The sequence below is a fragment of the Rhyacophila brunnea genome, unplaced genomic scaffold, assembly GCF_057557595.1.
Source record: "Rhyacophila brunnea isolate RB1 unplaced genomic scaffold, BYU_Rbru_1.0 scaffold_12, whole genome shotgun sequence".
Lineage (NCBI taxonomy): Eukaryota > Metazoa > Arthropoda > Insecta > Trichoptera > Rhyacophilidae > Rhyacophila > Rhyacophila brunnea.
Window position 1 is genome coordinate 19,621,111 of NW_028232774.1, and position 72,089 is coordinate 19,693,199.

The following is a 72,089-nucleotide window of genomic DNA, read 5'->3' on the forward strand; positions in this document are numbered from 1 at the left end:
TAACTACATCCAGTTTATCTATAATATTTTTTTATATCTGTATATAAAAAAAAATATTATTTCATAATAGAGTTTAAATAATTTTATAATACTCTTTAATTATAATGATATTGTTTAATTTTCTCGGGTACTTTGTTACTTTGCCCAACCCAACAAATTTTATTATTTGCTGTATAAACGTCACAACCACAATACCAACACCATAGACATTTTAAGTTTAGTAATCAACTTGTCAAAAGTGTCAGGAAGCGATATTCAATTTCACTTTGATAGTGAAAAAAATACATATCAGCTGAGAATTATTGTCGCAGTCAAATTTGTTGACACAGCAATTAGGTAATAATCAACGAAATTACAGTGAGGCATTAAAAACTCATTCAGCGAGGTTTGTAAATACCGAGGCCGACGTCTTTTGTACAAGTGATCTTCTGCGAAAGTATACTAAAAAATGGTTACGATTTTCCGCAACTGGCCACTAGTCAGTTTGTTTTCATTATTTAATGCAGAATTTTTCATATTTTCTAGGATAATTTACATATTCTTGATATAGTTATTGTTTAAGGTTTGAATATTGAACAATAGCTATGTCTGATGACTGATTAACGTACCTTTTTGGGGTTTCTTATTTGCAGCCAATGACTAACCAATCTTCACCGATGGAGGAGCAGGAGAAGCTTTTGGATGAATCTCTTAGCGTCGTTAAAGTCCAGGTATAATATTCTTCATCATAATGTTAAAACATCAGCCATTTGACATCTTGTTCTAAAGGTATTTTAACGAATAGGTACCTGAGTATAGTAGGTACACATTTTTAAAATGTAGAAATCATAGTAACCCTATGTTACACCAATTTCTATTATGTTACAGTTAAAAATTATTATACAATTTTATTTCACAAAAACTAAACACGACGAAAGAAGCAAGTGCAGCATTTGTTGAGACAGTCTAATATAAAATTCTATATCAAGTCTTCTACGTCACAGCGCTGCATGCGCCCACGATTACATATATTCAAATACAAACTTTGGTACTCATACAGTATGATACAGTTCTAAATGTGAACAAAATACGTGTCGTAAATCGATCATTTTAATGGTGTGTAGTTACAAAATGTAACATAATTTAGATAGGGGGGGGTAAAAGATTTTATCACAGTGTGACGAAAGGGGGGTCAAAGAGTACCGAAAATGGTGTCATGACATTTATGAACAACCCGTAATAGCTGATTTTCCGATTTAGGCACTTCAAATGAAGAGATGTCTGGACAAATCAAAGTTGACGGACGGATTGAAACACGCTTCGACTATGTTAGGAGAGCTGAGAACGTCAATGCTGTCACCTAAGAGCTATTACGAATTGTGTATCCTTTTAATTTTTATATATAAAAAAAACTATCTGTATTTTTCCACAGCAATAAGAGTATGGTAGCCTAAAAACTGCCCGTTGGAGAGGGTCAATGATTATAACAAAAGAAAAGATTAACAATATACATTTATATATTGCTCAATGTGTATTGAATGAATGTGTCTCTATTAATCTGTATTTATTATACCTGCAATATATAGTAACGCCGAGTAGCACATGGTAATTTGTTCTAATAATTATTATTATGTTATTCTGCTCTTCCTTCTTTTTTCTGAAATGTGTTTAAGTGTGGCGCTAATCACCTATTTTCATACAAATATTAGTTACAATTGCAGTTCCAATAATTACATAATATTTAATGGTGTCATTAGTTTCTCATATTTTAATAGTATTACTTATGGATTGAATAATCAAGCAGTCCTCTTAGTCAAATGCGTAAGACACTGGCTTCCGGGGACTCCTGGTTCAATTCCTGTCGAGGTCACAATACATCTGTGTGATTTTCTCAAAGCCTGAGTTTTTCTGTGATTGTTTCACTGCTACTAAGTGCTGATGTGTCACTACCACACTACTGTCATTGGATCTCGTGGCTTGTTGTAGTAGCCAAATGAAATAATAAAAAAAACAAATTGTACTATTTATTGTATGTAATTTCTTTGTAGATACATTTTATGCTTAGAAAATACTCAGGCTGAAATTATTTTTACAACTCAAAGTAGATATTAGATAATTACTTAGTGTTGAGTGTTCGCCACTGGCCATCATCTGCTCATCACAGTCTTTACAACTCACAGGATTTATTATTTGTTTGCTCTTCAACTGTGTTGTCCAGTTCATAATTATTCATCTTTATTATAGTGCTATGAACTTTGATAGCTAGTTTGGGTACATAGATTTTACACAATATTTTTCTATCAAAGATAGCTAATTTTTCTCTTCATTCTGGTATGAGGAGATCATAGCTGGAAAAAATTCCTGACGTCCTGCAATAGTAGTACCCAAAGAATGGGGCATGTTACTTAGTGCAACAATAGAGTTGGTATTTTTCCTTAACTCGTTAACATAATCAGATATGGCGATAACAGATGAACTCCGCCATCTTGAACTATATTTGCTGGAGGAATTTCAGAAAGGCCGCAAAGTGGCTGACCTCTATGAGCTTGTCCAGCACGCTGGCAATATCGTTCCTCGACTCTATCTGCTCATCACTGTTGGACTTGTCTACATTAAGACGAATGCTAGTCTCAAACGAGATCTGTTAAAAGTTAGTATATGATGTTGTAAAATTATTTATTGTTTGATATTTCTTCAGCAGCCTTTGGCTTTTCAACAATGTAAGATACTTCCTAGTATTGAAGTTAGATAGTGGTTTTCAATTGGTTTCTATGGATTTTATAATGTGTTTAATAAATCTAAATATCATGATCATTTCTTTGTAGGATCTTGTGGAGATGTGCAGAGGTGTTCAGCATCCTCTGCGAGGACTTTTCTTGAGAAATTACCTTCTGCAGTGTACCAGAAATGTCTTGCCCGACGTCCAGGCTCCTGAAAATGAAGCAGAGGGAACGGTAAACTTTACATTCAATTGGCACTCACTATTTTTCATTGCGCTGATGGAGGCACCCATGCAAGAATAAATCACACATAACTCAATTTCAGTTTTGACTTATATGTATCTTAGCGATGTAAAACATCATTGGCTGCAAACCGCTCAATACCAATGGGCCAACGCCTCATTGGTTACATACCGCCTAATACCAACTGGCCGACCAATGAACGGCCATGACTGTCGTATTATTGTAACCTAATGACTTCAGGCTACCTTAATAAAAATGGCAGGGGGTCGAGCGAGATTTCTTATGGGAGGCTTGGAGTTTTTAAAAACGGAATTTATCACCTGGTCATCTTTATTCTTTAACTTGTCGTTATACAGGAAGCTAGCAGCAAACAAATTTTGATAATAGCCGATATACTGGATTATTTGTTAGCTTAGGTTAGGTTAGGTAAAATATCAAATCGAATAATGATAGCGTTATTATCAGATATTTGAAACCAATCAATATCAAAGTAATGTTCGTATTGAATCTAATAAAATTGGAATATTATTGTCTGTGTATGGTATTTTATCAATTTGTGTATGAGTCAGAGTATGGACCTAATAGGTTGAGCAAGTAGCTGACATCCATTTCTCGTAAAAATAAAATGTGATCCTATTAGGATCGGACATGGTCGAAAGAAAGAAGAAGAAGAAGATGGTATACGGTCATCTCTTTCTGATAAGAAAGCTCACGCCGAACTGTGCTATGGTGAAATGTAGTATCTACAATTTACACCCCCCCTGGTAAAATCGATTAGTTACATTTTCAAAATAAATTTATCCATGTCCTTAGTTGCTGTTTTCAACTCTATTTAAAATTTAACTTGGCCTGTTTGGTTGAAATGATTATTCCTACCAAAGAATACATCGGATTACAAATCTCACCGATACATTAGCATAATGGCACCACTATATATGTGTCAAATCTATGCGAATTTATCTAAAAGCCTATCCTATATGGATGATTAAAACATAATAATTAAGCGCAAGACAAGGAATCGGAACGATTCAGCACCACTGACTGGACGATAAGATTTGAGTGGATCATCGATGTGAGTCTCTGCGACAACTATATTATAGGCAAATACTTTATATTAGACTTGCTTGTCCACTTGGTCATTCAAATCGTAATGTACGTGTATTTCTTTGCGTATTTCATTCATCTTCTCGGTATCCAGTGGACAACTTTCAGTAGATGACACCAAATCGTCCAAAACCTCAGTACGACAGTATTCCGCTAAAGCAGTTGTGTAATACTAGGATGTCTGTAGGTAGAAAAACATAGCACAATTGAATTTTGCGATCACGAAACCTTGAAACGCATTCAAATATCTTCAGACAAGTTAATTTATTCTGACATCAGTAAGTTTCTTTAATCATTGCGATTATTAGGAATCTGTTTTTCATTATAATAATATGTATTACGATTTGACACGGACCACAGGGAGTATTTAGCGTGTATGAATTTACCACATTATAAGTATGGTTCGATAATTCAGGCAGGCAACAGGAAAGATTGGGAAGATTGCTGAGCTAGACAACAGGCTCGATCTAAACACTGTCGGTGATCGTGACCCAGATAGTACCTACATCGAATCTGTGCGCTTTAATTGTGAAACTATAGCAACTTTTTCTTTTTTACATTTCTATGGCAACACTAGTTATTTTTGGGTTAAGAAATCCCTTCTATTTTTATCACATGATAATCAACTGCTTTGTAAATAAATTCCTATCATTAGGTGATAAATATTGATGATAATGTAGATAATCTGTACCCGCCTATTTGTCAATCAATTATAACATTTATTATTGATAATGTGTAGGTAATAACTATTTCAATGGTGGACAAATGGTTATTCTGAATTAAATTTTATGTGTAATGTGCGTGGTATACACAAGGTAGTCAAACCAAAGTGTTCAGGTGGTCTCTTGGATTTATCTTTCTCCACTGGTAGGCCTTTAATTGTGTTGTTTCCACGAGTGATTCATTCGTAATCACTAATTCCAGACAAGCTGTTGCCACTATCTTTAAAATAAGTATTATATTGTTTTTAGACTTATTTGATTTGTAAAACGACACTTGATGTGATTATGGCATCATCGGTCTGAATATTTAAAAAAAATCGATCATTGATGTGTGTGTCGTTAATGATTTGTAATTTACGATTATCACTTATGCCTAGTCCATACCATGATACATTTGTGCGTAAAAAATGTCGCATCGGCACATGTGCAGGAGCTGCTTTTTCATTTGTTTTGGCTAGCCGCGTGGCGTCACTGTCCCGGCATGGCTTGCATATGCGCACGGAAGAAAGTTGCAACATTGCACCCAGTTTTGATTTTGGTTTTTCAGTTTTGGTCCCAGCCGAGACGATTTTCAATGTGCGACCGGGCTTACTGAAACTGAGGATGGCAGTCGATTAACTATAGTTCTCCTTGTAACCATAGTCTACAAAGACGTATTGGAATAAAATATCAGCTGGCAAAGTCTGTTTTATGTGGCGATGATAAATGAATTAATTTTTAATATTAGCGGAATATTCAACAAACCATTTCAATCCGTTCAAGAAACGTTGCCGTAATTTTGGCATCATAATTTGATTTTTTTGATACAATTACCTATTCGGTGTATACTATTGTTTCAGATAAAAGATGCGATAGACTTTGTCTTGATGAACTTTGCAGAAATGAACAAACTTTGGGTTAGAATGCAACACCAAGGACATTCCAGGTACATTCAACTATTTTAAGAAATAATAGTTTATTTTGATGAATGTGCAGAGCTAAATGATATACTGTAAAACCCCGTTAATACGAATATGGTTAATTCAAAATTCGCCTTCAATCGAAATTTTCGCGGAAATTTTAAAAAATCTATTTACTTACATCAATTTTGAAAAATATCACAAAATTGAAACAAAGATAAATTTTTTTTTCAAACTTTACTGTTTTTTGCGATACATTTTAAAATTTGTAATTCGATTTTTTTTTCGATTTTCTGTCCCATCAAATTCGAATTAACGAGGTTTTACTGTATATATTATACAAAATATGACATGAACTGTATGGTAAATGTATATCTCAGATAAAGTAGGATGATTCCTTTGGGTAGACAATGTTTTAAGGATTCAAGAGACGCAAGCATCCAAAAGGCTGGTCTTCAATATAGAAGGATCTGGAAATCTACACTGATAGAGAAGTGAAGCAAAAGACATATCATCCGTGGGGCTTAGGCATTGGAGGGTGCTTACTGCAGACAAATGTGGTGGAGACATTTCCTTGATGCGACCAGTAATGCCAATTATGATGATTTAAAAAATTAATATTGTTTATATTAATCGATTTCACTGTCACTACTGGATGCCACCCTTATGCAACAAAATCGTATATTTTTGAAGTTATACTTCTTTTGGCGTTTGGGAAATCAGATCAGTGTATTTTTGGCGTGTGACATGTAACATTTATAATTTATTTTATCACACGAAAAAAAACACACTCGATTGGATTCGAACCACTGATTGTTCGGTTATCAGCCGAACGCACTACCTTTACACCACAGTATGATACTGCAATCGTGACGATTATACAGTATAATATTATAGTTTAGAATTGTTCCGTTGCCTAGGCAGCGAATTTTATTATCGTCAGCCATTTACAATTCCTTACGTAAACAAACGATTAAATGTCAGAGTGACAGTTGGTATATTAAAAATAAAAACAACGAGAAACCATTATATAATTTAGTAATATAAGTTAAATTGTATAGAAATAAACTAACGGCGTTCCAATAAGCGGTCCTTTTTCTTGAGTGTGTAATTTAACAAGATAATTAAGAGCTAGTCAAAGAATCTAGTTTATCACAAGTTTTGTTTTTGTTTTGTTACGCCAAAGAAGTATAACTTCTAACGCGCGTATAAGTACACACATCGATTTTTTTTATTGTCAATTTTGGCTTAAGTTAGATAGCTGTTGGCTGGACTATAGAGGCATCTAGTGGTAAAAAGTAGAAGCATCAACTAAGCAGAAAAAATAAGTGTCTGAGTCGATAATCGATCACCAGCCACTTGAAGTACACAGTGTCCGTCTGCGACGATGTAAAACTGTACTAAATTCACTAGATAATAACTAAATTAATATTATCTGATCATATTCCAAATATGTACAATAGCAGGACATCGCTTCATTCAGATAGTTAGCCCGATTGCCGATGAAATGTCAAATACTACGAATGCCTAATATCTATGTGAGATTAACTATAATCCTATATGATATCTCAATGATTTCAACATTTATTTCGATGGAGTTAATTTCTTATATAATAATTATGTCTCCAGGGATAAAGAGAGGCGCGAACGTGAAAGGGAAGAGCTTCGGATTCTAGTAGGAACAAACCTGGTTCGCCTGTCACAGTTGGAGAGCGCTGGTCTGCCACAGTATAAGAGGTTCGTCCTTCCTGGAATTTTGGAGCAGGCGGTCTCCTGTCGTGACGCCATTGCTCAGGAATACCTTATGGAGTGTATCATTCAAGTAAGCTTATCCTTTATTAAAATGTCTAGCGAAATATTAATAATACAAATGTTAAACTTCAAATAATTAAATTATGTATATTTCTTACTAATTTAATTATAAATGAATCTTCTTTTCATTCAATTGTATATAATGTAATAATAATGTAAAAATAATGTAATAATGTAACATGTAATAATATTATGATAACATATGAAACTTCATAGAAGTTTCCTGTAAAATATTATACTTGTCATATAAGCATGAGTAAGAAAAGATTTGATAATTTATTGTACATTCAGTGAGTTAAATCGTTTGTTTCAGGTCTTCCCAGATGAGTTTCACTTGGCGACTCTGCAGCCATTCTTGAAATCCTGTGCCGAGTTGCAGCCCGGTGTCAATGTCAAGAATATTATCATAGCGCTCATTGACAGACTGGCCGCTTACAGCCAGGTAATTAAGCCAACAGACAAATTGTGTAGTCATTCTTGGCGACGCAACCGTCGTGTCTATTTCACTTACTATTCAACATACTTCTTTTCAACTGGGCCTGGCAGTCAGTGGGAGTCGATGAGTCTGCTCCTGTAATCAAAGCGATTCAATGATTGGAACTTTATAGTTTAAGCTCATTGCATCAATATGATGTCATAATCTTCATCAATCAAACTGCGGCTCTTTGTAGCATACATATTACTTTATTGACATTGTAAGTCTTCGTATGTATGTTGTATTTTTTTGTTTTTCCAGCGGAATGATGGCAGCATTAGTCTAACAGTAACCGAAGAAGATGGCGCAGCAACGAACACATCAGAAGTTCAACTGTTTGACGTATTCTCTGACCAAGTTGCTTCCATTACACAGGTAAATAAAATAGTAAATTTATACTATTAGTTACTACTATTTTTAATACTTGCACGCACCAGAGATACAGTATCGCTACCATTTGGACAATACTATTTGAATTGCATGTGTTGGAACGCTATGTCAGTTGCATACAAAAAATAAGACATTTTTAATATTGTCAGTCTTTCATGTTTGTTTAAATAAATGGTACTCAATATAATTTTGCCTTCACGGAAACGAGGAAATGGCATTCAAAACTATATTAATATGATTTCTGTTTACAAGACATTTTCATTTGACACCTTTCACTTGTTATGGGCTATGCATAGGGTCCTAAGTCTGTTATTGTAGAATTGTTTTGGGAATTGGTAGGGGGATATTATTCCTTTAATACATAATAATTGTGACACCATCCATCTTTGGAAATATCTTCTTTCTTATCTAAGTGGAGTATGTGGTCACCATGCATCTTTCTACAATGAATGAAATTGTAGATCTATAATATAATGTTAAGACGGTACTTCAGTGAAACGGCAAATAATTTTCAACTATAGGTGCGACGAAATTTTGGACTCGCTGGAAATCGGAGAGCGAACATCGAGCTGTGAACACGTCAATTTGTTTTGTGATGGCGACGGGGGTATTAATTCTTAAATCGTGTAAAGATGACTAAAAAACATTACCCATTTACTTGAAAAAAAAAAACATGTCAATGAATATATTATTATTGTTACTAATAGAACAATAAACAGAACATTAAATAGACGCATGTTGGATTTATATGACAAATTATATTTCATTCGGCACGCGTCAATTGCAAAATCCGCGCATCGCCTAGCAACAATCTTTTTAGACCATGCCTCAACTGAGGTATAGCCTTAAGAACGTTTATGTTATGGCTTTTTTTGCAATAAGATACCATACTACATAATATCTTCTCATCATGAAGCTCAATCACGTGCTGTGGATTTCTCAGGAGAGTCTAAACCTAGGCTTGTGTTGTGTCCTCGAAAGCCTTTATACACACTACCATTTACTTACTTTCTCTCTTTACCACTTCGTTACCACAAGCTAATTTTGTACGTATTAAAAGCTATCATATATAAAGGTAAAACTATGGGATGTGATCATAACATGTGATGTGACATTAGGTAGCGATAGAGGTTTATGTCGCCGCCATTAAGTGTCTATGTGCTCAGTTACGAAAAACCGAATCCGGTGTCGGCATTCCGAGTATTCTCATACATATGATGCGTAAGCGGGTCTTGAAAGAGTACCCACTTTGAGAGTGTAGTGAGCACATTCAGGAGTCTTACAAACTGTATGCTTTTCCCGGAGGGGTTTTAGCCATGCACTAAGTTAAACCCGAGGCTGTTGCATGAACTAACTTGTAATGAGATTTTCTCTTCTTATGTAAAATTTTTTTGTCTTGCTCTCGCAATATGATTATATAATATGGAAAATATTTAATTTTGGTTTAAATTTTACTTGATAGAACCGCCAAGATATGCCGCCAGAAGACACAGTATCGCTGCAGGTGGCCCTGCTGGGCCTGGCGCACAAGTGCTATCCGTCTCGGGTCGACTACATTGACAAGGTTCTCCAGAACACCGCTGCCATATTCGATAAACTTCAAATATCAAAGTGAGAATACAATCATCATCAAAATATAGTATTATATTATATAATTATATATCGTCTCTGTTCTGGCAGAAAACACTAATTCGAGAATACTAGTTTCGAGTAATTTGACTTTGAAGTTTTTAAAATGTTTGAAATGGTCTATCATGTGAGTTTATTAAGTAATCGTAAAAATGATAACTTTAAAATAAAGACTGTTTATTTATTAAGAATGTTAAAGTTTAAAAAAAAGTAAAATTTTCTTTTTTTATGTTTATTTTCTTATTTGTTTAGAAAAAAACGAATTAGTGTTTTTTGCCAGAACACATTTTGTCTTTTTAAGCGGTACTGATTACACTAAGTGTTATTTAGTGTTTTCTGCCAGGAGAAAAATGCAGAATATTCTCAAGCCATTGTCATAGTTTTAGGGAAAAATTTTAGTACTTACGTAAAATTATCTAGGTATTTTTATAAAAAAAATGAGATAGACACATACTGCAATAGTATATTCTTATAGAGCGTAGAGATTATAAGTAGGTACATGTGTAAATAGTGACTTGCAGAAGACATATTAATTAAGGGAATTTCAGAGTAACTATCATTGGTGGAAAAGTAGCATTGTTAGAGTCATCATCATCAGTCTGAATTAATACACTGCTGGATGAAGCCCTCTCCAAGCTGATTCCACTTCTCTCTGTCCTGTGCGTTACGTTGCCACGTACTTCCGCAGTACCATTTTCCATTTCATCGATCCAGCGGCCTCTAGGTCTATTTTGTGGACGTTTTGTACCTCTTGGGTACCACTGGATGACTACATTTGTCCATCGGTTGTCCCTTTTTCGAGCTATGTATCCATCCCATTTCCATTTGTGGTTTTTAGAGAACACTATTACATCGCAAACCCTTGTCTGTTCTCTTATACAATCATTCCGCTTTTTGGTCATTTCGCGTTATGCCCAGCATGCACCTCTCTATACCACGCTGTGCTACTATAAGTTTCTGGGTCTTTCCTTTACTTAGGGTCCATGTTTCACACGCACTTGTAATTACGGGAAGCACACACTGGTTTAACATTTTGCGCTTAAGGCACGGGTCATTTTTGAAGACATTATTCAGACGGTCAAAAGTTTTTCAGCCCAGCTTCACTTGGCGAACAATTTCATCGAAAATACATCCACCTACAGACACCTTGTTGTCCCAGAAAATATCAATTGAGTTACTGCATATGCAGTGACGTTCCAAGACAAAATGCCGCCCCTAAGCAGTGCCGAAATGCCGCCTCATTTTTTTTATACCTACCGTATTTTTTATCATCCTTTCCTGACACCAATATCTAAGAAATGTGTTGTATGGATACATTACTAACAATACCTATACCACTAAATACATGTCTACTTCAATAGAAAATATTGTGAGTCCACGGTTTCAGATACATTTTAAAATACACGTAACAACTTCCAAAGCTCGCGAATGACTGGCAAAAATATTTGATTTTTTTTTAAATTAGGGTATGTAAGTATGTAGGTACCTACCTATAATTCAAATGCAATTCGCTAATCTGCGCATGTGCGCAAGGACGTGACGTCCAAGGACAACGGAAGTAAACTAGGCATCGCGAGACATCGCGAACCCGGCAAAAAATTACAGTCCTATTAAACCTTTTTAGTAATTATGAATACACTTTGTTTCCAACTAGTGAGCTGATTTTTTTTAGGGAAAGATATTTCCGTTATAACTAAGTTTAGGTAGCTATTTCTATATATACCTAATGATTCTCCTCGATTGTCCGCTCTTCGGGTAACTGCCTACCCCTACGGGACGTCACTGTGCATATGGCTCTTGCAGACGAATCATAAAATAAATTGCATCTCTCATAATTATTACGAAAAAGTGTTTCAGCAGTGGCTTAATAGAAAATCAACCATGTGCATGTAGTCAAGTTACGTGGTGATTCGTGAAAGGCATGACCACTTTTACGACTGGAAACATGACTTTCCTGGTTTCCTATTGCCTCGGGTAGATATATCACAAATGAAACAATTGCGTCTTTCATGTTAGAAGAGTCACGTGAGCTTTGTTAGTAGAAGCACATATTAAATTCGTAGTTAATTTGAACACGAAGTTGGGTGTACAGAGGGGTGGAGCCCATATGAGTCAAGACCTTCGGCCATGAGGTTCCTACTATGAAGAAGAAGAATGATGCTAACACCAAAGTAACCAATACACTGGCTGGATACAATGGCACCATGCCTATATTCTTGACAATGGCCAGCGTTAAATAATATACAAAGTCATACTGCATCTCTCATATACATACGAAACTAAGATGCTCACACAGTGTAATTGTAGTTCCAAGTTAAGTAGTGAGGAGTTGGATTCACGACTACTTCCGATGCTGCTACCGTGACTTTTCGTGTATTACTTGCTATCGTCTTAGGTAGACGAATTACAAAATAGACCGTGTAGGTATATCATATTGTGCAGGTGAATCAGAGGTGCGTTCGCGGTGCCCATCGAGGATGTGAGGAGTGAGAGCCACGTCGACTCCTTGGCATGGTGCTATATCTTTTCGTGTATATGTACTATCGTCTCAGGTAGACAAATTGCAAAACAAACTTTATATGATTCCGACGAATCCGATGTACGCACGGGATTCTCATCAAGTACCAAGTTACGGAGGTGAGGATTGGGAGTCACGACCACTTCCCGACCTGGTACCATAACCTTTCGTGTATACTATCATTTCAAGTAGACAAATCACAAAAGTATGTCTCTATGATTATGTATACGGTTTGTTAGGTAACGCACCTGGACTACATGTAAATAATCTTTTTAATGTATTTTATACATCAGTGGCTTGTTGTCGATTTTGATTATAAAATAATAAATGTATAAATAAAAGGACTATGATGATTAAAAGCAATATTTATAATTGCTAATCAGGCTCTGTCAATCTCTCAGATCATAATATTGTTGTAGAATTGTAGAGAATATAGACACTAAGTCGCTTGCCAGTATAACGTGAAAAGCAAAAATGGTCCTGGCAGAAAACACTAACTCAATTAGTTGTTATTTCCAGGCAACATTTCGTAATTTTTCATTTAGTGCGTTTGCAGAAAACTGTTTTTAGGTAAATGTATATTTTATAAAAATTAGTGTGTTTTTCCAGACGGTAAGTTTGAAATAAGGAACATTTTGGTATAACTAACTCAATATGTCATTTTTTCGAATTAGTGTCTTCTGCCAGAACAGTGACGATATATAATATAATCTTTTTCAAGTGATAAGCAATGAGAAAAAATCGTTCATCATAATCGTGACACAATGACACAATATTAACATAAAGCTAGACATTGAATTGACTCTCCCATGATGGCCGCGCGGCTTAAGGCCATGCATTAGTTGAGGCACGGTCTAAAAAGATCGTCGCTAGGCGATGCGCGGATTGCGGGTGGCGGGTGAAAATGACGCCTGTCAAACGAAATATTAATTGTCATATAAATCCAACATACGTCCATTTTATGTTCTGTTTATTGTTCTATTAGTAACAATAATAATATATTCATTGACATGTTTTCTTTTTAAAGTAAATGTGTAACGTTTTTAGTCATCTTTACACGATTTTAGAATTAATTGACCCATCGCCATCACGCAGCAAAGTGACGTGTTCCTGGGTCAATATTCTCTCAGTGAATGGCAGCGAGTCCAAAATTTCGTCGCCCGTACAGTTGAAAATTATTTGGCGTTTCACTGATGCGTCACCTTAAGTGTCGGCCTATAGTGTCGTGGGACCCAGGTTCGAATCATGGATCTGGCAAGTACACATATTGTTTTTCAATTTATGTATGCATTCAAGTCAGTGTATGGACAGAGTGGAGGTTGTATTGACAGTTTTTGTTTTTACTAGAAATGGATGTTAGCCACTTATTCAACCTATTAGGTCCATACTCTTGACTCCAAACACAAATTGAAAAACAGTATGTGTATTTTGCCAGACCCACGATTCGAACCTGGGATCCACGACATTATAAGCTGACTCTTAAGCCGCTCGGCCATTGTTGGCGACAATAATTTAACCATGCTAAAAATAATGAAAAATTGCCATCATAAAATTATTCCCTTTTCCAAACTCAATTTTATCGCAGTGTGGTAGATTTCTGACTTGGTATATTTTTCTCTCCAAGGGTGGACTATAACACGAATGTTTGGAAGGAATTAACTCGCCTACTGAAGCTGCCGGTGGATCATTACAAGGACATACTGACTGTAATTCAGCTGACAAATTATGCCCCGCTTTTGGACTACTTAGATTACGCTGGAAGAAAAGCTATGGCCGTTTATCTCGTCACAAGCGTTCTGGAAAACGGCACGCTTATCACCACACAAGAACAGGTGTAGTTCATTTCCATATATTTAGTAATATTACGATTTGTTATACAGATTAACGTAATAACGAAGATGAGATGAGTACTTCATTTAAAAACTACATATATGTATATACAGATTATCTTCTGTTGTAGTTGGATAAAGCTGGAAATAGCTGGATGCAGCTTTTTGTTTTTTTAGTGGATTTTTTTGCATTCACTCTACAATCCGATGTGGATCTTGGCCATCCCACAAAGTGTTTTCTTAGCTGTTTTAGGTTTATTAGGGTAAACAACATGTTTATTTTCCAAACCTGGGATTTGAACTCGAGATTATCATAATTGGAGTGTTTATCATGTTAAATTACTGTGAACTAACAATCCCCTCCAGTACAGCTAATCGCACTTCCGTTTTAAAATGAGGAACGCCTTCAAATTTATCATTACATTTTACGCTCCCGTGGTGTATGGATCTATCAATTTACGTAATTTGACGCTTTTTATAATAAAAATATGTCTAAAACGATCGGGAGTGATGTTAGAATTATTATTAGTAATCCTTTGGTTTATTATGAAGAAGGAAAAGAGTCGTATCTAAAAAGAGAGCCGATACATTATTTAAATACGCCTCTAGCATGCATTGCCACCATGACAGGTACGTCACTGAGAAATCTTCTATATGCGACTACAGCGACTTCCTGTTATCGCCGATTTCTTGTTGTCGGACAGTAAGCACTGTTGATATTTAAGAAAATAACTCAACTAATTTTATGTGCTGCCATTTGTCGTGCTGTCTTTTTTTTTCTTTTTACGCCACGGGGCCCAATTAAATTATTATATAGTAGTGAAATGGTAGAGTTTTGAAGCAATTACAAAAACAACCAGGATTTAGAGAATCACATAGGTATCATTAGGAATCAAACTCAGAGCCCCCCCTCTATGAGAAGCCAGTGCCTTACTCATTGGAGTATGAAGGTCATCCTAATATAATATAATCCTAACATTCATAACATTTTTAGGTGACGTCTGTGTTAGGAATGCTGTCTTCTTTAATATCTGATCAGCCTGATCAGCCAACCAATACACAAGACGCTGAGGATTTTGCGGAAGAACAGGATCTCCTTGCAAGGTTAGCGTCAAGATTACATTCATACGAAATTAACTAGTAGTTATTACAGAAAATGCTTATCAGATTATGTTAATTTTGCCCTAATTAATCATCGAAGTCTGGATTGCTCCAAATTTTAGATATGACGTACTTGCACTTGCTAATAATTTAATAAACTATTTATTTTATTTATTTTGATACAGATGCGGGTCTATTGAATACGCAAGGCCGCTAAAGTGATAAAGTGATAGTATTTACTGCTAACTAGGGTAGGTTTGTATGGAATTATTAGCACTTATTGTAACAATTACAATAAGTCGGTTGGTATTGTTGCAATAAGTGCTATATTTTAACAGTGCGTCTCTTGGCTGTGATAAAATTTAGAGCGAGAGCGAGAGAGACAGTTTTGACAGATTACTTATTGTAACAATTATAATACCTCAATACATACTGTATGTAATAAATACTATCACTTTATCACGTTAGCGGCCTTGTGTATGGAATAGACCCCCTGAGGTGTTTTCAAATTTTATATCTTCAATATGAAGAATGTTACATTTTGAATTCTTGTGAAATATTCATTGAATAAAAGAAATAGTTTATTTGTAAATATCTTATGAGATTGCATGGTCCCCTGTCTCTTATCATCATTTTGACAAAGTCATAGTAGTATCCACCACAAACATGTTCTCGAAGCTTAGTATTTGTAAGCTGCTACGACTCATAAAGCAGAAGAATTGAATCAGTTGATCAAGTGGATTTTGCTTTTTATACATTCCTGAATAATGTAGTAATATCACCGGCCTTCTGCGCGCTCTGAAGCGGAGATGGCAGGCCGTGATAACGTCAAGGTCAAAGCGGGGGTGGGGGACAGAAACGCACGGGGTAATTGGTCAAGGCTGGTTTATTTGTCGTTACATGTTATTGTCATGGCGGTCGGTCGGTAATTGGCGGGCTGCAAACGTGGCTTCTTTGCGTCCTAGCTGCTGATGCTTGGCATCCGAGGCGATGCTCGCTGTCCGATGGGAGATAGGATCGGGGCTTGTGGCTTGGCGTGCTGCCGATGTGGTCCTTTATTTCCTGGAGATGCTTGACAATGAGAAGTCTGCCAACGCGGTCCTTTTGGCGGGATATGTATCTTGGCTTCGCGTCCGAGGCGAGCAGAGACGACGCTCGCTGTCCGGCGGCCAATCGAAGAAGAAGCTTTTCGCGCGTGTTCAGCCGTCAGATTCGGCGTCATCCCGCTCTCGGTCGCGAACCTCCCTGCTTTACCGACAAATTGGCCGGTGGCGGCGCTATCGGTAGGCCGCGTCTGTTTTGGCGGGATTCTGATGAATTTGAATTTCCGGTTGAGGCGGGCTTCGCTCGGCCGAGGGTTGCGATCACCGCGAAGAGTGGACGTAGGCTGTGGTGTTCTGGGAAAGTTGATGGTTCGGTCCGCCCTTTGAGGTAGTCTCCTGTGGGAGACTTTCATCTGGTATCAGTAACCATAATGTAAACGAGGAAATGATAAAAATTCTCAAATTAGTTTAATTGAGAAAGTATCTATTTCCAAAAACCACTCACAGTTTTTTTTCACAATTCAATATTTCGTCTCTGTTCTGGCAGAACACACCAACTGGAGAATACTAGTTTTGAGTAGTTTGTCTTTGAAGTTGTTAAAAAGTTTGAAATCATGGTCTATCATGTGAGTTTATTAAGTAATCATAAAAGGGATGACTTTAAAATAAAGACTGTTTATTTATTAAGAATGTTTCCAGACGTTAAAGTTTGAAATAAGGAAGATTTTGGTACTAACTCAATATGTCATTTTTTCGAATTAGTGTCTTCTGCCAGAACAGTGACGATTTGTAGTGAACAATATTTTTGTATTTCAAGCATGAATTGATTTTACCATTATTTTTTTTTTGATCATGTCCGATCCTAATAAGATCATATGGTCCCCGACAAGGTGGAGGTTTGTATTAACAGATTTTTGATTTTTTACAAGAAATGCATGTTGGCTACTTGCACAACCTATTAGGTCCATACTCTGACTCAATGATCAGTATATCCATTTTTTATTAGCAAATGATTCCTGAATTGTCATTAATATGAGATAAATAAAGTTGGACATATGGGTATTGGTTATGTGTATTAAATTATCCGTTACTTGAAGTCATCCAGTTTTAAACATTTTTTTCCGTATACTTTTGGGAGGCTTTGAAATATGGAGATCATTACAATATGTTATACGAAATCGTATAAAAAATGTTTATCCATTTTTTTGTTAGATTTTGACCGTATGTGGACTCATTGGTTTTTAGAAATACATGCATCAATCGTCTTTAGTGGTGAATTGTCATGAACCCAGAATTCTGTATATGAAAATGATTTTAAAAAGTCCGATATAATTCTATAGACAGTCTATTATAACTTGAGTCGTGACCTTGACGCTAGTGTCGTAATGTGAGTATTGCCTGTGTATTGCGAGCTATTAGTTCTTCAAACCGTCACACTTAAGTTGCAGTTGTTGGTCTTTTTACGTAGGCAATATAGCATTGGGTTAATGTGTATTTATTATGCAGACTGATTCATCACTTCAAGTCGGACTCACCCGATCAGCAATACCTGATCCTGCACGGCGCTCGGAAACTTGTGGCGTCTGGCGGACCACGCAGATTGCCTCACACACTGCCACCTATCATCTTCCAAGCGTATCGCTTGGCCTACACCTATAAGCAACTCGCAGATCAGGTCAGTTTAACTTGTTTTTTTTTACCCATCTAATCATTGTATCCATTTACTAGTGAATAGGGTGTTTAATAACCTGTTAGCAACTTAACCACATTATAAAGGTGATATTTTACTGTGCTGATCACACCTTTCCACAATGGTAGTATTTCACAAAACAGATGGTCACTTCGTCAAAGTACAAAAATTAATTAAACATTTTTTTAACTCCTGGCAACATAACGATTAATAACTCAACAGTGGTTTATTGCACAATTTTTTTTTTGTAAGAGAGACTTTAAGTCTATCAGTGCCTCGGGTCTTCATATTATATCTAAAACAGCCTCTTTCTCTCCACACCGAGTCTTGGATTTATAATCTCTGAGATACTGAATTCTATATTTTAAACATAAGCTTGTGAGAAATGTATCATCTAATTTTTATATTGTGTGCGGGGATGGCTCATCTGAGCAGTAAATTTTTTTGCATAGACAAACGCACTTGTCAAATTAGTAGCGGCGAAAAGGGATGGTGTATTTTTATGTATCTTCAAACCAAAAGTGTGAAAATAATAATAATAGAATTATGTGATGACATTCATTCTGTGAAGAATGTGCAATATTTGGTTGGGTTAATAAAATGTTGGTGGGTGTAATAAATCATTGTTTAGTCTATTTAGGCAAACCAAAATTTTGGTATCGCATACTACTTTCTACTAAATTTCTGTACGTGGATATTGGAAGTATTTGTGTGAACAAATTTGTACAAATGTGCACGCACACACCTCAGAGAACATTGTTTATGAGTGGAAGAAGTTTATTATTTATTAATGTTTTGTTGTTTATGTATTCTTAGGATGAAATGTGGGAGAAGAAATGCTTACAAATCTTCCAGTTCTGCCATTCTGCGATAACTCAACTTATGAAGGCCGAATTGGCTGAACTCCCTCTCAGGTAATAATACATCTATATATACAGTCGATTACGCTTAATTGGGAAACTCCGGGACTAGGGCATTTTGGCCCAAAACGAATTCCGCATAAAATTATACAATGAATAGTCAGGAGAATAATAAATTCACCTATATAGTAGGTACCTACATACAATTTAATCTGTCTTGTTTTTGTATGTTTGCAATTCTACAAAATCAGCACCAGTATTCAGTGCAGATGTAGGGCTTCCTTCATTGCCTTCCTACATAAAATAATGCTGTAAGCCAGAGGTCGGCAAACTGCGGCTCGCGAGCCATATGCGGCTCTTTGGGTATTGGCGTGCGGCTCTTTGCCAAATTCTCAATTCTTAATTTTTACAAAGTCTTTTGCAAAATTCACAATTTTTATTTTTTGTCATTGATTTGTACACTATATAATGACATTATCGCGAGCCTAATTTTTCCTCCGTGATGGTTGATGGAAAAAGGTATGATTGTTGTTGCTTTAAATCCCCGCCCATTGCAAAAAAGTCGACAAATTAAATGCCACCAAAATTGAGGATTTGGAGAGAGAAAAATGCAATTAATTTCACAACACAAGTGGAGCGCTCCGAAAGATCTACAGAAGGTAGATACTTATTACGATTTTTAATACATGGAATAGCTTTCCGAACTCATATTCGAGACTTCATATGTATGGACTGAAACGCCTGAAATTAAAAACTACTAAGTTACATACCTAACATACAGAAACTCTCCAAAGAAATGCAAGGAAGGTCATTGTTCACATTATTTTTAGGGAATGCGTGAAAATTGTATGTATTTAAATGTTTATAAATAAACAATTATAAAATGTAATTAATTCATTTAAATAAATCATATTTATAAAAATATACGTATGGCTCTCGAATTTTTTTTAACCGTTGTGCCACTCATATTTGGCTCCTTTGGTCCAAGAGTTTGCCGATCCCTGCTGTAAGCCATCTATAATTTTTTTGGCTCTTAGTCACAGACACAGGTCATCATCATCATTATCTTCTTCATCTAATGATGTTTCGATTCAATGACTTCAACAATTATTCCATCCTCACAGTCTTCATTTTCTTCGTATCATGGTAAACTGTTAACTATTGTCGAAAATTCTTGACAATTAATAGTAGGAACTTGTAACATCATTGAAGTTAATCCTTCCAAACCAAAACCCGCCCTGCACCACACTCGGTCTTAATCGAGCGTATCACGGGACCTTACAGTGGCGATGTGAAGCATCTATTTCAATGTTGCCTTGGAATGCCTTGGGAGAAAATACCCAAGACTGAGGTTGCTACGCTCAAAGTGAGCTCTGACTGAGTTTAAAGAATTTACTCTTATGAAAGGGGCCAGGAAGAGAAAAGCACATGGAAATTACGAAAAATAAAATGAATTTAAGGTATATAATACAACAAAGAAAACGAAGCTAATCATACGGACAGCAAACATTATGTGAAGAGATCTTCACGCCCGCAGTAAGACGCTGCAAATTTTTAAAATGTAAGATAATTGGCCTTAGTAGCAACCAAGTTGGGTGATAGTGCAGTTGGTTGGAAGCGAAATTCTAAGAAGATTGTCGAAGAGCACGTTCCAGATTAAGGGCCCAAGAACTCGTCTTGTCTGCAACATGTCGAATACATCAATGTGACATCATCGTTATTCACAAAACACACATTGCAAATGGAGCTCTGCACATTGGTGGAAAGTGACTTTTTAGTTTGAAAAAACCATTTAGTGAGTCGAAGTCGAACATGCTACAAATTGAATCAGTCATTTCTATAGATGTCGAAGCTTGCCGGTCACCGCATCCCCTACATATTCACATTTCGAGAGGTTACGCGCGACTGTTGCTAGGCGCCTATGTGCGCGGTCTTCATATGCAACATTGATACGACGTTCCTAGAAGGTTTGATGTATGGCTGTGCGGCAGACGAGGCGAGTTTAGATGTGCGAGCCGGCTTATAGTTTTGGTCTGCTGACTAGAGAAAATTTTCAATCGGCAGAAAAGCTAAAAAATTATTCTCAAATCTGACTTTGAAAGGAGTAGGTACTCGCATGTTGTAAATTTGGGAAATATTGCATTAATATATCGTAAGCAAAACAAAAAATTTTAATTGTAAATGTATAGTGAGTCATATGAACTTTGTTTATCATATAACACTGGATGACACTCACACAGCATTTTTAATGTGGTTGAATTTGTAGCCACAGAAAAGTTAATATTCTCTACATTCTTGCATTGAAAAGTGGCATCTGTAAGATCTTATTTTTAACATGATTACAAAATATATCAATTTTGTGATCGACGCCAATAATGCAGATAAGCTGCCATAGTTTACTAATTTTCTAAATAAATTTCTAGACTGTTCCTGCAAGGAGCTCTGGCGATAGGCCGTATCCAGTTTGACAACCACGAACCCATTGCGTACGAGTTTCTCTCTCAAGCATTCTCACTCTACGAAGACGAGATTTCAGATTCGAAAGCGCAGCTGGCCGCCATCACTCTCATCGTAGCCACCTTCGAGCAGATGAACTGCTTCGGTAAGACATTTTACTTATTTCGTGCCATTTATCTCTTGGTGACTGATTATAGACGTCAATTCTTTACTGGGCATCACAGTTTTCCACAAAGCTTAGTGAGCTTGGTGAATTAGTGGAATGAATTGTTCAATATTATTGACCTTTAAAATTCGATGAGTTGGTGATCTTACAATACACAGTAAACCTTGGTTTGCGAGTATTTTGCAAGACAGTCAAAGAAAAATCATAAATTTAACTTGATAAACAAGCGACGATATTACTACTATACGATATATATTACTATACGATATTAATACGATATTACTACTAATGAACACACTAATGAGAGTGACACACTAATTCAATGAAACTTCAAAAACTCACTGACGACATAAAATTGAGCGATGAGTTTAAATTATGTATTTTTCATAACATTTATACAAATCAAAAATCATTACGTAAAATTTCTTTTTATTTTTAAAAACAATATATTTATTAATATGCGACAGTATAACAAAGTGCAGTCTTGACAAAAATATTATGCGCAAAGGTTTTAGGCTTTGTGATAGGAGCCTACCATATTTCATACAATTCGATAAACTGACTTGAGGTTACTTGATGGTAAAGTCCATACGAAATAATATCACAATTCCTTGAGAAATAATCTGACATTTATTTATGTCAAGACACATGGTGCCCTGTGGTATATATTTTTAAACCTTTGTAGATTGCTTTGTAATCTGTGTAATATGTACATTCATACATATATGACAGATGTCGTTGGCAAATTAAATTATTTTTATAGAATACAAAATAATCAAGTGATTATATAAATAAGTATGTCAATATCCAATTAAAAAATATTTTATTAATTGTATATTGAAATATTTTCTTTTCTTAATCGCCTAGTATGGAGTGTTCGTCACTGATACATATGTAATGTTTTTCTTTGATTTGCGATTTAACTATTGTTAGATGTGCCTATTTGAAACTAACTAATAGTACACATCTACGAAAAATACATGTTAGAGTACTTTAGTGGCTCTAAAGACCATCCAGGGACTTGATCGTTGTTGTGGATGTGCGATGCTTGATTGTCTTCCATCCACCGGGGTCAAGAAGTATGTTAAAGGTTCTTTAAAATGTATAGAACTTGGCACATAGTTGTGGTACAATATGTAATACCTAATAACACTTAAAAGCAGTCCCTATCAGTCCTGTAATGTAATGACTTGTTTTGTTTTAGGTGAGGAAAATGCGGAGCCGGTGAGAACGCAGTGTGCCCTCTACGCCAGCAAGCTTCTGAAGAAACCGGATCAGTGCCGAGGCGTCTCCGCCTGCTCACATCTCTTCTGGAGTGGTAAAGGACCCAACAAAGAAGAGGTGATTCACAATAATATACTTTCTATCTTGTCGCATTTTATGTATATCGTATTTTATACTTGTTGTCAATCGTTCCCTCATGGTTGAGGATCACTACCAGTCGCTCCAGATTATCTGGTCCACAATAAGGAATGACAGAAATGAAAATTGCAGAATCCGTCTTAGATTGTCAGCAGTTGTTTCTTTATTTTAAGTCTCTGGATGATTGATTAGTTTGTTCCGTGTTTTATTCAAGGAATTCGGCGTCACCAGATTATTAATTATTATATATTTAATGTAAAAATTATTCCGGGAAGGGCTTAGGAACGATGGATTGAAATTACACTCTAATAGTTATAAATTATTGTTAACATCAATCTGATTACATTTTCCATTGTTTGTATCATTTCAGATGCGTGATGGTAAAAAAGTGTTGGAGTGTTTGAAGAAAGGCGCACGTATCGCATCGCAATGTATGGACCTCGCCATCCAAACCCAACTACTCGTAGAACTTCTCAATCACTACATCTATTTCTACGAGAAGGGCAACACTCACGTTACCGTTGCCTTGCTCAACATGGTAAATATTACAAATTCTGCGGTTATAAATAATAATTCATAAGATTCTTATTTCTCGTTGTCATCGTCATGATTGACGGCATGACGGTTTCTGATACTGCTAAATTAAACAGTTAATCTTTGTTGACTTCAATTGTCGAATTCGGTCCTTTTCGTTTAACCAGTAGCGAAGGGTGGAGGTAGGCTGTTAAGATCTGTCATAAAAAGTGCACATTAAACTTTGTTAGTCATACGTATTTGTAATGTAATGAAAACAAATACGTATGACTGACAAAGTTTAGTGTGCACCATTTATGGCGGATCTTAAAAGCCTACCTCCACCTTTTGCCACTGCTGACAATTCTATGGAGAGATTCAAAGTGATATTTCTGGATTAGACTAGATGATTGGTCAGGATCAGCGATTCTGCTCATGTAATTTAGCCATTATGTTGTAATTGTGTGTTCAAGTCAAGTCTTTCCGCAGTTTTAATATGTACTTCATAGGTTTGTTTTAAAATTGATCTTTATGACATTCCCCATAGATGATATCAAAGATCCGCGAAGAGTTACCGAACCTTGAACAGTCAGAAGAGACGGAGCAGATCAATAAACACTTCAACGGAACATTGCAGCATCTCAGGAGCCGAGAGGAGAGCACTGAGGCCGACGGAGTGTCCTACGCTGAACTAGTTCTATAAGCGCCTGCCCTAACTATGCAATACATGATCTGGGATACACTATTATAAAGCACCGGTTTTATCATCCAGTCGATAATCTTGAATATTGGTTTACGCAGTCAGCTTAACCTTCCACAATTTTAGGATAATATACAGGATTTGCCGAAGAGAATAATGTAATGATCGTAAAAATGGAGAAAGCTTTTAAACTCCACGTTGTGTAGAATCTATTTACATATTAATTATATCCAAAGAATTTGAACTATATAAAAGCAATCTTATGACATTTGAATGCCGAATGAATGAAACATTGTTATTATGGCGATATTAACACCCACGGTGGCCACGCGGCTTAAGCGTTGGACTATAACGCCGTGGGTCCCAGGTTCGAATCCTAGGTCTGGCAAGTACACATATTGTTTTTCAATTTGTGTCTGTCAGGGTATGGACCTAATAGGTTGAGCAAGTGGCTGACATCCATTTCTCGTAAAAAAACAAAATCTGTTAATACAAACCTCTACTCTGTGGAGGCCCATATGATCCTATTAGGATCGAACATGGTCGGGGGGATTAACATAGTGAAGTGTGCATTTCTAATTTCCTAACCCACTGCCATTTTGTGAAATTCATTATTTACTTACTCATGTGCAGTTATAAACGATTTTACAGGATGTTTCAACTAAATGATTCATAATATCAGTGTTCTATTAATTGGCTGCTTATCTACTCATCGTGACACATTATCTTGGAAATTGGCAAATAATCTCATAATGAATGAGTGACGTTATCTTCAAATGAACCTACAGTGCAGTCACTTATAGCGAACCTAATCAGTTGACCAGGGGCCTTTTTTTGCTTAACTTTCATATGTTCATAGATTTCTTTACCATCTTTGGTTATATTTTCATGAAACAACTTTGTAAAGTTGTAACACCTGTGTTGTGAATATTTAAAAAAAAATCCATAGGTAGTAACAGAACTCATTCTACAGTGAATACTGCATACTATTATAACTGCTATTGTTTTGATGTTTTATTGTGACTTCTTTAATAAAACTAAATCAGTAATAGTCTCCTACATGATAAATCCGGTGCTCTGTATAGTGTCACCTTTTAGTGCTCGAACGCAGTGGTCGGGCAGGCGGGGCGCGGTAGCGGCGTTCGCAACTCAAATGTATAACCGTGTGTGAAATGTTCGTAGACAGTGTCTTTTGTTTGGGCATATCACATAGAGTTGTGCGTTCGAGTTGCACACACCACTGCCGCGCCGCTGCCCGCCTGACCACTGTGGCCAAGCGCTTATACTAATGATTATAATAAAATTCTACATACCTACTATGTATTATGTACAGGGATATACTCGAAATAATTATAAATTAAAATTTTTGGTAACACTTTTGAGAAGTATGTAAATATCTGTTAATGTAAATCTATAAATTTATGATAACCACACTATACATGTTGCCAACTTCAAATTTGTGGTGTCATATTATATGCCACTGGATATCAATAATATTATATATCGGATCAGCTTGTCAAATTGTTATGTAATACTGTAGTTTAAGCCTTCCTGATTTTTCAAAATTGTCAATCTTTGTTTTGTTCACATGGCGTCTGTGCTAAGATTCATTGCATTTGTCAGCCATTATCATTATCCTCAGGAGAGTTGTCAACAAAAAGTAGAGAAAAATGAAAGCAATACTCATTATTAGCTCAAATCAAACGGTATTCAGAATAATCTCCATATTGATGTTTCCATTAGGCAGTTCGCACACACAGAGACTCAACGCTGTGTCAACTTAATAAGAACACAACGAAATTGCTTTTCTCGTTCCACACAGACGATTTAATCCATAGTAAAAACAATAAAATCGACTAAACTGTCAATGAGATTAAATATCTTTGAACAGAATGCGAATATTTGAAAAAGTAGTGGTGTTTTAACGACGCTTGTGAAAATTAAGATCATTAAAATATTGGATACGTCTGTTAAGTAATGCATAGTGCTTATTGTATGGAAGAGATGGTATGTATTGCATCTGCCTGCCGTTATTATGTTTGACAAATGGTAATAGTGACTAAGTTATCCAAAAGCAACAAGCGTGCAGCTGCTGCTTCCAATTCAGTTACAAACGCATTTTTTTTCTCTAATTGTACTTCCATAATATTTTTGTGAATGTTAACTAGTTTGCCAAATTAAAGCTACCCAGTGGTGGTCTTAAACAAAGTTTGCATGTGCAATATTAAGAAAGTAATGGTTAGGTGTTCTTGTATATTATAAATGTCACTTTTTACACGGTCCAAATATTCAGTAATTAAAAGGTTACCGAGTTGAAAATCATTCATATGAACATCGTGTACTTCTCAACGGTGTTGCCAGAAAATTCTTTACTCTCCGATTTGTACCGATCACCTATGGTAGCAAATAAGGCCATACTTATTATCTACAGACTGCCATAAATTATTATTTTTTGAGTTTTTCCTTCTTAAAATATTAATCAATATTATTATACTATGAAGTGTTATATAAATAAATGAAAAAATTGATTGTGCGTGATGTACTGATTTGGTCTCCAAAGGGAATAAAAATGTAGAATAAAAGATTTTCTTATTTGATGTATCATTCTCTATGATTATTTGCATGCGTGACTAGAATCTACTCCAAAGGTAATATTATAAAAAGATCAAGCTAAATAATCATCTGTTGTTGGTTTTTCAGTTTATTAAAATAATAAGATTAAGGGGACTGCTCTCGTTTGTTCTCTGTATTGGCGATAATGTTATCTTCCAGATCTAACTACAACAAACTGATACCTATTACATATCATCGGATATCTGAAAACTGCTGTGACTGTTTACTGTGTATTTTGAAAGGTTACATAACCTAGAAATTATAAATAATATAAAAAAGTGTGAAACAGTTTCATATAAATAAAGTTGTAATTTATCAGGTTTTTTAATTATGCTTAAAAAATACAAGTTCTATTCAAGACTCAGAAAGCAAGCGGCCTGTATAAATTTATATCAGAATGTTATTTCATTAATAAGGAAATCTTTTATCCTCAGTATATTATTAGACGATAATTATATTATATAAAGAATATAATGTATAAAGTTTTATGTATATCATGTTAGAAAAAAGTCTAATTAAAATAGTAAAATTATTGTTTAGCTAATGTAATAATTTGGTTAATGTATATAATAACCAGTGTTAATGTACTTTTAAGAAAAATGTAATGATAATGAATAATGGTGAATCACTTGATATAAAAAGTTCTCTACAGAATATATGGTGTTTCATTCAACCCAAAATATAGACCAAATCCTTTAACCTCTTCAATGTTGGCAAATTTTGCTAGGTGGATACTTAGGACAGCTATTTGGAATAAAGTAAACCATTTAAAATATATTATGAAATATGCGTAGAATGTTAAAAACCAGAGGATTGGAGCGGACCCTTTTTTGAGTTGCTCCGCTCCGGGACTTAATACTTGCTCCAGCTCCGTAATAGGTATTTTATGTTTACCTACAAATGTTAAAAAATAATTAGCTTTAAAACAAGGTTTATTCGTCATTTTCATTATTAATTCTATTAAACAAAATTTCCGAAAGCGAATCGTCAGTCATTATCTGCCTTCTCACCAGCTTCTCACTTAGAATTAGTTTTAGTACTGAAAATCCTCTTGACACTCGCTTGGGTAGTGGGCATACTGAGTACAACTCGACATGCCCCTTGAATTCACCTTCGTGTCAAATATAATATTATTTTCATTGGATTTTAGGACAAAAATTTAATAATAAAAAAACCTCCAGAGCAGTGGAGCACTACAAATTTTCAGTGCTCCGGGTAAAATCCCATTGCTTCATGCTCCTGCTCCGAGCTTCGCTTCAACGTTCTGTTAAAAACATTTCTGGGGATTATTGTGAACATTTTCACATTAAAATGATAAATTTTAATATTGTTTTGAAAATATGTACACAACGTTTACAAGTCGCGTGTTGACTCTCTACTTGGTTTGACAGTGCATATGAACTTTGGTGAGTGAAGTCGCTCAGCACCTCCAAGTTACGCTGAATAGTACATATCCCATAGTTAGACCTTTTCATAAAATAGGCTTATCAAGTTTCAAGTAGTGGTAGAACACCCCTCCGAAGTTACGGAAGCGGTTTTAAATACCATGTCTGGCAAAAATCGCAAGTAATTTTTTTATGGGTGTTTGATTCAGACCAAGAACATCCGGTTATTGATCCGAATTTGGTTGGTTGATAAACATTGACTAGTATAAAGAGGAAGGTATACAAAATAAAAACAAAAGATTGATAAAATAAATATTTATTTATTCAAACGATCTTAATGCCTTGTATATTGTTTCTATTATTCATGGATATCTTGTCCTGCCTCTTCTTTTCATCTTTAAAGGCCTGGGCGTTAGCCTTTCTCTCTATCCTCCTTTCCTGTCGGAACTCACGTAGCAATCTCTTCCTCTCTTTCTTCTCATCGGGCGTCTCGTCTTTGGGCCGCAGAGAAAGAACGCTTAGTGTGGACATGACTGACTCGCAAATGGATTCATCTTCATCGTCAGAATCAGAGTTTATTTTCTGCGACTTGGCTTGCTCCACGTTGAAGCGAGCTAGAGATTTCATAGTCAGTTTGTTTGTGTCGGATCCTTCTAATACTCCCAAAGGTATGCCCGTTTTTGCGCTAATTTTTATTTTCTTGTTGCGCTGAAATAAATAAATCAGGTAGGATTATTGCCAAACATAAGCTGTCAGTTAAAATTATGCTTAAGGCAAAAGATTCGACTGAAAATTATGATCAACAAAGTCAATATTAAATTTATAAATTTAAGCTTAGGTAAAAAAAAATGCCATTCTATGAATACTGGGTGTACACAAATTACAGTACATTCCGAATTTATGAGTCTTACTGGGCTTTAAATTTAAACGCTATCTTCTCAAGGGTGGCAAAATTTATTATGAGTTATGAAATAGTGAATATTTCAATTTAAAACAAACTTTTTACATCACAAACAATATTTTTGGGGGCTAAGATTGAAAACATATTTCGAATTAGTGTTCTAATTAACGTGGTCATATAGGTTTCAACAAAATGGTTTGAGTATGGATTATTTGAGGCTATTGGTTTCATAGTCAGTTACCTTCATATTTACTTTTTTCCCCTTGATTCTAAAAATACATACTTTTGCATGTATATTCATAGAATATCAAATAGTATTAAACGAACAATTCGATGGTTTAGTGCACAGATATTGTATGTCCAGTTTTTGTCGAAATTGAGTTAACATACACAAAACGTTCGTCTGCATCATATCTATATGCTGTAAAAATATTGTACGTCCAAACAGGATATTTTAGAAGATACTGTATCATTCAAATACATGATATGTGCGTTTCTCATGCATCTCAATTTTTAAACTTCGATTTTCTCAAAACGTACTAAACTGGACATACAATATCTGTGCACTAAACCATCGAATTGATTGCAAAGTCTGTTACATATATTCATCAGCCGCCATTTTTTATATTTTTCGACCAACTTTAAAGCTTTGCCTTTTTGTATACTATACACATATTGCGTTTGCAAAAAGAAAATAATATTCTGTAATATTTTCAGTCCTAAACATGCTTGATGGTTTTATTGCGATTATCTCAAAATGGTGGATCATGGAGGTAGCTGACTTTGAAACTGATAAGAATGATTAGATTTTAAAAAAACTTGCTGAATTTAATGAATCCAGAAAGGAATTTAAATAGTCACCTTCGGTTCTTCTATCAGTTTGGGGTGATTATAAATATTGGAGTATGTTGAGAGAATCGATTCGCAGTCCCATTTTTCTTTCACTTCCTCGTCTTTACCGAAAAGATCTTCATCTTTCATTTCGTCTTCTTCTTCTATTTCCTGTAAACGTGTTATCCTGAAATAGAAACATTACTTATATTGCTGCCTAATTATATATATATATATTATTGCCTAATTCACAAAAATTCAACACATTGATGAGATACATAACACAACATACAGTGACTAAAACAGAAGTAGGTACGAAAAATATGCAATGTCAAGGAAACTGTAAGTGTACATGTTACATTTAAATTCAATCTCTGAAAAGAATAGATACCTTCTAGCTTCCTTGTCCACGTCGAGTTTGTATGTTCTTCTCTGATCGTGGAACTGTTCTGCGCACTTAAGCAAGACTTCAGGAGTGGCTTGGAGGTACCCTTCGATGTCATCACAATCCAATGCGCCTATTTCAGTGTCATCATATTCGGCGAACATCTGAATGAGATAGTCAAGAATCAATGAAAATTGTGTGTTTGTGAGAAAAAGACTAGTTTAACATATATGTGTATAGAGCATTTCAATACGTCGCTAATGGTACTTTACAGTCAATGACAGAAAACTATTCGTCACGATTTCATTTTGAGGAGTTTAAGTAGTAAGTAATTGATAATAGGTATTTCATTTACAGTAGGATTTCACAGATATATTTATTTTTTATACAGTTTTTTAACATTAACAAAGCACATTCGAGTTGCATAGAATCATAATGCACATTTTGCAATTTTCTCATTTCTTAGTTAATAATGCCAAGTGATTCTAAATGCAATCTATATAAAATAAAATAGTTGGATATCAGAAATTACTTTTAACTATGTAAAAACTACTTCCAAAAATCACTCTTGGGTAAATTATATTCTAGCTCTAAGGTCTTTTTAATCGATCAGGAATCTGTATTTTTTTTCAGACTGCCATGGCGTAATTTACATCTTAAGAAGGAGTCATAATGAGATCCATTATATACTTTAAAAAATCAAATCAACAATGTCACTCATTAATATTCATATTTAATTACTATTTTGTGATTACGAAAAATAGTGCTCTAGTGTTCTTTCGTGATTTATTCGAAATTAAATTTTTGGAGAATGCGAGTTATGACTCTACGCGACTCATTTATGATAGATATACACGATTATAGTAATGATTTTAACTTATTGAAATGGGCGCTCAAGATTATAACGTGGTCTCTAGCCCCAAACATAAGGCTGGGGAAGTTACATTTTGAATTGGATGCTTGCTAATACGGTTGAGGAACAACTGATCCTTTTTGAGTTAGAAAAAGCTAAAAGTGATTCACCATTGCTCGACTGCTTTCGTCTGGCGGTCTTCTCTGAAGCGCAAGGCGCGAATTTCAAATAAAAATTAAACTGTCTATGCTTTGATCAATTAATCACAATCACAACAGTATATTGGTTCACACATCTCACCGTTATCGATTTATTAATTTCGGGCTACAAACCATCTTCTGATAGATACAACAAATAACTGAAGTTAAATATAAAACTATAATTTAGTTATCATTAGATTGTTTGAAACACGGGTTTGTATCCGAAACAGCTGTCAATACAAAGAAAATGAAAATTGTGTGTGATCGAACCATCTCATTCACAATCTCTAATAAAAAAATACATTCAGTATTGTAGAACTCTCATAAAATAGAAGCCTTGACGAAAGGCAGCACTAACTTTGGTAGATCAAAATATGGTTATTTGATTCTCATAGAGAAATGCAGGTGACTGGAATCGTAAGTTGACACAGTATGTTAGGTAGATTAGCCTATACTGGTTAACATTACACAAATTTAATGTAAGAATTACAAACTTTTTCAAATCTATCATCGAGCAGGGTGAGTCCGTTATTTCTACGCATGACACTGGATGACATGGAGTATTGAGAGAATCTCGATTTATTATCGTCATCATCGTATGCCATGCCCCTGTGGCGGCCGCCTCTCTGTGAGTCGTCACTGTCGCTGAGCTGGTTGTCGGACGCGTATCCTCGTTGTGAGTCATCATCATCATATTCCTCATCTTCTTCTCCTGAGTATTCTTCTTCTCCACCTGGAAATATAGAAATGAACTATTTGTATACATATATAACTTACACCAATGTAGTCTGAAATTGTATTTGGTTTTTGGATTGGCCGTGTTCTTCCTCCTTCTTTGACATTTCGGGTTCGTTATGACTATTTTCAAGACATAATGTAGTGAAGTACACATACTGTTAGGTGTATGAATCACTGTGCTATTCTAAACATACTGAAGTGTTTAGTTTAAGAGGTCTGGTAAAAAGGGGTGATTTTTTACTGTGTTAGTTACGACCGAAAACGCCAGATCGGATATTTGATTTTGCTGAATGAGCCAGATAACATAATGTTTTAAAACGTAGTCTGTCGCCCCCACCTATTAACATTGTCAGTGTTCCTACTTTATCTCTTCAACAAGTCTGAAAAGTTGGGAAAAGAAGGAGAAAGAACACACGGTAACAGCCCAAAAATCAACCGTCTAAGTCTCAAACAATATAATATTATAGTCTGTATTTGTAAAAAATTGTCTATTTCAAGGTATAGGTTTACATAAAAAAATAATTGAAAACTATGACAGAAAAAAAACATAAATAATAGTGATGTTAAAGAACTTTATTGATTAACGTAATGAAAAATCATGTTACCTTCCATCATGGCGAGTTCCATGAAATTGTCTTCGAGCATATTATCAGGGTCTTCATATTTAAAGTCATCGTCCATCGCAGCCACAATGTCAGGGTCCAGATCCAATCTAAGTCCTGGAAATGAATAAGAAAATACCTAGAAAATACTGTACATCAGATATGTATTGAATGAGCCAAATAGTAAGTAGAACGTTTTAGTAAGTAGAACGTAACAAATTTGTGTGTAATCAGCTTGTGAACATTTGATTAGACTGATTAGAGTGTTCAGCTCATGGATCTGTAATTAGTAGACAAACAATGTTAAGTTAATAATGACAAGGGATTCAAATTGCTTGAATTATCATCAATGTTATTTTCCATCCAGATTATTAGCAATGCCAAATTGGATAACTATGGGTTATACATATCCATATGTACTAACGTTTATAACATGACATCCAAAAGTTATCAATCAAAATCTTCAACTAGTTCTTCAGGAAGTGTGGTACACTGCTGTAGAAAACAACCATTCTGTTAATCATTAGTCTACAGGGGGAGAAGGGAAAAATACAGTATTATTTGTCTTTGACTTTAAATATAACACAAATGTTTTATTTGCATTATACCTATACAGAAACTTAGAAAAAAAATGGAAGTTTTATTGAGAGGGATAGATTCCATATACCATCCACAGAAATATTGATTTGTTTATAATATGTCTATGGGAGCTTAGCGTGGAAGTGAGCATGTTGATGGGTAGATACCTGACTGCGGAGCTGCTCTATTGAGAAGTCCAACTTCATCTTCCACTTCCGAAGCAAACATTGAACTCGGAAGGTTGATGCGGACATTTTTCTTGGGCTTCTGAATTTTTTCTTTAACTGGCACTGGTCTCGAGGGATCCTGTAATATTTTCATGTGTTGTAATACAATAATCATCCAATATGGTAATACAATAATATGATTGATTTAAAGTAGTCTTTGACTTACAACAGCTGGAGCCCAGTTAATGGAGACATCTTGAGCGTCCTTCAGATGCTGGAGATAATCATAGTCATCATCGTAGAATACTCCCCACTTCCTCTGCTCCTCTTTCTGAATATGTTTATCACCCTGAAATTAAAATCTCATAAGTAATAAGATTACTGGCCACCATAGCTTGTTGGTGAAACATTAAACTATTTACATGACTCACCGCTATTCGAGAGACACATGAGTAACAACATGCTCTTTGGTTGTTAATTTTGTGAGAATAACGTCCAAATACAACCATATAAGGAACCATTAAACCAGTATAAAGAATTTATAGAAAAACATGTTTTTTTAGAGAGGAGTGTAATGTTGTTAACACTGCTCAAGAGACTAAATAATGTATAGGTTGGTGACACAACATCCTGAATATGATATCATCAGTCGAGGTTGATCTACTGTTGGATGAAGGCACCTAGCTCACTCCACCTTTATCGATCCCTGGTTTTTCGCTGCCATATACATCGACCAAACTTTAGGACTTCATCTATCCAGCGGTTTTAGACTGTCCCTGTGGATGTTTAGTGCCCCTTGGGTACCATTGTATGACGGAATTTGTTCAGCGGTTATCCACTCACCAAGCAACATGTCCAGCCCATTGCCAATAATTCATTTGATTAGCTACCTCTATCACATTGCAAACTCTTCTCAAATTCCATATCCATTGGTTTCTGTTGTGATTTTTCCGCATTAGCCAAACATGCACCTTTCTGAGCCACATTGTGCTACTTGTAATTTTTAGATTTCTCTTGAGGCGAACACTTTACGATCACGTTACGTGCGCTCACATGCTGTCATGCGGACAAATTTAGTATCTTATGGTTTCATCATTCCGCAGAATATTTTGAAAGATCACGATCTGACGACGACGAAGTGTCAACTGTACTTCAGATTGCGAAGAGGAAATTGAAACTGTAATGTACAAGCTTGTGCAGTCATCGATCGACAGAATAAAAAAAGCAAAAGGAGCATGGATCCATGATATAAATTATAAATGCATTGTCAAATTAACCAAACCAAAAATTACATTTTAGACGTAAACCTCGAAAATAATATTCCCAAACTATATAATAAAAAATAAATTCGGTAGGTAGGTAAGGTAGTGAGATCCCCGGGGTTCCAGCGGCTAGCTCAGGAGTCCATCGAACCCCGGATTCACAAAAAAAGAAATTCAAACGATTGGAGTGTAAATAAAACACAGTCCTTCGTGCTCGTAACGTGATATTGTTTATATTTTACATTTTCTTTAAACGTTTACATATTTTGTTTTAACAATAAGTTTCGCAGGTCCGTACATGTTGAAAAAGGGACGCTCACTTATTTATTTCTTTTTTTTAAACTTCGCGTACCCACGCCATTCAGCAAAAAGGACTCTCGTGATTGGCCAAATTTTATCGCGTGATCCTTACGATTTGACGAATCACGAGGACCACCTCGGCGCAGGCGCGCGAAGACTTCAACGTTGCCGGCAAAATTTATTATATTTGAATACTTATATTTAGTCTTAAAATTATCGCTTTCATCCATCATCATTTATACTTTTTAAATTAAATTAAATATATCTTAATTACACCTCCGCCCAATATGCGATTTTCACACACCGGACGAAGGCCTTTACTTATGATTAAAAAATACTTACGTGGTTGAGCAAGGAATCAGATTAGATGTTTTATGAAGCCGTTTCTAGAGGTCAGGGTTACGTTTCGACTTATAGCTACTAAATGATTATTTTACACCGGGAGAAGCCCGACTGTAACAGGGGTGTATCAATTCGCCCCATCTGGATTAAAGTCGAAAGGTACGCCCTGATCTCATCGGCCACCCATCCAATTCCTTGTTCATCCGTTAAGTACATAGCATGATAACAGTTTATAAAAAAAATTCAACTACAATCTAACTATTCTAACAAAAAAAAAAACAACTAACTTTACGTATTGTTTCTATATTTATTTTAATTACTATTTTCCTGCTCAAAGCAATGCTCCTGAATAAGTCAGAGTTTGATTTATTTTCCTTTCTTATTATCATTTGTCATAATTTATTATTATTTTATTTTTCTCCTGTAATGTCGTGCGTTTATTTTGTTTTCGTAATGTTTTTGTTATTCTTCTCGTTCTTTTATACCAGTCAGCGGAGGGGTCGTGGAGCTGCAGTCTTCGACTCTTGGGCTGTCCAGTTTTTTTGTATTCCGAGAGGCTACATTTGTAGACGTTTGGCCCTCGTTCGGAATTATTATTTCGTGTTACGTTTTACCTTTATTTTTATTCTAGCTGGTCTCTGGAGTATCACCTCACGGACAGATACTGTGTCTCCATCTGTTCCTATTACTGCGAGCAAGGCATCGTATAGCGGTACAACGGCTAGGCTCGCTTACGGCGGCACGGCTTTCTCACAGGTACTAGGATGGATTTTCACAATAAGTATCCTCTTCCCTTTCTTTTTTTTTTATAGATGGTTACACATCGGAGGTACCTCTTGTTGTTTCACGATATCTTTCAGGCGTCACGTTCCTAGTCTCTCCATGAACCTGCGCGAGAAAGGAGAGTGCGCACTCTCCACACCATCAAGCTTTGGTATCATGAATTTTCCGCTACGCTGCCTTTGGATGCGCTTACTTGAGAGGTGGCTCCCTTTGTGCTTCCAAATTGTCTTCATCTGTATTTATTCTTTTTCTTTCTTTAGTAATTTATTCGTTCATTAGACTTCCTGTACTTTAAATTTATTCGAATTTACTTTATTAATTACTCCTACCCCATACATTAAATAGCTACTAATTTTATATAAAATCTTCCCATTGTACTTATGGTACTTACTATCACTTTTAATATTTTACCCTAATACCCATAATTATTTTGCAACATTGTATTGACTGTATAAATCACATTGGTATTAAAAATTGAAATATTCCACCCTCTCATTATATTTATTTCTGAATCAGTAAACTTAAAACTGTGTAATTAACTTTATTTTTAGTGAAACCCATTTTATTTAAAAAAAAAAATTGTTGTTTCGTTTTACGCGCCCGACATCCTATTCCAAGGCGCGCCGCGCCGATTTGCGGTGCCTCTCACGTTTTATTATTATTATTATTATTTTTTCATTATTGAAACCCCGTTGAGAAATTTACGGCTTATTGACTCATTTTTTTTTTATCACAAGCATACAATCTCTACTTTCATCCTCTTATACCTAATTTTAACTTATTAAAATTTAACATAACAACTAACACTTCGTCGAGTGATGCCTTATTATTCCCGTTCCGTTTTCGCTGTGTTAAATTTACGATTGGTAATTTGTAAAGAAATAATAGTGACGGTCGTATACTATTTTCCTCGTTTCTCTTTGAATTCAAATTATTAACACGGCGTAACTTTGAAACAGGTTTCGCGCTACTGTAGAATATCCTCTTTCCCGTTTATAAAATTGTTTGCGATTTTCAATGTTAATGTTTTCGAATTCATTCATATTTACTTTATTTGAACGGAAAGAATTGGCGTCACTTTGCGAAGTGTTATTTTTAAAACTAGATTGTACATTTTTCGTACTAATGAACTTAAGATTACAAGGCTCAGAAAGTTGGTCCTTAATTAACTTTATATCCGTAATTAGAAGAATTTCCGGATGTTTTATTCGTATAATCTACACATTTCACTTCCAACAGCAACTCGGCGTTCACCCTTGACTCGAGGGTTGGCGACTGGTCCTGCTTCATCTCCTCGTGGTCGAGCCTGCGCCCGCACAGATTTGATTCATCTCAGCTTGCGCGCCTTTTCAGCCCTCTTGTGAGGCTCCCTGGCCTCGCGTTTCCTTTTTCTCTCCTCACCGAACATCCCGTGGTCGACTAGGGTACACGACATGTTAGTGATACCCTAGGAAAATCGGCATTTTGCTCGCCGTTTTTCGTCGTGAGTGGGCCGTGGCCTCTACGAGCCCTCCTCGCTGGATACCGTCGATGATGTGTCTGGTCTCCATAGGTGGGATTTGTGCAGCCATTCGTCGTACTGGAGACGCGCTGGTGCTACGGTCTCCAGCACGACGCTAGGCGCGGTCAACTCCGTATGTGGACTGTCTTCGAACACCAGAGGGCTCTCCCGGTTTGATGTTGGAGACAGCACTTCTTCTTTGATAAGGGTCACGTCGGAGTCCACTTTTTAGTTAACCATTTCTTGGTTGTTCCGGCTCCTGGATCATAAACTTTTATTTAGCGTTCGCGGGCGTAAATTTTATTTCGCGGGTTCGGAAGAATCCATGCGATTCTTCGAGCTTCACGTTGCCAAGGCGCCATTGAGATCCCCGGGGTTCCAGCGGCTAGCTCAGGTGTCCATCGAACCCCGGATTCACAAAAAAAGAAATTCAAACGATTGGAGTGTAAATAAAACACAGTCCTTCGTGCTCGTAACGTGATATTGTTTATATTTTACATTTTCTTTAAACGTTTACATATTTTGTTTTAACAATAAGTTTCGCAGGTCCGTACATGTTGAAAAAGGGACGCTCACTTATTTATTTCTTTTTTTTAAACTTCGCGTACCCACGCCATTCAGCAAAAAGGACTCTCGTGATTGGCCAAATTTTATCGCGTGATCCTTACGATTTGACGAATCACGAGGACCACCTCGGCGCAGGCGCGCGAAGACTTCAACGTTGCCGGCAAAATTTATTATATTTGAATACTTATATTTAGTCTTAAAATTATCGCTTTCATCCATCATCATTTATACATTTTGAATTAAATTAAATATATCTTAATTACACCTCCGCCCAATATGCGATTTTCACACACCGGACGAAGGCCTTTACTTATGATTAAAAAATACTTACGTGGTTGAGCAAGGAATCAGATTAGATGTTTTATGAAGCCGTTTCTAGAGGTCAGGGTTACGTTTCGACTTATAGCTACTAAATGATTATTTTACACCGGGAGAAGCCCGACTGTAACAGGGGTGTATCAGTAGGTATAAACAATGCTTTACATTTGACGTTTAGAAAATTTCTGATATATAATATTTAATATTATTCATAAATCATGATAATTTAAATTAATTCGAACAATGTTTACGTGTTCGTATGTCAAATTACTAATAAACAGAACCTAACCAGCAGCAGGGCGGCTCTCGTGGTACAGTGCATAAGGCGCTGGTCTTCCATCCGGGAGCTCTGGGATCGATTCCCGATGAGGACACAATATTATATTTATGTGATTTCCTCCAAAGCCTGAGTATTAGTGATTGTTCAAAATTACTAACAACCACCTTGTACGAAAAAGCAAGGACATGGTCATTAATAATTTAAAAAAAACACAACCAGCAGACCATAGATAATATAAGTAAACACCAGTCATAGATAATAATCTATCAGAAAATCGAGAAAAAACAAGATCCACTGACTCATGCGGTTGATGATGTAGCATGATACGCATGAGGTGACCTTATTGTTGTTCTGTCTATTAGATTCTGCTGTCAATATTAGTTTTTGGTTCAAAAACTGCTACAGGATGGGAGCTTCACTCTGATTAGGTACCAAGAAAAATTACATTACATACTTTTTTCGCACAGTGCAAGCTTACTGTGCCAGCACGTAGCGTGATGATAATATGTGTTCTTACCGTAAGATACAATGGGAGGTCACTTTTAGATAGGATTTAGTTCTGTGAGGAATCTTGTCATACATATCACTGTCAATTTAAATGCTAAGTGATTTTGTCTCTTCAAATGGCAATATCTGGAAACTTACTTTTTCACACCTGAGCAGCTCAATTATCAACAAATAAACTGGTGAATATGAGTGTAGAAGTACTATGACGACAACCTGAATATTATGTGAGATTGTAGTTTAACTTACTTTGTTTTGCTTGTCAGCTGCTTCCACAAGCACATGCTGCGGTGCTGTGTCATCTGAGATCAGAGGGTCTTTTTGTGAGCGATGTACAAGGTGGAACGTCACCGCATTCTTTTTATCAATAAACTTCTTGGTTTTAGGCTAAAACACATAACAAACATGAAAAAATGTAATAATAATAACGGGTTTTAGATAATAGTGTGGCAGATACGTCAATCACAATTTAATAATAGACTGTGAAGACTCCAAAATATATTGCAAGATTTGTCGAACACGTCGATTACATTTTGGAAATTTTGTGGGTAAATTAAAAAAAACATGTTAAGCTAAATCTGCAAGAAAGGTTATGTAACTATGACAAAAATATGCAGAATTCTTATGATGATTGTCATGTACCATTGTAATGAAGATATAATACTCAAATTATTATTTATTTTAGAATCACATCTGCCTTGACAGATGGCATGTGTTAAAAGGAGCATAGACAATATACAATAATAGTTAATTAAAAATAATTATATGGCTACACGTAACAAGACAACAATTTTAATATTATAAAAGATGCGCGCTAGTGTAAATCTATATATTTTCCAAACGTTTAATTTAGAAAAAAATAGATTTCATGGATAACGGTTCACAAAGCTTCAACGATTATTTTTTTAGTAAATTGTGAAAAATGCTGCGCTATAGAAAAAAAACAATGCATTTTTTGTTATCTTGTTGTTGTCTTGACTTGTCATTATTGTCGTTTGATAATTTGCGGTGTTCATTCGGTTCATTGTTCGCTGGGGAAATAATTTTATTTGTCTTTGAGAAAAAAGCGCGCACAGTGAATTTATCAACAATGAAGGTAACCGTGACGACCCTCGCCGACGACATATTCGTGCTGGATGTGTCGGAGGACCTCGAATTAGAGAATTTCAAAGCATTCTGTGAAGTGGAATCCGGTTTCCCCGCCCGGGAGATCGTCCTGAATTTCAACGGGCGGTTGCTCAACGAAGAGCAGAAGACGCTCAAAGAACTGGGCGTCGGCGACGGTGATATTATTATCTTGCAGCACATTCTACAGTCGAATTCTGAAATGCAGGCACCAGACGAATCAAGCAACCGTCGTGCAGCCGGCGTAGCTGGTCTGGCCGGTCTGGACTTCAGCAGCATTAGGGTTCCCGGTAGCTCAACGAGTCCGACGGCCGTTACAGTGGGAGCGGAAGACGATCCGAGGAAAATTAGAGATATGTTTATGGCGAACCCTGACCAGTTGGCCCTGCTTAAACAGAATAATCCTAGACTTGCCGATGCCCTTTTGACCGGTAACATAGACACCTTTTCGCAAGTGCTGAAAGAACAGATCGCAGCCAAGACGGAGCGTCAGCAACAGAGATTGAGAATGATGAATTCAGATCCGTTCGATACGGAAGCCCAGAGACTCATCGCTGAAGAGATTAAGCAGAAGAACATCGAAGCTAATATGGAGGCGGCGATGGAATACAATCCTGAGACTTTCGGTACAGTTATCATGCTTTATATTAACTGTCACGTGAACGGATTCCCGGTGAAAGCCTTCATTGATTCCGGAGCACAGACAACTATCATGTCTGCAGCATGTGCTGAACGATGCAACATCATGCGACTTGTGGACACTCGGTGGTCTGGTATCGCCAAGGGAGTGGGCGTGCAGAGAATCATTGGCCGTATCCATATGGTACAGATGCGCATTGAAAAGGATTTCTTGACCACTTCTTTTTCTGTTCTCGAAGACCAGCCCATGGATATGATTCTCGGATTAGACATGCTCAGGAGACATCAGTGTAATATAGATTTGAAACGTAACGTTCTCCGCATAGGAACCACCGGAACTGAAACAGCTTTCCTGGCGGAAGGGGAGCTTCCCCGACCTTCTTCAACTGAAGATGAATTAGCTGAAAGTCTACTTCTTTCAGGAGAAGCTATGAATGCTAGGAATACATCAGCCAACCAACCGACGACGTCCGCGACTGTTTCAAGCCCGGTGGCGAGTTCACCTCCTAACAGTGCCAACGAAACGATGATTCGCGAGTTAGTAGGCTTAGGTTTTACCAGACAGCAGGTAGAATCGGAATTGCAGAGTTGCGGTTGGGATAAGTCCAAAGCTACCGCGGCCCTGTTTGCGAAAGCCTTGCGCTTCTGACCATCTTTACGACGCAGCCGTCGGAGACACAAAAGTCTCAACTATCAAAATTACGTTTTGAATGTGGGAACTGTGAAGCGAATGTGTTTAAGGTGGACGTTTGAAAATGGTGGTGTTCGACGTTGGTTTTTTGAGATTTGAAACATTATATGTTATGTTTTTATTGCCTCAATGGCATGCTAGTGAGCACACACAGCTATTAGATTCATGTTAATTTCACAATAAAACACTTTATATTTAAACAAGAACTGATTCAGTCTAAAGAAAAATGTTTGCCTTTATGGACTCATTGATTGTAAACATTACATTATAATGATGACTATAGCCTAGTACCTTAGTAGCCTAGTACGTTCTTGCTCGACGGTTTTGCTCGATCGAGCATGTTGACTTGGAAGCATGCTCTTCGTTGCGTCCACACAGTCAAGCAACTCGACACAAGACGCTGTGAGGTCACCGTCGCACTGCCACGACTTCGACCACGACTGAGAGGCCACACTAGCCTTGCCGGTGTGTCCTCACTCCCTCACTCAAATTACGTTGTGCATGAATTACAGACCTTCAATCTTTTTCGGATAGCGCAATTTCTTCGACGTTGAACAAAAAAACCATCGAGCCAGATGGTACACACGTTGAGACATGTTGGAATCAGCGTAAAACCATCGAGCAAGAATATGCATGTGTACTCACTATATTATTGTAATATCAGCACCATTTAATTAGAAAGAAAATGATTTCTTTATCACTATGTTTAAAAATTTAAAAACATACTTACCTAATAATAATGTACTTATTCATTACATTTCAGCTTTATTTACTATTATAATATATAAGTACATCCTAAAGAAAACCTGTTGAATGAGAAACGTCTTTGTATTTGGATTAATTTCATCTCCCAGCCCGCTTGAGTAATGTGATAGCTGATGTTATCTTTGTTCACAGTGTCAACTTGTTATTTTTTTGTGCTCAATATAAATTTTATTATAATGTCTTGTAATGTTTTTTCTTTTCATGCTTTCCTTTTGAAAGCTTGCATTATTAGTGTTATTTCCTCTTTATTTGTTGCCGTTCATTATGTTATAGTAATATTATGTTACATCCAAATTGGCATTTTACTTTTAACATTAATAGGTGAAATACCTATATGATTTTACAGTGAGATCTGAGACAGTTTAGTATTGTCTGAAATATTGAAAATGTGAATACTCAATGGTTGAAGGCCATTTTTGTTAAGTTTTCATTTATATAATCAGATACCTACTTAGCTGTATAATAATTTCATAATTAGCTTAATATGTTAATGTTCCGTTCCTATCGAATATCTCATTTAGAACATGACGTCAATGGTTTTCAATTTTTCTTTCATTACACAGCAATCTTTCTAATAGATTAGTAGAAATATAATAGGTATACTTGGGGCGGTATATTTTTTTTATACATTTAATAGTCATTAATATTACGTAGTCATAAGTAAGTGATGCTCACTTAGAGAAATGACTGCCCAGGATAAGGCTTTTAGGTTTCTTTTTTTAATTTTGGTTATAATTGTTCTTCGTTAAAAACAGTCGTGCAATTGCATAACCACAGAAGATTTCATAATGTATTATTTATGCACCAATTATCACAGATATAAATTTTTAACAGAATGAAAGCAAAAAAAAATATTTACTCAAGTATTTAAATGAAAAATCTCAGAAATAAAACAAAAAAAAAGGTTTTTTTTGCACCAGTTTAAAAATTAATATTGTTCAAAACACAGAAAATTCTAAAATGAAGTTTAGATATTTTTACACAACACTAATGGTACGTTTACATCTGACACTTATACCGTTATACTTATTTTATGTGTCGGACATAAAATTTCATTTACTGTTTACACCTGCATGGATCTGACATAAAATTCTGGTATACTTCTCGTTGAAATAAAGTCTCGACACTTTATTCAATGGCAACATTGGAATAAATATATGCGGTGTTTACATATGATATTGTAATTTATTCGGACACTTATTTTGTATACTTCTCAAAAACGTTATGTCAGTTGTCAATATGGGAATGTTAAAAAAGAAAGCAGCGAGTGTTATTATTTTAAGTCTTTTGGCAACAAAAAGGAGGAAAAAATGGTCTAGATGGGTGCGGGAATGGATTCAGCGACGAGAAGAACTAGGTGCCTTCCGTTTAATGTCAGAGTTTAAAATCGAAGATCCAACTCAATTTGTGAACTTTAGTTTGCAAGATTGGACCTTTTGCCAAAAAACAAGACACACAATTCAGAAATGCGTAGAAGAACGATTAACAGTAACATTGCGATATCTAGCACTTGATCGTCATTGCATATTCAATATAATATTATCGTACCTAATACGAGTGCAGGTGTGGGCCAAAATGAATTAGGTAATACCATTTGAAGCGCATTTTTTCTTCACAGAGTGCATCAGAATTAATCGTATGTGCCGAGAACAAGCGATATTTTATTTTCGAACAAAATCCATAGAACACGGCACATCCGATTTATTTCTCATTGTCTATGATTTTTGACAGATCGCTACAGTACATTTATTAACGTAAACGTTGGGCATACATTTATGGTGTACCTATGATTATTGATTGTCCGTTGTTTTAGAAATATACATATGCAATTCACTATGTACCTGTCAAACTACGAATATTGTGTCAGGTACTTGACATAAAAGTAGACGGTGGTCCAACTTCGGTGATATATCGCTCCAAGTTCGAACTTGTCGAAAACGCGGTGTTTACATTTGCGTATATAAGTAGATTGAATAAGTGGTAGGTGAGAGTCGACACACGCAAAATAAGTGGCAGATACAAATATACTTACTGTTTACACTTAAGTGAATATGGTGTCATACATAAATATGACGATATTAGTGTCAAATGTAAACGTACCATAACACACAAAAAAAATGTAATGAACAGATGAAAGCTGTTCTTTTCAGCGGTAATAGTGCACGAAATGTCGCACGTACTTGTTAATCTTTTTGGGTATTCATTACCTTTAAGATTGACTTTTATTATTAGTATACTTAAGTAAATTATAAGAAAAAATAAAAGATCTTTTGGAAACTGACCACTTTGTTATTATTTTAAATAGGGTACGTTAGAAAATATCAAACTGATAATTGTCAGTCTTCAATTATTTACAAATCGCTTCTTGTATAGAATAATACCCCGTTTACACATGTATGGATTTACTGTGCACAGTAATAAAATGTATGGGGAAACATGTATTATCCTGCAGTTGGCAAGATTGCGTGCATGAATCAAACAAGTTTGGAAGCTTCTGAATTGTGCTGATTTTTTATGCACAAGTAAGATCTGCGCCTGCGCAGTAGAACAATAATGGTGAACCTGCCAGTAAAAAAACGAACTACTCATTTTGAAGTTAACCGATTTTCAATACGTCAGGTCAAATGGTAGTGTAAAATGACAACATCGCATCTCGCTTACTCTTGAAGAATGAGATTGGAGAGACAGTCAGCACTTTTATGTGTGAATAGTTATTGTCACGATAGTTTAAAATAAGCACTATTGCCGACAGTAATTCCATGCACGTGTACAGGCGCTATAATGCTAAGTACACGCACATTCTTGCTCGATGGTTTAAGCTCATTCGAACGTCTCAACGTGTGTACCATCTCACTCGATGCTTTTTTGTACGATATCGAGCAAACGGCTCAATACGAAAAAGATTCAAGGTCCGTAATTCTTGCTCGATGCTCAACAGAAATTCGCTTGAGCATGGCTCTACGTGTGCGCTTTGACTGAGCGTCTTGTGTCGAGCTGCTCGAGCGTGTGGACGCAACGACGAACATGCTTCAAAGTCAACATGTTCGATCGAGCAAGAACGTGCGTGGGTAGGTACTTAGCATTTGAATGCAATAAATATATTTTTTTATCAAAAAATCATTGTAAAGTAAGTTTTTAACTACCAGCATGCAATTAGTACAAAACATCATATTTACAATGTTTTGGAATTACCCACTTATGGGTCTATTCTATACACAAGGCGGCTATCGACTAGTTTATCATAAGTTAGCCGTCTAAACTGTCTATCTCGCTCTAAAAGTTAACACAGCCAAGAGAGAGGCTGTTAAAACATGCCACTTATTGACAGTTTAGACCATGGGTGGCCAACCCGCGAGCCGCATGCGGCCCACTCGGTGTCAACTTGTGGCCCGTGGAGCAGTGAGAAAATAAAAACAATTATAAATGCTGCCGCTAGTTGTGCTAATTTCGCAAATTGAGATTCGATATTGGCTTAAGATTTTAAAAAGCATTGTGTGCTTTTTGCTGCATTTGCAACGCCATTCTCTGTAGATGTGAATTTATTAAAGGAAATTTACAAATGGAATATTGTGAAATATGTTGCGATGAACAGTTAAAGGAGAAATTCCATCAGGTTGGTTTAGAAGAGTTTTACAAAACATATCTGGGCAAGGAGAAATATCCTGCATTTTACAAACATGCTCTAATGATGACTTTGACACTTACACTTGTGAACAGCTTTTTATTCGGATGAAGCATATCAAATCCTGAGTGAGAACACTCTCTCTCTCTGATGTGCATTTGGAAAACTGTTTGCGTGTAGGAACAACCTCACTCGATATAGATATTAATGCACTTAGTTCTGCCACACAAAATTAAACTTCTCACTAAAATTTATTATTTTTATATTATTTTGTTTATTTTTTATTATTTAAAAAAAGTCTAATCTAATAAATATGTTTGATTCTCATTTTTGTTTTATTTTATTAATATATATAATACTAGCTGACCCAGCTGGCTCTCGCCAGTCTGTCTCGCTAGGTCTTGCAGACAGCTTTTCGTCATAATGACATGGTGTTGGATTTTAATATAATTGTAAAGTATGTATAGACGGCGCCATAGTTTTCTCTTCGGGATGGATTTTCATTCGCGTCAGACAGTTTAACATTTCGCTGATTTGTCAGTTTTACGATTTGCATGTCGTCACTGCCAATACAAATTTGGAGTCATATGCGTAGTCTATTCTGGAGTCTAGCCTTCACAATATCGTCTGACACCATTTCAGGCTGCTATGCCTAGCAGAACAGCTGGCAATCGCCGATTGCTACCACTCACATTTTAATTTTAATACAATATGTGTGTAGGTATGTGCATTAAATATGATAATTAATTATACATCTCAATTGTGATTATCATAAATAGCGATCCAATATAACGCAAATATTAATCTCTTTCCGGTCCCATTTACAAAATAGAAAAAGTTTAGCAGCATAAAAAATGAATTTAAACATTATTTTGTTTCATTGTCTATAAAAAATAAATGCTTGCAACCATAGAATAATATTTTAAAATCATATTTTGATTTAAAAATTAACCTTAAACAATATAGTTTCCCGGTGCGGGATATTCATATCTCGACAAATGTTGATAAATAATAAAGCAATACATCAGTGTTGCCATCTTTTTATATGCTGATTATAGTACAAAGCAGTAAAAATTATAGTATTTCTGATAAAAATATAGTACAGAAACATTTGTCGTCTTGAATCCCTTCAAATTATAGTATTTTACATTTTTCACCGAATCAAAATTATAGTATTGTACTATAATTATAGTACGGTTGGCAACACTGCAATACATATTATATCTGAGTCTATTCTAGACCAATTCTGATAAGAATAGGAATTTATAAGACCTAAAGATGTGGAATCAGCTTAAAGAGGCCTTCATCCAGCAGTGAATTCATACAGGTTGATGACGATAATGACGATATAAATGGGTAGGTATATAAAATCACAAATTTTGAAAAAATATAGCAGTTTATATGACCAAGAAGAGTAGAATTATGTTGGTATAACCTTCGTTCAGCAGTGGATTGATCTTGGTTGATGATGATAATGACGATATTTTGAATGGGTAAATATAATATGAGTCGTATAGAATCATATGTAGAACTGTGCACTATTCATCGTTTCGAGAAAATTACGAAAAATGCTTTGTTGGATTTTTGAGTTTTATAAAAGCATAAAATATTTTTCTACTTTTAGAAATTAGAAATACACAACAGAATTTACGTATGTCAGAATTCTGATTGTTGTAAATAATTAAATATACATGTTTTAAAAGTGAAGGTGCTACATTTGATATTCACATACTATACAGTTCTGTCTTTGTTACCAAGGTTGTGTAACGTTCTGTATTTGATCCCAAACAATTGTGGATGACGTCACTAAGAAGTAGTTCAAATTTACCAGTGCAGTACATCATTATTATAAAAATATTGTATTTTTTTATTTATTGATTTCAATTTTAATAGGTACCTACATAAAATTTATAATACTTTAATTTTAAATTGATTAAATATTGTGGGTATTAAAAAAATAACATGAAACCATAAACATACAGGGAGACAGAGATATTATTGTATGACATATTTTATAATAAAGAAAATAGGACATATTTTCCAATGTATTAGGTATTAAGAATAATAACGGAATAAAATCTATACTATAAGTTCATTTAGAATGTCATCTTGTATTTCACCTAAGTTCACGTCCCCCGAATCTCGGAAATTATTCTGGGAGTTATTTTCATCAAATGTTTTTTTTTATAGAATTGGAGAGTACCTAGGTAAAGTTTACCATTGTGGCCCATAATGCTTAGTTAATAATTTATTCAAAAATTTCTTTCACTTGGAAACCTTTTTGCAACTGTAAATGGACGAATCGTATCAATGTTATTGTTTTTCTTGTATAATAGTCTTTAGTTTCCCGTAGTCTGATCGATATAAATTCTCTACCTGGACTAAAACATTCCCCTAACGTTTTGAACGCTTCATATTTCTTTTCTTAATATGTCATCGATAAGAAAAAAGGAATGAAATAATCAGTTCACAGAAAATAAATAAAAGATTTAAGAAAACAAACAAAAAGTGAACAAAAACAATCCAAATAATTATAGAAACTATTATTGTTGGTGGAGAGGGAAGACATTGTTTTAATCTAGTTTTAATAATATAAAATTTCATAAAAACAATTGTACTAAAATCCACTTTATTTAATGAATCAGGAGCGGTTTATCCTTATAGGAAATATTTCAACTGAGGTTTCATTCTTCGGAGGATGAAAAAGAATTAGCACTATGTTTTTGAAATAGTTTAAATTTGGATAAATAAAATAAAATTAAAATATTTAATAAGTAATATTTTCAAAACATTTGATATACGCCTATGGATTTTACACGCACTGACCTGCCAACTTCAGGTCATTTTTCAGGATTTCTGCTTCTCTTGCGACCTTTGTTTATTATTACTGGTGTTGGTTGGTACTCCATGAGGGGACTAGCCATCAGTATTTATATGTTTTGGTAAAAAAAACCATAAAAAACTCAACTTTAAACACGGCATGTCAACAGTCACAACTGAACGATATGTATGAGCGGGCATATTGTGACGTCACTTAGGGCAACTCTGTGATTGGTCGAAACCGAACAGTTCTACTTGTGTTTCCAAAGACGTGAACAGTTCTAACTTTGATACCAAGCCCTATTTTCTTTCACGATTTTATACCACACAGATATGATTTTAATTCGAATATTATATTGCTAGTCATACATTATGATCCGAGGAATAATGTGGCATACTTAGTTCAATTTCGACATATATGCGACAGTTCTACTTTTGATACTATACGACTCATATCAGCAATGTTGATAAATATAGCAATTCATATAACCGACAGAAATGCAAACAACTTAAATTGGCCTTCATCCACCAGTGGATTGATTCAGGCTCATAATGATAATGGAAATATAAATAGATATAATATAATATCATCGATTTTGATAAATACAGCAATTCAAATGACAGAAAGGAGTAGAATCAGGCATGGAAGGCCTTTATCCAGCAGTAGATGGGTTCAGGTGAACGATGATAACGACGATAGAAATAGGTATAATATAGTAGTAGAATCAGGTTGCGGAACCTTTCATCCAACAGTGGATTGATCCTGGTTGATGATGATGACGATACGAATATGTAGATAAATGTAATATCACCGATTTTGATAAATACAGAAATTCATATCACAGAAAGGAGTAGAATCAGGCTAAGGAGGTCTTTATTAAGCAGTGGATTGGTTCAGGTCGATGATGATGATGATGACGATATGAATATGTAGATAAATATAATATCACCGATTTTGATAAATACAGAAATTCATATGACAGAAAGGAGTAGAATCAGGCTAGCGAGGTCTTTATTAAGCAGTGGATTGGTTCAGGTCGATGATGACGATGATAATAATGATGATAATGTCGATATGATTATGTAGATAAATATAATATCACCGATTTTGATAAATACAACAATTCATATGACAGAACGGAGTAAAATCAGGCTAGGGAGGTCTTTATTAAGCAGTGGATTGGTTCAGGTCGATGATGATGATGATATGAATATGTAGATTTATATAATATCACCGATTTTGATAAATACAGAAATTCATATGACAGAAAGGAGTAGAATCAGGCTAGGGAGGTCTTTGTTAAGCAGTGGATTAATACTGGTTGATGATGATGATGATGATATGAATATGTAGATAAATATAATATCACCGATTTTTATAAATACAGGGATTCATATGAAAGAACGGAGTAAAATCAGGCTAGGGAGGTCTTTATTAAGCAGTGTATTGGTTCAGGTCGATGTGATGATGATGATGATGACGATATGAATATGCAGATAAATATAATATCACCGATTTTGATAAATACAGAAATTCATATGACAAAAAGGAGTAGAATCAGTCTATGGAGGTCTTTATTAAGCAGTGGATTGATACTGGTTGATGATGATGATGATGACAATATGAATATGTAGATAAATATAATATCAACGATTTTGATAAATACAGCAATTCATATGACAGAAAGGAGTAGATTCGGGCTAGGGAGGCCATTATCCAGCAGTGGATTGGTTCAAGTCGATGATGATAAGATGGATAGAAATATGTATAATATCACAAATTTGTTAAACCAATAGTAGTAGAATCAGGTTGCGGAACTCTTCATCCAGCAGTGGATTGATCCTGGTTGTTGATGATGATGATTATGATGACGATATGAATATGAATATGTAGATAAATAACAATAGAAATTCAATACTGTCAAGAATACAATCAACGTAGAGAGGCCTTCATCCAGCAGTGGATTTATTGAGGCTCGTGATAATAATGGCATTATATATAGATAGGTAGATAATAATATAATATCACTGATTTTGATAAATATAACAATTCATGTGTAAGTAAGGAGTAGAATAAGGCTGAGGAGGCCTTCATCCAGCAGTGGATAGGTCAAGATTGATGATGATAGGGACGATAAAAATAGGTAGATATTATACAATATCATACATTTTGATGACTATAACAATTCGTATTAATTTCTTTCATTGTTTGCAATGGCAACTTTGTTAGTTTAATATGACTATATTCTGGTCTATGGAAATTAGTAGCCTAGGTAATTATGGTAATTATTCAATAAAAAAAGATTGAGTGAACAGCCACAAAGAAGTATTTAAAAAAATCAAATTTGGAATATCACATTATCTATGAATTGTCGGACAGTGGCGCACGCCGCTGTCAGAAGATATTATACGTAGTGAATTGTACCAAAATTATGGTTTTTTCACCGGAAAAAAGTGCGCCAATGCCTACATTACGATATTTGAATAAAAATAATCGATTCCGTTTGTCAATTAAAGGATGAGAAGGTCTTAAGCGACGAAGACGTCATTCTGCTGTACGTTAAATGAAATATGGCGAATCGTATACGGTATGAAAATATCGGATATAAACGTCACGTACCTGTAAAATCATTGACAATTTCTGAAATGTGGTCAATTCAAACGGTAGATGAATCTGTAGCGCACATTTTGAAATGAAGATGTAAAAATAACAATAAAATGTCGCTTAAATGAGCTGTTAGTGAATTTTCCAAAATCTCTTAGTATAATAATATATAGGAGATAATATATTTCTTTTTTGTTTTGTATAATAAAAAAATCAGTTGTGCGGCTTGGTAGGAAGTCTCATTTTTAGAATCTGGCCCAGCTGCTGAAAAGGTTGGCGACCCATGGTTTAGACCAGGGGTTCCCAACCTTTTTGTACTCTAGAGCACATTCTAAAATATCGGTAGGGTGGCGGGCACCACCTATTTTTAATCGACAAACTCCTTCCATAACTTCTCATTTTCCCATAATTTATTTTCTTATATTCATAATTTATTAATAAATAATAAACAAGTTTCAAAATAATAAAACTATTATTCAAATTGCACACACACAGAGAAATGTATTTACAAAACGTAAACAAAAAACACAAATACAAAGAAAACATTTTATAAAAAAATAGAATATCAATATGTCAATGTGATCTTTGGCATTGCATATCATTGGCCAGTGCCTCATAATTAGGAGAGTATCGATAATCATGTTAGCAAATAATCATAAAGATGCTCATCGGTGAGTCGAGAACTATATCTTGATTTTATTAACTTCATGTTTGAAAACAATGATTCGCATAAATATGTCGAACCGAAAAATGATTCAATTTTATATGCCGTTTTTTTCAAAAATGGGAACTTTTCTCTGTCCACTGTATTCCAAAAGTCCTCTGATATTAAGGATTTAAGCAAAATATCATTCTTAAGCTCCAAAATTTCTAACTCTAGTTCTTTTGTCTTACCTTGAACAAAATCTGCAATACATGCGGCCATTTCCATTACATTTATTTGGCAAGTAAAAGAATTGATACAGAAGGAAACAATTGGCTCGATATCTGTAAACTGCAAAAATCTGTTGCCTGTTGAAATTGCATATATTCTTCTTGTGACGGTGTTATTATTTGACAACTGTAAGTCTTGTATTGCTGAGACAATCTCACGTTTGTTAGAAAATCCATCAAACAAACAATCGGCACCAGTCAAAAATAGTTTTTTAAACAACTCACCATCAATAAAAGGTTTCTTCATTTTTGCGAGCATGTGAGAAATTTTGAAAGAAGCAATGGTGGCCTTTTTAGAATTTCCCACATGTCTAGTGAAAACAGTCTGTTGTGCAGTTAGACTTGATTTTAGTTGACATATTTTTTTCTTTCTTACTTCAGATTTAACTGGATAATTCACATCAAATGTGGCATGAATTGTCTGAAAGTGTCGTTCAACATTATGTTTTTTCGGCACAGACGCATTTATTTTTCACATTAAAGAAACAATATGATTCCTCCCAGTCAGTGTTAAAATTATAGGTTCGTTGTCTTTTACTCGGTCCACTCATTTTAGAACTATATATAAGGAATATCAAAACTCCTAATTCGTGTTTCGTCAGACGAAGATGTCTCCTAGCTAACTGTCGCGACCCGAACGGGGCAGCAATCGCAATCACAATGACAATGACAACAACGCGGTTCCAGGCGGGGAATGCTATTTGCACATCACTCCTTGTACACGCCAAAAATCCAAACTGAGCCGATGATCGCCGAAGCAATCGGGACGGTACGAGCACATGACTGCCGTCACGTCTCTGTCGAATAGTGGCGGGCACATACGAATCGTTCCCGAGGGCACGGGGTTGGGAACCCCTGGTTTAGACGATTAACTTATTGTAACAATTAACCGCCACAATACGTAACTATGATAAACTACCATCGATAGCCGTCTTGTGTATAAAATAGACCCATTGAACAAATTATAATATTTCTACAGTAATTGGTGGTGAGCCATTATCTTCGCAACCTATGATAAAAAGCATCTTATAATCTAGACTTAATACTTCTTTCATTTTAATAAGAGAGTTCCTTTACTGTGTAGAAATAGAACGGTGATACGATTTATTAGTACAAATGTATCACACCTCAGTTAGATAAGGCGACCTTTGTGGTCCAAGTGAATAATCCACTGGGCTCCCATCGGTGGGCCGTGAGCTCTAGGTTCCATTTCCAGGGAGTTCATAAGTAATTTATATTTATGTGGTTTTTGAAAAACCTGTTTGTTAATGTGATCGTTTTGTTTCTACTACCGTCATTGGGCCCATGGCCTGTTGTAGTGTTAAAAATAATATATATTATAAACAATATAGTTCAGGCATGTAACACGTACGAGCAGGAGGGGAGCCGATGTAGCAAAACCTATGTATACACTATTGGCGATAGTGACCATAAGACAATATAGTAATCTACACTATACAGCTTAATATCGCAAACTTCTTGCATACCTCACTACCATAAGTATAATATAAATTTAATATTATTGCCTTGCCATGGCCTCCATATCCTGAAGCAGGCCCCCAGGCCAGGATCTTTGGCGGGGCCCCCTACCTATCGCAGGGTTAAAGACAGTGTGACCCTCTTAAAAAGCGTTTTCCAAAATGGTGTTTCAGGTAAAAATTAAGGGTATTCATTGTATTTTTAGCGATTTTTTGTATTATTGAATACCAAAATGAGTTGTCGAATATCGACACACAATAATCATAAGTTCCATCACGCAACCACATATTTTAAAATTGTAATACTCTTGTAGTAAACTAACGCCGCAGGCGACTTTTTACCATTAGAAAAAAATTATTGTGATGTGTGTTCATCTCACTTATTAAGGTAGACGCGTCACGCAGGGCCCCCAGACTAGAGTCCTGTCAGCCCTCCCTTTGTGGGGGCCATGTGCCTTGCCTATCATAAATATTAACCTTTTTTACACAGGTTCCTACGGTATAGTTTACTTGGGCTGTATATGTATTATCAATGTCATTGTGTATTATATTTATATATCTGTACAGTAGAACATCGATATAACGGATGAAAATATCCGCACAAATGTGTAAATTGTTAAAAACGCTTGTAAACAATGTTCTTGGCATGATAATCTAATAACATATTTTATTGACTTCGTCAGATAGTGAAGTTCAATTATATGACATGAATTTTCGTAAATTTAGAGAGTTGAAACTTGATTCTTTTTTCAAAGCAGGATTACCAAAAGCAAGTGCGTCTACATCGAACATCAACGTCATTTTACAACAGGAGTGTCTGGATATCATCCCAAGACGAATAAACAGGATTTTGTTTGTGTTTTTATATAGCGAACTTTCAGCTTTAACGGACACCCCCTCACCCAAATTAGTCCATTGTATCAAAATAGCGTTCTTAAAAAAATCATAGGTATTTAATAATTATTCTATTGTTAGCAACCATGCCCTAGTGTATATAAGGCATTGGGCATTTACCCGGGGCAACAGGTTCGAATTCCAGTGAGGTCACAATATTATTTATGTGGCTTTCTAGTTTGAGTGTTCGAGTGATGGTTTCACGTCTACTGTTTCACTACACTATTATCATTGAGCTTATTTAGAATTTTAATAAATCGTTACCTTACTTTGAAAAGGTTCTAATTGCACTTGATCATGTTTTGAGCTGAGTGTTTGAAATTGGGAATGGTCATATTTTCAATATAAAAAGACATGTAGATAGAACTCCGGCATACTGCTAATTCCCATATTTGACAATTAATAGATGACTCTGAAATGACCGTATATGATAGAACCTTTTCACATCAAAAAGTCATTTTAGGCCGAAATGTCAGTTAGAACCTTTTCAAAGTAAGTTAACGAAATTACAACTATATATCAGTTTTTTCAACACTGATTCATGGATTAAGGGAAAGTTCCCATCTACCTACCTAGTTGATTACGAATTTACGATTTGTGTTTATCATTGTTTTACATCTAATCTAAAACTTTCTGATTTCTTAATCCTTATAGAGGAGGTAGGTACATTTTTTGAAAACTTGTTTTAAAATATTATTATAATGCAATAGAGAGGTTTAATCACTAATGGCAAGTTGGCAGCATCTAAAATAGGTATAATGCCTATGGATTGTCTATTTATTTTAGAAAGATGGCTGCTGCCAGTTTGACAGTTCGCCGGAGCGGGTATTTAAATAGTATAAATTTTTTCAAATATAATGACTGGAAATGTAGACAATATTCTCAAGAACGCGTCCTTAAAAAGGCCTCAAGCTATTCAAACACAATTTTACTTCCTCAAACTAAATTTGCTGCACGTTACAAACCGTCAAAACGAGTCGAAGTTGACAGCGAAATTTATAAGGTTAACTTGAAAATATATATTATTTTATTGTATTCTACTTCATATTACCCGATATTCATAAGGTTTTGAGAAGGGTTACTACTATGGATATTTCCGATTAATTTATTATTATGTAAAAATGCTGTTATTTAATTTTTAGTCATCGAATTTCGCTGGATTATACTGCTGGCAAAGAGAAAATTTGAAAGGTCCCGATTTTGTTCTTCACGATGGACCTCCTTATGCAAACGGTGATGTTCACATAGGCCATGCTATTAACAAGGTAATGTATATATAGAGTTTCTATTAACATTGATATTATGATTATTTATGATACATTAAAAAGAATATGAAAGATTAAATAAAATCCAGTCATTTTATGTCACCATAAATCAACAAGGTCTTTTCAATATTACACCTTGATTACAATTTTTTAATTACCTATATAGCTACTTTTAATTCAAGTAATAAAGGGCTTTAATGTTGCCAATTAAACAAATGTAAATAAAATAATAAACAAATATTAACAATATTACATATCAAAATCAAATAAAATAAATAGATGTCAATTTGGGATTAAGAATAAAAGGACTTAGGATGTAAACTTTCTCTTCAAAAGCAAAACACAATTTCTTTGTGAAGGCTTTTTTAATTTTCAGACATCCTTCCTTCGAACGACTTATATTTTCTTTATTGATATTTTATACATATTGTGTGATTTAACTGGTTAAGAGTCGAATGTCCACTTGTACGCTGGTAGTCTCAGTCTTTCCAAGTCTAGTCAAAAGTGGAATTGAAGTCTCAATATAGCAATTGAAGTAATGATAAATAATATATAAATAATAAATAAATATTTTTATTATGTGGCTAACCAGATATTAAAAGACATCACTACCCGGTGGCATGTCATCAAAGGCGAACGAGTCCATTATATTCCCGGTTGGGACTGTCATGGGCTTCCTATTGAACTGAAAGCCCTTAATCAAGGGAAGAGACCCATGTCTTCCCATGAAACGTTGGATCCCGCTCCACTGAGAATGATCGCCCAGAAATTTGCGTTGGACACAGCTGAAAAACAGAGAGATGTGTTTAAATCGTGGGGAATCATGGCTGACTGGGATGAACAGTGTTATTATACACTGGATAAATCTTATGTTAAAAATCAATTGAATCGGTTCTACGATATGTACGAGAAAGGATTAATCTATAGAGCTATGAAACCAGTATATTGGTCGCCATCATCCCAGTGAGTATATTTTGCTAATGATTTTATATTCAAACTAGCGATGTGTTGGGATACTTGCTTTAACTTATTGACTGCGGAGCTTTTAATTACTATTTAATTGCCGCATTTAAATAACATGCTAATTATAACGAATGGCCAATTAATTAGTGTACAACAGGTGTGCCGTCCGCGTTGAAAGGATTAATATATGTGAACGTGGAAATGAATGGAGTTGGGATTATGTGGGATTGGTGTTAAGTCGAATTATGTAGCGATAAACACCACAATTACTTTTTAATCATTGGCTTTTGGTGTTTTTTTTAATAAATTTTATCTTCACTCATCTTGGGACCCAGGTCTTTCATTAAACACGAAAAAGAATTAGGTGATTTTTGCAGGGAATGGGATGACTGGCCTCTGGACAATTGGACGCCGCACTGTCGTAGACACGTGTAGACGAGGTATTTTAATCAGTTTCTATCTACTACTTAGTAGTTTGAATTCATTTTACTCTCAACATAATGTATTCTTTATCGCGGATTGAGAATTACCACGCCTAAGGCTTTATATAAAATAAAAAACTCTTTTTTCGTTGGAACTTAAACATATGCACGATTGAATCATTGTTTATGTCTGCATATTTACATTCTCACGAACTATTAAATCATAATAATAATCATTGAAATATAAATAATAATATTGAATATTTTTTTTAAAGTACCTATAAGTACCTAACGTCTATTCACGTTCTCATTCCGTGGCGTCCAGTTGTCCGGTGCCAAATCGTCCTAGACTCTTTTTGCATAATTGTACAATAGAGAATTATAATTATAGAGTACATAAATATCATCATTGATTCTACAATACTCACTATGTGCTCAAAAACTAAAGTTAGCGACTGACCTGTATCATTTCCATGTACTGTAACATTCGTGGCGAGTAAAAGCGACAGTCAGTGGAGCATGTGGCGCTCGGCTCAGCTCGCTACACTGACTGCTGTAATGCTCGGGTTGTATCATGTTACATTACATGAGCGATTACATAATGACGTCAGTGGACAAATAAAACTGTAATGTAAATATGGATTATCTAGGTTGACTTTAAACTTAAACAATGAATATAAGCATATTATTGTGAATCTTAATTACAACGTTGGTAGTTGAAAATTTGAAACACTTCAGATAGAATAGTTATTCGTAATTTTATTATTCACAAGAATAGTTGTTGGATTGGTAGTGTAATGGATTAAGCCATTACCTGAAAAGTGAAAGATGTGAGTTCGAATCCCTAGCGAAAACTGCCTGAATATTATATACATAACAGATAAGTATCGTTGAATTAACAATGTATAAATAAATGTTAATAAATTATATGAAAAACAGAAAACTTAATTAAATCAGGCATATTGTATGTAGTTCTCAAATGTTTCAATTAATCAATCGAAGGGAAGATAGAATGAAGATGGAATGTTAGTAGAAAAAGGAATTTATAATTATTATACCTTCTTAAATAATTCACTTACAACACTGTCAAATTGTTTAAAATAGCTGCATCATAGTAGCAACCATAGTATCCAACCTTTGTTAGCACAGAAACCAAGATGTCCTGTTACTCATTAGAAATTTAACCATTGGATTTCAAGTTCTGAGTAAATTTAACATTATTTTTTTATATAACGTATTTATTTGGACTACAGACATGAATGTTCAAGATGCTCTGGCCTTTTTAATCATTAAATCATGTATAAAGTTTGTTGTATGAAAGATACCGCACATTGTATAGTTCATAATATGGGTGTGAAAACTTTACCAGTCTCCTCAGCATTTTTTTATATTATTTCTTACAGTTCCGCATTAGCAGAAGCCGAATTAGAATATGACAATGAATATAAAAGTACTGAAGTTTTCCTAGAACTGCCGTTAGTTTCTGTGCCTGAGAAGCTGAAAAATATGGCTCCAAAGTAAGTCAATAATTTAAATAATTCATAGAAACAACAAAAATTCTTATTTTGCTTCTTAACCGGTTCTATACCTTCAGCGAGTATTCTTGCTCTATGAGGCCGTGATCGACAGACCGCTCATTCAAATTTTGCGAGTTATCTTGTCCGACTTTAAATTCAAATTACTAGCAGCTGTCGATTGATTTGCATAATCTAAAAAATTAAACACACAATGACATTTGTTTGAATAATTATGAAATACTAAGCCACAAATTGTCGGTAGGCAGCTCTCGTGGTGCAGTGCGTAAGGAACTGGCCTCCCACCCGAGAGTTCTGGGTTCGATTCCCGAGGACACAATATTTACGTGTTTTTCTCAAAGTCTGGGTATTTGTGATTGTTCAAAATTACTAACAACCACCTTGTACGAAAAAGCAAGAACATGGTTAATAATAATTCAAAAAAAAATATAATATCCATATTACAGCGATTTTAGTAAGAGCTTCGCTCTACATTCAACGTGTGTAATTAAAAATCTGCGGACTGTCAGATCCTATCATAGTAATATCGTGAGGCGTAGAAAAGGTTAAATAAATAGCTTAACGTCTTTCCACCTTGAAATAACAGTAAAAAAAAATAATCATAGTAAAAATTATAGAATAAAATATTGGGATAATATATTAAATATATTAATCTTTCAATTAATACGACAGAACAGATTAATAAGATAGAAATGCGAAAGCAAGTTTCCATAGACCAAGACTTTGAATGCAGTGGTTTCAGTTAATGACTTAATCATGGTCAATTATGGTCGTTACCATTATTGTCAAACTTTAATGCATTTTAGGATACAGACATAAATGTTGAAAATTACACATTTTTATAATGTGTTTAAGCTTATTTCATATTACACTTGGGAATCGTACCTTCATACAGCCATACGCGGAAAGGAACCCACTATTTTTGTGTTCTCTAGTTAAGAGATAAATAGATTTAAAGTTTTAGAAATAAAAATGTTCATATTTCTGTAAATATATTAATGAATTGATGGAATATTTTACTATTTACTTATCAATAATTCACATGATTTAATAATGTTCATAACCGGTTTCATCTGTTTAGAAGGACATTGCCAACAGGTATTTATACAAATAGGATTTAACCAAAACGTATAAAACGTGCCTAATACGAATAAAAATAATAAATAGGTGGCAACATAATTAAATCTTAAAATATGTACATAATTATAAAGAAGAAGAAGATATAATATTAGTTTTATTTTGCTTTCTTCTAAAAATAGAATTTTGGCTGTTACATCCTTAATGTATTCCTTTTCCTTCAAAGCTTACAGCAAACAATTGAATAACTGTGCAGTAGGATAATTTAAGTTTATTTAATATGTTGGCAACATTCTAGAGATCGATTCTCAGCCGTGATATGGACAACAACACCATGGTCTCTGGTTGGCAATCAGGCCATTTGCTTTTCGAAAGAACTTCAATACTCTGCGCTGCGCGGTGAATCACCTGCAGGTCCCCTATTCATTGTGGCTTCTGATTTAGTAGAATCATTCTCCAAGAAGCTTGAACAGAATTTTGAGCAAGTTTTAACTTTTGAAGGTTGGTAAAAAACATATTAACTAATCTTCCATATTTCCTATTCTCTTCGAAAATACTTACTTATTTTAGTTTTACTTCTACTTAGTAGAAGATCTTTAAATGTGTTGCAGTGTATAAAACCTTTCCAAATTGTCGCGGAATACCTATTCAGGTTCGACGGAACGTTTTTTATATTTGATTGTGCTGTGTGACTTAATAAAGAATTTCTATGGCTGTTCTAGGCAGTGTACTATCGGCAGGGTCATATAGCCATCCTCTGAAGCCAAGTATCAGTCTTCCATTTTTGGAAGGTGACCATGTGTCTGCCGTAAAAGGAACTGGTCTAGTTCATACCGCGCCGGCGCACGGACCTGAAGATTATCTAATCGCCCTCAAGAATAACATGAAGATAGTAAGCAAATATTTTGTGATACCGATTTAATATACGTTAACTTTTAATAGATGTGTTACTTTGCTGATTAAATACAGTGCTTTTTATTAATGATGAATATCTCATGAGTCCAATGTCATAGAAAATAATACTTTTTAATTGCTATTACATAATTAGTTTTAGCGGTCTCGTTGTTAAGGGACTAGACACCGCTGTAGGAGGTGACAGGTGTGGAGATGAAAGTCGAGATTGGAGGTTGCTCCGATGAATGGAGGAGTGAGTTTAATGCTGACGAGTAAGTAAGTCTAATGGTAAAATGACAGGGCAAAGTTATGATACTGTTCCGAGGTCCGAGGCTCGGTAGAAAAGCATGCAGTGTGGAGCGACTGACACGAAGGTTACTGATCGAATTGAGATTAAGATAGGTACTAAGACTAATCCATCAACTATAACCCGCTATTTATATACATGAATATTCGGTAAATTGTGAGTCATTGGTGATGAAGCTTGCAATTGGGATCTGCAGGGCTTTACATTATTGCAACTTCGAGCGTTTCCATCGAAGAATGTCACGCGTGTGGAATATGCTGGCTTTAGTTGCGACGATTATTTGATAGTTAAATGACTTGCTAATTCTTACGTTATTAAAATAATGCTGACAAGGCCTGAGGTCATTGACCGTTACAGGTTTTCCATTCTTTTAGTAGTATACAAAAGTTTATATATACACAGTAACAATGTCGCATCTATAGTATTTGAGTTGGAAGAGTGCGGTTAGGTTGTAAATTAATAATTTATGCTTTTAGGGCTGTCATGTGAATGAGAAAGGATGTTTCACTGATGTGATGGATTCCCTCAACGGCCTTCAAGCCCTGAAAGAAGGCCAGAAGAAAGTACTGGAGATGGTCAAAGAACGAGTGCTATTCAGCGGAACATTTGTACATCCATATCCACTGGATTGGAGGACTAAGAAGCCTGTCATCATCAGAGCGTCGGATCAATGGTTTATCGACACCGATGCAATAAGACCTAAAGTTTTGGTGAGTTTACTACATACTTGGCTTACGTGCTGAATTTTTTATACTATTCGTCAAATGAAGCAGGATGTATCATTGTATCCTAGAAGATATAGTACAAACATCGAGAGACAAAAGTTATTAAAAACATATGTATTAATAACCGAATTACCAATATTTATATTTAATAAGTTGATACATAACATAACTGTAATAATGCCATATGGCCCTAGTAGAATCTTAATGACCCTTTTTTAAAATCTTTGCTTTTTGATTGGCTGCCCATACAGCAATGTTTTTTTGAGTTGAGATAATATTATATAGAATGACTTTGAAGTGATTCCATCACACATGTTATACCTAATCATTTTACTGACAGTATTGACTGTCTGAATGATGTACTATATTTTAGATTATTTAAATCTTTAGTGATTCCATGAAAGATCTAATAAGCCCCCAAATTAACTTGTATATGAGGCGTCTAATTACAAAAAGCGCCAAGTCCACAATTCAATATTTTCAGGAAACAACATTTTTATGTTTCTAGCTTCAATTATTTGTTTTAACGTGAGATTTTTCCCCCCGTTGTATTCTATATCGAAATTAGAACCAAATGGCAATTTGTTTCAGCCGATAAACTCTTAAATGTAATAAATATAGGCAAAATAAAATTGGACTTAGCGCTACTTGTACTTCACTTTTTAATTTATTCCTCATAAAGCACATATTTCCGTGGCACTGACAGAAGTTTACCAGATGCTACAGCATGGGAGACGCCCTTTTCAATATTGAACGTTCCCTTATTGGTTGACTTAAACACGCGCGAAATCAACCAAGATTTGAATAATATGAAAAACGGACTTGGCGCTTTTTGTAATTTATAGATCAATACATATTGTGTAAAATTATACAAAGAATACGTGCGTATTTTTTTCTCGATTTTGACCAAATGTGGACTTATTGCTTTTTGGAATTAGACTATTTAGCTCTATTTTTGCTATCACTAATAGAGATGGTGCTGATGTCATATCCGTTTATCTTACTCGGCATGCCTCCTCCTTTTTCATGATACCCATTTGAACTATCTAACCATTTTTACAATGTGGCATATTTATAATTCATTTTATTCAAAGGCTGCTTTGGAGAATGTGGAAATTTTTCCTCAAGCGAGCAGCGCCAAGTACCGCCAAGGATTGACCACTCAGTTGCAAGGCAGACCGTATTGGTGCATTTCCAGACAAAGGTGTTGGGGCACCCCTATCCCTGTCGTCTATGCTGATGGGAAGCCATTGATTAATAGGTAATGTTTCTCTATAATAATCCTATAAACATCCTTTGAACATAGTCTGTCTATAAGGAAAGTAGCGCTGCATTAAATAAGTATTTTTTTTTAAATTTTCTCTTACAGAGAGTTGATAGCAAATATTTGCTCAATGATTGATCAGTGTGGTGTCACTGGTTGGTGGATCACCCCACCGGAAAGTTTTGTTCCCGATTCATTGCTCAAAGAAAATAATACGACTGCTGACAAACTGACCAAAGGAATGGTAAATATGTTGATTTATGTACCTTATTACATTTTACATATAAATACCCATACCTTTGCCCATACCAAGACTTTGGACTGGTAAAAGACAAGCCTAGAAAACTGATAATTGATACTCAATAATAAAAATATGCAATTATACAACTGGAACAATTTGGTAATTCGAATTATAAAATGGTAATTCATATTACAAAATAGTAATTCAAATAATGATGACGCCCACGGTGGCCGCGCGGCATAAGCGTTGGACTACAAAGCCGTGGGTCCCAGGTTCGAATCCTGGGTCTGGCAAGTACACATATTGTTTTTCAATTTGTGTGTGTCAGGGTATGGACCTAATAGGTTGAGCAAGTGGCTGACATCCATTTCTCTTAAAAAAAAAAAAACAAAAAATCTGTCAATACAAACCTCCACTCTGTGGAGGTCCATATGATCCTATCAGGATCGGACATGGTCGAAAAAAAAAAAAAAAAAAATTCAAATTACTGTAGACAGCATATTGTGAAATGTATTGAGTCCTTAGTTGTTTTGTAATATTATATCCATATTCCAGGATATAATGGATATTTGGTTAGACAGTGGGCTATCATGGTCGTCAGTATTGGATTCTACGAAAGCAGATCTCTATCTGGAAGGATTGGATCAGTTCACTGGCTGGTTTCAGTCGTCTCTCATCACAAGCGTGGCCCTCAATGGAAACGCTCCTTACAAGTATGAATTGAATTCTATTTACAACTATTTAGATTGTAGTGTATTCATCTGATTGTAAATCGAATCAGAGTGTTCTGATTGTAATGAGGTACAATCAATTAATGCAAACAATTATTTACAAAATCTAGACAAGATTCTTCATGGTAGTGACACATTCTTCAAATAATTGATTGAATATATTGATTGTTCTGTTTGACAAACACTTTCAGTTTGATTGTTAAAATTCTCAACTGATTTTGAATTCTTACTGTAACAAAAGAGCTATTGTTGTGGTTTTTGTTGTGAACATTTTGTTGTCTTTCAGGAATATTTTTGTTCACGGGTTCGCTGTTGATTCTAAGGGGAAGAAGATGTCAAAATCAATCGGCAATGTGGTGGATCCTAAAATGATAACAAGTGGAGGAAAAGACATTCAGAAGAACCCTGCTTACGGAATCGACACTCTAAGGTCATTACTATTTTCTATAATGCAAATAAAATTATTATCCTAATTTGAAAATTCTAGTTAATTAATAATTTTCTTGACCAGCTTTCTACAGTAAATAACCTATAATATATTATTCAAAATTGTTTTTGAGGGAAATATAAGTGAATAGAGTGGAACTCCGATATTACGTGCCCGGAATTCGCATTTTCTGTGGTCATAAGTCCTGTTTCATTTAAGTACATTTAATTTCTGGTTTTATATTTTAATTTCCTGCAATTCATCTGAAATATTCAAAATGAAATTAATACTTTGTGTTACAATCCGATTGAATAGAACACATTTAATTCAATGCATGGGAATAATCATTGAAATGAATTCTAGAAGCATCTGTACATTTTTATTAATATATATGTTTGCAGTGCCCCAAGCCCAAGTGATTGTATGTTATTGTTGTTTTTTGTTGTTGTTTACATGCGTTGAAATAATTGTGTCAGCAATGAAAATCATTTTCAGTTCACAAGAAAAGGCAATTCGCAAAAAGGTGAAAGAACACATTGACATATTACTCGTAATATGCTCCAAACCAATTTGTTTGTTTTTTTTTTTTTAATAATTTTCATTGTCCCCATTTACGTTTTTCCTATCAGTTATCAGTCCCATCAAAAACGTAAAATCGGGTTTCACTGAATTTTTGTAAAGGTAGAGGAAATACTTTTATTAAGATAAAGTTTACTTACATATAAAAATTATAATAATGTTCCATATAATATGTATGTAATTAGTAATTAATTATACTTACTAGGATCTTTCAATACATGAATTCAAATTGGTTGCAACCACAAGAAATCAATTGTTTTTGCATGTACACCTAGCAGTTTTCGGGTATATCTTTAACATTTTGTCATTATATTTTGGAATTAAACTGATTTGGCAGTTATGTACCCGAATTCCGCATACATAATAATACTTACATACATTTTTTTTGTAGCAATTTATCTATTCTAATTCTTATTGTTTTCATTTGTGTCTATTGGCAGATGGTGGGTGGGTGGCCACGGAACACAGCATTCTCAAATAGTAATAAGCGACAGCATCATCGCTGAATGTCATGCAGAAGTCACAAGACTTCGTAACCTCATAAAATTCTTACTCGGAACAATAAACGACTTAGATAAAACACACATGGATACCCAACAAGAGTTTGGATACCTCGATTCGTACATGCTTCATTTGTTACTGGAGTTTCAATCACAGATGAAAGTTTACTATAGCAACATGGAGTATAATAAAGTATGTTCGACCATTTTGAATTTTACGACAAATCAAGTGTCAGGGTTATATTGTCACGCCGTAAAAGACCGGCTGTATTGCGAAGATAGAGATGCATCCCAAAGACGCAGTTGTCAAGTGGTTTTGAATAATATTCTTTTGGTGCTGTGTCGAGAACTGGCTCCGATTATGCCTCATCTTGTAGAAGAAGCTTGGACTCATCATCCTTTCTATGATGAAGTAAAGAAAGTACCTTTCTTTCAATGTACAAGTGAGGTATCTAAACCAATCTGGGAACGGCCGTTTGTCAATGATCTAATGGATAGTGTGTTAGATATTAAGAAAGAATTAAATAAACTTTGCGCTGGCAGTAATACTCTAGAATTCTGTGCGACATTGAAATGTAATCCGGAGGTTTTTGATAAGTTGGTTGTAATGCAGAAGAGTGAGGTTAGTCTGTATGGAGACTTGTGCGAAATTCTGCAGGTGTCGAAAGTGGTGCTGGAAGAAGGGAAGGCTTTCGAGGACGAGTGGTCGGTGAGTGTCGAGAAATCGGACAAAGAACAGTGCGAAAGATGCAGAAGGTATACGGCTGATTCTTCATTGGTTTGTGCAAGGTGTTCCATAGTTTTGACAGGGCTTTAAAAAATAAATCGTAGGTATAATAATCGATGCTGTCTAATAAACTGTTGTGATTTCTGCAATTATGATGCTGATGGCTGTTACGGCTTCAAACCCATTATCAGATGTAAAATCGTCAGTTCATTCAATAAATTTTATATTGGTGAAAAGGTTACCATCTTTTCTATTCCCATATCCGATCTGCAGTGGTGACTTTAGGACCATGAATGTCCGAGGCGTTGACAGGTTTTAAGGCCACCTTGGGGTGCTGACAGATTCGCAGGTCCCCTCTGAACATTTTGCCTATAAGATAAACTTCCATGGTGTGTTAAAAATATAGCATTTATCGTGTTGCTAGGATTTTTATACTTTGATTTTAAGATTTTTGTACTTCTGATGAAGTGACAGCCTCATCTGTTTCATAGAAAAATGCCACTGCTGATCTGGTTGTGGAGCATACGCTCCTAAGAATATTTCAAACACTATTGTCGCTTGACAGTCTTGGTGGCTGTAGCCATGTTAACATTTCACAGCTTTGCCAAATATCTTCTGTGAATGTTATTCAATGATATTTCAAGATGTCGGAGTTCAGCTGGTTTGAATAAGATATAAGCAAGGTTTAGGAGATTTTTAGCAAATGTAAGTGTCTGGTCAACATCGCAGAGTATTAGTGGAGGTATGGTAAATTATGGTGATTAAAAAAAGGTTAAATCTCTATTTAGGCTCTGAATGGACTATACAAATCACCACAATGTACATAATAGGTATGTACAGTAAAAACAAAACAATCATTCGGTTGGTCGTTGGTGTGCGTGCGGGTGTTTACCCCTACTAGTGTTACTAAATTACCTGGCAGTCGATGTACTCGTGGCGCTGACGACGCATACAATCCATGAACCAAATCATTGTTTTGTTTTTACTATACATAGTTAGTATTATCACAAAAAAATTATTGACATTCGCTGTCACTATTAGAAAATGGTTGAGAAACCCTGTAATTAGGGAAATAAAAATATCATACATGAATAATACTATATTGTACTAAAACTGGTATTTTTTACAACTAAGTTTCTCTGTTATAAGTGTATTATTTATATTAATAAATTTTGTTGTTATGTTATATCAAATGTGTTTTATTCTTCATGGCCATTTTCCTTTATAGATAATGTAATGTTCCGGCCAAGATTTTTTATGACTGCCAAGGAGAAATGTGTTTTTTCCAGATTGCCATGAATTAAAAACATTATAAAACTCAAATTAAATTGGCAGATTCTCAGGCTGACTATCTGCCACAATCGCCCCCGATTGTGAAGTCACTTTTGAGTCATTCCCTGGAGTCGTGACTGGATCGGAACTATTCCTATATTTTTGGCACGATTTACCTGATGATCGTGTCGAAGATTACCGAGAGCGTACGAAAATATTTGTATTAACCTTGAGCTTCCAAGTATGGCCGCACGTGTCTTGTGTTTGACATAACAACACAAATTAACGTTTACATAATGAAGACTGCCTGACTGCACAATAATAATACAAAGCAATAATAATATCCTAAGTAAATATAATCAGCAACTTGTTACTTGTCTAAATGTCATCTCCAATAGTTTCCATTGACATTTAAAGTAACAACATATGAAGAACACTGGACCACGATCTGGAACATACATAATTTGAAAACACTTCTGAGAAATAATATAATATTTAAAAAAAAAATACGACACCCAGCAGGATTTGAACCTGTGCCCCTCAGGAATTGTGTCCATGTGCACTGACCACTATGCTATAGGTATCTCATCTAATTGCAACAAGTTTAACAAGAGTTTTCTAAATTGCGTTAGGTACTAATAATTGGCAATCGGCTTTTGTATTTTACTCAAAATATTAAATTACCTTAATTCCTAACCGGTGTCAGGATCACTTTGTAATAACACGTACTTGCACTTGCTAATAATTCAATAAACCATTTTTTTCAACAAATAATTCACAAGATTTAAGAATGTAACATTCTTTTATTTTCCTTTGAATTTGAATTGAACATTAAATTTTGTGAATTACGTATTCGTTGAATAAAAATAATAGTTAATTAGATATTTTTTGGTTTAAGTACCTTCTTACAATTAATTGTTAACACTAGCAACTGAGCGTATATTATGAACCAATCAAATCAAGTCAACACAATCAAGTTGGTAGCTGAATTTATAGTTCCGTGTAATTGCTACTTAAAGTTGATGATTTCTCACGACGATCATTGAATCTGGTTTGGTCTGCGAGTTTGTTGGTGTAATTAGGCCTTTAGAAAACATCGATTTCATACGTAGAGTCGAATTGAAGGAGTGATGATTAAAAATACTTATTTTCAATAATGATAGATATTGCTGATGATTTTCCCGGAATAAGTACGATCTTGTCGTAGGAGCATCATTTGAAGTGGGGTCACATACCTACACGTTTACTACAATAAGCGGCTAAGCAGGGTATGGCTGGGGTAATACATTTATCCAGAAGACAATGAACAAACAGCTGATAATGATGAAGTAAAATGGTAAAAGATGAAAAATCAGAAATAAGCCGATTTTATGAAAATGTTCAATGCATGTAAAACTTTTACGTCAACAAAGCTGGGTGTGTAACAAAATCTACACTAATGGAAAAGTTTTTTTTAGTTTGTAAAAAATTCGACCTGAAAAAAACCCGTTTTGAAAATTGCAATCGGAAGCACGAATTTGTTATGCAGAAACTGTCAACCTTTTATTGTGAGATTAATCACTGAGATTGCCTAATTCAAAATTTATGTATTCTCTAGAATCGTAATTATTGAATGGGACTGATGTCGGAAATATTTTTTTTCCGACCATGTCCGATCCTAATAGGATCATAATATGGGCCTCCACAGAGTAGAGGTTTGTATTAACAGATTTTGTTTTTACGAGAAATGGATGTCAGCCACTTGCTCAACCTATTAGGTCCATACCCTGACTCACACACAAATTGAAAAACAAAATGTGTACATGCCAGACCCGGGATTCGAACCTGGGACCCACGGCGTTATAGTCCAACGCTTAAGCCTCGCGGCCACCATGGGTGTAAAACCGGAAATATACTTGTGTTAAAAAATACATATATACTGTTTTTTGGTTTAAATAATATATAATTATATTTTCAATGGCTTTTTATTGATAATTAACAATAAACAACAAGAGAAAATATTTAGTTAGGTATAAACACATATTAAAATTCAAATGTTGTGTTTGATCCAGTGAGAGGACTCGATGTGTTGGGCGAATCAATATTTTGTAAAAGGTTCGTATTACATTGAAATTGAAAGCCAATAAACTATACCTTTGGGCTTAGACAAATAAAAACACGGCAACAAAATGATTTGTAATAATTCTCCAGCACTCTAACACAAAAATTTCGAAACACTAATTTAAGTTTTTTTTAGAAACCCAATCCCTAATGGAACTGTCAAAAAATTCTCGGTGTCCACCCGAATTCCATCCAATCGGTGTAGGTCATGGCTGGGGAGGGCTGACAGGGCTCTAGTCTGGGGGCCCGGGATGTGGGGGGCCCGGCGTGTCGGGTTGACCAGATAAGTGAGATAAACACACATCATCAATTAGCTTTAATAGTAAAAAAATCGCCTGCGGCGCTATTATACTTCATGACCATAACAATTTTCAATTACTTATATAATTGTACAATATATTTTTTGATTATTATGTGTCAATACTCGACAGCTCCATTATTAAAGTAGATGTATTAAAAATCGCCAATAATTCACTGTATAAGTAAGTACCCTTAATTTGAACTAAAACACAATTTCCTAGCCTGATGTCGGGACCATGGTGTAGGTACACCGAGTGCAATAGACAAAAGACCGATAAACGAGAAATTAGGCTGTGAAGAAGAAAAAGAGCCTATAGGACTAATTTACATTCTCCTCCTTGCCCCCCCAATATTAAATCCTGGGTGCGCCACTGCTCCACACGGTGGATGGCCGATTATGATCCGCATAGAACCAAACGTGGTTAAAAAAACATTAAGATTCTTCAATAATTTATTGATCTTAGAGACTTATCTACTATTAGAGATGTCATATCGAACAAAAAAGCTTCACGTAATACCGAAAGAAGTGCGTTTACTGAACGAAAAGAATCGAACTAAACACTCAATGTAGAGAACACAAATTCTACTGGCATTGCGGGCACGACGAAATCACTTTGAAACGGTGTTAGTGTAATTTGAAAGTAACTGTACTATAGATCTACCATCATAAATTGGCGTTTCAGCGAGGGCGCTAGTATGACATTGAGAATTTTACCATAACTAACAAAAAAAGAGTAATTTATAATTTATTATTGGTAGTAGATTTCTGTACAAATATTATGCAATCCATAATTCGAGAAACATGTTGTAAAATTAAATGGCATTTATAACAAATTTATCCTCGATAAACAATTTTAGTTTCAAATTCGACCGGCTGCCAACTTACGATGGTAGATCTTTAACACCTAAATGGGTCGCTTGCACTGCCACAAGAAGCTGACACAATTCTAGTTATTAGTGAAATAGTATTAAGGTAATGAGGATTAAAATTGCGTAGGTATAAGTCACAGGGATTCTTGGAGGCGCCGTGCGATGTCCATAATATATGCTCTAACCAAGGGGCGGATATGGCCGACAATTGACACATAATTAAAAAAAAAAAAAAGTTATGAGCAGTTTTCACGTTACCACCTATAATAAAAGTGAATAAGAGTACATCATAATATACAGTGAGCTGATTTTTGCCTTGACTTCACTTTCTTCTTCCTTCATTTATGAAGCAATGAAATCGATTTTGGTAGTTTTAAGGCGAAGTCTTCACTGAGCCTTTTTTAAAGAGGCACCTAGCGGAAAAATACGAAGCTTGCAATTTGAGACATTTTTTTGATAATTTACAATTTCAACTGTATTAATGAATAAATATGTATCTGAAAACATTAAAAATAAAAATATTTTTTATTTTAAGTCAAAGACAAACTTACAATTGTAAAAAATGTAATAAAATGTGAATTTGTTCTATCGATCCGCACCCTATTATTACATGTATTTTATGGTCATATTTATTATTAAAATTTAGTTTATTAAGTTTTCTAAGCATCACCTAAGCGATTTTTGACAAATTCATAGCTTTAATATTTTTTATATCTATTTTAAAAAACATCGATTTTTATAAAAAATATAAATGTGTATAACTTGAAATCCTTTTTATTTATATTAATATAAATATTTTATTTATATTTATAAAAATAATTGATTTGATATAAATAAAAAGGATTTCAAGTTATACACATTTATATTTTTTATAAAAATCGATGTTTTTTAAAATAGATACAAAAAATATAAAACTATGAATTTGTCAAAAATCGCTTAGGTGATGCTTAGAAAACTTAATAAACTAAATATTAATAATAAATATGACCATAAAA

The 72,089-nt window shown here is 35.0% G+C and overlaps 4 protein-coding genes across 5 annotated transcripts; 3 read left to right on the forward strand and 1 right to left on the reverse strand.

Moving 5' to 3' along the window:
- The first annotated feature begins 205 nt into the window (after window positions 1-205).
- Window positions 206-26,762, forward strand: Vps35 (Vacuolar protein sorting 35). Of its 2 annotated transcripts, none has more exons than XM_085960918.1 (18): window positions 206-336; window positions 633-710; window positions 1,240-1,360; window positions 2,436-2,629; window positions 2,805-2,933; window positions 5,608-5,693; window positions 7,297-7,489; window positions 7,793-7,921; window positions 8,216-8,329; window positions 9,807-9,955; window positions 14,116-14,323; window positions 15,315-15,424; window positions 17,971-18,139; window positions 18,971-19,068; window positions 21,438-21,616; window positions 22,842-22,978; window positions 23,370-23,537; window positions 24,060-26,762. In XM_085960918.1, exons 2-18 carry the CDS (start codon window positions 636-638, stop codon window positions 24,213-24,215), a joined length of 2,415 nt encoding a protein of 804 aa, XP_085817044.1. In that variant the 5' UTR covers window positions 206-336; window positions 633-635; the 3' UTR covers window positions 24,216-26,762. The 2 variants fall into 2 exon arrangements, with proteins under 2 accessions (XP_085817044.1, XP_085817043.1); XM_085960917.1 differs by lacking the exon at window positions 206-336 and adding an exon at window positions 366-478.
- Window positions 26,763-28,510: 1,748 nt separating this feature from the next.
- On the reverse strand, window positions 28,511-40,046 carry LTV1 (LTV1 ribosome biogenesis factor). Its single transcript, XM_085960919.1, has 9 exons — window positions 39,966-40,046; window positions 39,573-39,710; window positions 33,693-33,815; window positions 33,467-33,605; window positions 32,724-32,837; window positions 31,875-32,113; window positions 30,334-30,491; window positions 29,973-30,129; window positions 28,511-28,918 (listed from the first exon to the last, which is right to left on the reverse strand). The coding sequence occupies exons 1-9, from the start codon at window positions 39,966-39,968 to the stop codon at window positions 28,535-28,537; spliced, it is 1,455 nt and encodes a 484-aa protein (XP_085817045.1). The 5' UTR covers window positions 39,969-40,046; the 3' UTR covers window positions 28,511-28,534.
- Window positions 40,047-40,310: 264 nt separating this feature from the next.
- Window positions 40,311-43,477, forward strand: rngo (DNA damage inducible 1 homolog rngo). The gene has a single exon (XM_085960921.1). The coding sequence runs from the start codon at window positions 40,414-40,416 to the stop codon at window positions 41,734-41,736; it is 1,323 nt and encodes a 440-aa protein (XP_085817047.1). The 5' UTR covers window positions 40,311-40,413; the 3' UTR covers window positions 41,737-43,477.
- Window positions 43,478-55,665: 12,188 nt separating this feature from the next.
- On the forward strand, window positions 55,666-67,733 carry IleRS-m (Isoleucyl-tRNA synthetase, mitochondrial). The gene is made up of 12 exons (XM_085940150.1): window positions 55,666-55,898; window positions 56,038-56,160; window positions 56,753-57,123; window positions 58,949-59,062; window positions 60,456-60,658; window positions 60,880-61,049; window positions 61,835-62,068; window positions 63,178-63,344; window positions 63,453-63,591; window positions 64,144-64,301; window positions 64,606-64,749; window positions 65,766-67,733. The coding sequence occupies exons 1-12, from the start codon at window positions 55,686-55,688 to the stop codon at window positions 66,640-66,642; spliced, it is 2,913 nt and encodes a 970-aa protein (XP_085796276.1). The 5' UTR covers window positions 55,666-55,685; the 3' UTR covers window positions 66,643-67,733.
- Window positions 67,734-72,089: the final 4,356 nt, after the last annotated feature.

Bases quoted from the DNA above. Each gene is read 5' to 3' on its own strand.
- Vps35 (XM_085960917.1), top strand. From the start codon at position 449: ATGGTTACGATTTTCCGCAACTGGCCACTA. The intron at 2,934-5,607 runs GTAAACTTTACA...CTATTGTTTCAG, and splicing joins AAAATGAAGCAGAGGGAACG to ATAAAAGATGCGATAGACTT. The intron at 8,330-9,806 runs GTAAATAAAATA...TTTACTTGATAG, and splicing joins AAGTTGCTTCCATTACACAG to AACCGCCAAGATATGCCGCC.
- LTV1 (XM_085960919.1), bottom strand. The intron at 32,838-33,466 runs GTATCTACCCAT...ATTCATTTCCAG, and splicing joins TAGAGCAGCTCCGCAGTCAG to GACTTAGATTGGATCTGGAC. The intron at 28,919-29,972 runs GTGACTATTTAA...TATTTATTTCAG, and splicing joins AACTGATAGAAGAACCGAAG to CGCAACAAGAAAATAAAAAT.
- rngo (XM_085960921.1), top strand. From the start codon at position 40,414: ATGAAGGTAACCGTGACGACCCTCGCCGACGACATATTCGTGCTGGAT.
- IleRS-m (XM_085940150.1), top strand. From the start codon at position 55,686: ATGGCTGCTGCCAGTTTGACAGTTCGCCGGAGCGGGTATTTAAATAGT. The intron at 56,161-56,752 runs GTAATGTATATA...GTGGCTAACCAG, and splicing joins TAGGCCATGCTATTAACAAG to ATATTAAAAGACATCACTAC. The intron at 63,345-63,452 runs GTAATGTTTCTC...TTTCTCTTACAG, and splicing joins GGGAAGCCATTGATTAATAG to AGAGTTGATAGCAAATATTT.